Source organism: Cetorhinus maximus, unplaced genomic scaffold (genome assembly GCF_964194155.1).
Source record: "Cetorhinus maximus unplaced genomic scaffold, sCetMax3.hap1.1 HAP1_SCAFFOLD_940, whole genome shotgun sequence".
Classification (NCBI taxonomy): domain Eukaryota; kingdom Metazoa; phylum Chordata; class Chondrichthyes; order Lamniformes; family Cetorhinidae; genus Cetorhinus; species Cetorhinus maximus.
Window position 1 is genome coordinate 28,366 of NW_027596882.1, and position 72,089 is coordinate 100,454.

Below are 72,089 nucleotides of genomic sequence, written 5' to 3' on the forward strand. Positions count from 1 at the left end.
CGTGCTCACGTTTCTTCTTCCAAAAGGTACACAGAGAGCGCTCTGTGATCAGCAGCCTGAAGGAAGAAGACGGCTCAGTAAAGTCATCACGGTCCGACATTCTGAGGATCAGCAAATCCTTTTATGCCGGACTGTCTGACGTGAAGCCCACGGACAGCACGGCCTCCCAGTCCTTCCTGTCCTCTATCACGGAGGTCTTAGACCACAGTACGCGGGAGAGCCTGGACAAACCGCTAACTCCTGATGAACTGACTAAGGCCCTCGAGTCCTTCGAGAAGAGTAAAACCCCCGGAAGCGACGGCTTGCCGGCGGAGTTGTATTCGGCTCTGTGGGACTTGATCGGCCCAGACCTGCTAGAAGTGTACGAGAGTATGCTCCTGGCCGGCAGCATGTCAGAATCCATGAGGAAAGGCATCATCACCCTCATCTACAAGCACAAGGGGGAAAGGGAGGAAATTAGAAATTGGCGACCCATTTCACTGTTGAATATGGACTATAAGATTCTGTCCAAGGTCATCGCCAATCGGGTCAAATCCGCTCTGGAATTGGTGATTCACCCTGACCAGACCTGCTCTGTGCCAGGCAGGAAGATCTCTGACAGCCTGGCGCTGCTCAGGGATACGATTGCCTATGTACAGGACAGGGGTGTGGATACCTGCCTCATCAGCTTGGATCAGGAGAAGGCCTTTGACAGAATATCGCACACCTACATGGGGGATGTGCTCTCCAAAATGGGCTTTGGGGAGGGAATTCGAAATTGGATCCAACTGCTCTACACTAACATCAGTAGCGCAGTCTCAATCAATGGGTGGGAAACAGATAGCTTCCCGATTAAATCTGGAGTCAGGCAGGGCTGTCCTCTCTCGCCTGTCCTTTTCGTGTGTTGCATAGAACCCTTTGCCGAGTCCATCAGGAAGGATCCGGGCATAAGAGGAGTGACGATCCCAGGCAGTGGAGGCACTCAGGTAAAAGCCTCCCTGTACATGGACGACGTCGCCGTCTTCTGCTCGGATCCGCTGTCGGTGCGCAGACTGATGCACATCTGCGACCAGTTCGAACTGGCCTCGGGAGCCAAGGTAAATCGTGGGAAGAGCGTGGCCATGTTCTTTGGGAACTGGGCTGACCGATCCTTTGTCCCCTTCACTGTCAGGGCTGACGGCCTGAAGGTGCTGGGGATATGGTTCGGAGGGACCGGGGCATGCGTTAGAAACTGGAAGGAGCGAGTGGCTATGGTGAAGAGGAAACTGGGCATGTGGGAGCGACGCTCCCTCTCCATTGCGGGTAAGAACCTGGTCATCAGGTGTGAGGTACTCTCGCTGTTGCTGTACGTGGCGCAGGTCTGGCCCATTCCAGACTCCTGCGCGACGGCGATCACTCGAGCCATCTTCCGCTTTATCTGGAGGTCGAAAATGGATCGTGTCCGCAGGGACGCGATGTACAAGCCTCTAGATAAAGGGGGAAAAAACGTGCCCAACATCGCCCTCATACTGATGGCCACCTTTGTGTGTGGCTGCATCAAGCGGTGCGTAGACCCTCAGTACGCAAACACCAAGTGTCACTACGTGCTGAGGTTCTACCTGTCCCCGGTGTTGCGAAGGATGGGTCTGGCCACGCTGCCGCGGAACGCTCCAAGTAGTTGGACCGTGCCCTACCACCTGTCCCTGGTGGAAAAATTTATGCAGAAAAACACCTTTGACCACAAGTCCATCAGGCAGTGGTCAGCACGTAACGTCCTAGAGGCCCTGAGGGATAAGGAGAGGGTGGACCCTGTGGGATGGTTCCCCGAGCAGACTGTCAAAGTCATTTGGCAGAATGCCTCATCGCCAGAACTTTCCAACAAGCACCAAGACGTAGCTTGGCTGGTGGTGAGAAAGGCCCTCCCCGTCAGATCCTTCCTACACGCCAGAAAGCTCACCCCCTCTGCACGTTGCCCACGAGGTGGCTGTGGTGGGGAAGAGACCGTTGTTCACCTCCTTGTGGATTGTGCCTTTGGAAAGAAAGTCTGGAGAGAGATGCAGTGGTTGCTGTCGAGGTTCATCCCGAGCAGTTCTGTGACACAGGACTCTGTGCTCTACGGGCTGTTCCCAGGGACACACACCGAGACAAACATCGACTGCAGCTGGAGGATCATCAACTCGGTGAAAGAGGCGCTTTGGTCTGCCCGAAACTTGTTGGTCTTCCAGCACAAAGAGTTGTCCCCGACCGATTGTTGCGGACTGGCACAATCCAAAGTCCAGGACTACGTGCTGAGGGACGCACTAAAGCTTGGGGCAGCTGCCGCAAAGGCGCAATGGGGAAGGGTCGCTGTCTAAGACCTTTCTACCACAGCGCACCGAGAGACTGGGAACTGTTTAGAGCCCCTCGGGCTGTACAGATCAAAATGAAAGGCTGTAAATGATTGTAATATTGTTTGTACTGATGCACCTGGTGATACATTTTGTAAAAGTTTAACCTGGATTGTACCCTTGTAATGTTGGTTTTGAAATGGTTTTGAATGTGATTGAAGATATTTTATGAATAAAGTATATTTTTACAAAAAAAAAAAAAAAAAAATCTGTTCTTATCAGTTTAATATCTGATACGTCCCTTATCTGGGGACCATATATTAAATTGATTTTTGGAGCAGGGAGATGGAATAGGGGCTTGCTCCGTCCACTCCACGCATCGACCCGGTATTGCAGTATCTCTGGGAATGGTGCACCACCCCTTTCCAGGGGATTTTCAATGCTAAAAATAGTTTTCTTACAAACATCTGCTTTCTTTACTTTTCAACATGCACATCTTTCAAAACACAACTTTCTTTCTTTCTCACTCACCCGCACCATCTACACACAAAAAACACGCACGCTCACCCAACGCTCACAGACACCACTCTCATCTCACAAACACTCTACCTCACTCATACAAAAACATCTTTCACTTGCAAATACACCTCTCAAACACTCTCTCAGCTGCACCTTTCGCCTCACAACACTTTCAACCAGCTCTCTGCTGCCGCTCCCGCCCGCTGCTGCTGCTGCTGCTGATACAGCAACAGTCAAAACTCACACCTCAAAGCTCACACACTTTACACAGCTACTCGGAAACGTCTACATCCACGTTCACACAATCCTTACACTGCACAAGGAGCCCATTCCGCCCGTCGTGACTGCACCAGCTCTCCCAATGAACATTTCACTTCGTGCCATTCTCCTGCCTTCTCCACGTAACCCAGCACATGCTTTCTTTTCAAATAATCATCTCATTCCCTCTTCAATTGAACCTGCCTCCGCCACGCTATCAGGCGGTGCATTCCAGACCCTGACCACTCGCTGCTCCTATCACTTTTGCTTCTTCTGCTAGTTACTTTAAACCTGTGCCCGCTCCTTCTCGATCCTTTCATCGGTGCAAGCAGTTTCTCCCTATCTACTCTCTCCAGATACCTCATGATTTTCAATACCTCTATCAAGTCTCCTCTCAGACTTCTTTTCCCCAAGGAATACAGTCCCAACTTCTCCAATCTTACTTCATAACTCAACTTCCTCGCCCCTGGAACCAAACTCGTAAACCTCTTCTGCACTCTCTCCAATGCCTTCACTACCCTCCTAAAATGCAAGTCAAAATGCAATCCATCAGAGTCAGCATGGCTTTATGAAGACTAAATCGTGTTTGACTAAATCGCTAGAGTTCTTTGAAGATGTGACAAGCAAAGTGGATAATGGCGATCCTGTAGATGTAGTATGTCTGGACTTCCAGAAGGCATTTGATAAGGTGCCGCACAAAAGATTAATACACAAGATAAGATCACACGCAGCTAAGGGTAATATATTTGCTTGGATAGAGCTTTGGCTAACCAACAGAAAGCAGAGAGTCAGGATAAATGGGTCTTTTGTGGATGGCAAGCTGTAACTAGTGGGGTGCCACAGGGTTCGGTCCTTGGGCCCCAACTATTTACTTGGATTCAGGAGTAGAAGGTACCATAGCTAAATTTGCAGATGACACCAAAATAGGTGGGAAAGTAAGTTGCAGTGAAGAAATGAGAAATTTACAAATGGATATGGACAGGTTAGGTGAATGGGCCAAAATTTGGCAGATGGAGTTTAACGTGGATAAGTGAGGTTATCCAGTTCAGCTCCTACAGGCAATGGTCACGGTGGTGGTCCCACGGGCCATCGATCTGGTCGGGCGGAAACGACTCTCGTTCCTCCGGCCTGGGTATTCTGCTGCGGGGAGGCAACTTCACCGTCTCCGAGGTCAAGGAGGTGGTGGGCGGGCGACTCCTGGTAGCAGACGTAATGTACAAGAACGCTCCACTCCGGTTAATTAACGTGTATGGCCCGTCACAAGGAGCTGAGCGGCTGGAGGTTTTTCAGCAGCTCCCACTGCTGCTGGCGACCTCCAGGCCGGTCATTCTGGGCGGGGACTTCAACTGCATCATCGATGCGGCTGGACGATCCGGCAGGGCCGGAAGCAGATTGGACGCTACGTCCAGATCCCTGATGGAAACAGTTAAGGATGCCAAGCTGCACGACGTCTTCAGCAACCCTGCAGACGGAGCGCAGCGTAGATACACCTGGTCGCGGCCAGACGGGTCCATTCGTTCCAGGATAGACTTCCTCTTTGTGTCCCGTGCATTCACAGTCAGATCCACCGAGGTCAAGCCGGTGTTCTTCTCTGACCACTGCATCCTACTGGCGGACTGCCACTTGGAGAAGGACCTGAGGGTGGGCAGGGGGGCATGGAAGCTATTCGTGCAACTGCTGACCCCAGAGAACATTGAGGAGCTCAAGAGGGCTTATGAAGGTTGGAGAACCATGAAACCCCTCTTTGAGTCCCTGACACACTGGTGGGAAGCGATCAAGGGAAACACCAAGAGGTTTTTCATCCTCAAAAGCATCCAGAAAGCTAGAAAGGAAGAGAGGGAAATGTCCCGACTCCAGAAAAACATGCAGAATCTGCTCCGGCTGCAGTCGGTGGGGGTCGATGTCAAGGAAGAACTCCAAGAGGTGAAGAGCCAGCAAGCCTCGCACTTTGCCTCCAAGAACATCTTCCGTTCCAGAGTCCGCTCCGTGGAGCAGGATGAGACGTGCTCACGTTTCTTCTTCCAAAAGGAACAGAGAGAGAGCTCTGTGTTCAGCAGCCTGAATGAAGAAGACAGATCAGTAAAGTCAGCGCAGTCCGACATTTTGAGGATCAGCAAATCCTTTTATGCCGGATTTTCTGACGTGAAGCCGACGGACAGCACGGCCTCCCAGTCCTCCTTGTCCTCTATCACGGAGGTCTTAGGCGACAGTACACGGGAGAGGCTGGACAAACCGCGAACTCCTGACGAACTGACTTAGGCCCTTGAGTCCTTCGAGAAGAGTAAATCTCCCCAGAAGCGACGGCTTGCCGGCGGAGTTGTATTGGGCTCTGTGGGACTGGATGGGCCCAGACCTGCTAGGGGTGTACGAGAGTATGCTCCTGGCCGGCAGTATGTCAGAATCCATGAGGAAAGGCATCATCACCCTCATGTACAAGCACAAGGAAGAAAGGGAGGAAATTAGAAATTGGCGACCCATTTCACTGTTGAATGTGGACTATAAGATTCTGTCCAAGGTCATCGCCAATCGGGTCAAATCCGCTCTGGAATTGGTGATACACCCTGACCAGACCTGCACTGTGCCGGGCAGGAAGATCTCTGACAGCCTGGCGCTGCTCAGGGATACGATTGCCTATGTGCAGGACAGGGGTGTGGACACCTGCCTCATCAGCCTGGATTAGGAGAAAGCCTTTGACAGAATATCGCACACCTACATGGTGGATGTGCTCTCAAAATGGGGTTTGGGGAGGGAATTCGCAATTGGATCCAGTTGGATCCTACTCTACACTAACATCAGTAGCGCAGTCTCAATCAATGGGTGGGAATCAGATAGCTTTCCAATTAAATCTGGAGTCAGGCAGGGCTGTCCTCTCTCGCCTGTTCTTTGCTGAGTCCATCAGGAAGGATCCGGGCATTAGAGGAGTTACGATCCCAGGCAGTGGAGGCACTCAGATCAAAGCCTCCCTGTACATGGACGATGTCGCCGTCTTCTGTTCTGATCCGCTGTCGGTGTGCAGACTGATCCACATCTGCGACCAGTTCGAACTGGACTCGGGAGCCAAGGTAAATCGTGGGAAGAGCGAGGCCGTGTTCTTTGGGAACTGGGCTGACCGATCCTTTGTCCCCTTCACCGTCAGTGCTGACGGCCTGAAGGTGCTGGGGATATGGTTCAGAGGGACCGGGGTATGCGTTAGAAACTGGAAGGATCCAGTGTCTATGGTGAAAAGGAAACTGGGAATCTGGGAGCGACGCTTCCTCTCCGTTGCGGGTAAGAACCTGGTCATCAGGTGTGAGGCACTCTCGCTGTTGCTGTACATGGCGCAGGTCTGGCCCATTCCAGACTGCTGCGCGACGGCGATCACCCGAGCCATCTTCCGCTTTATCTGGAGGTCGAAAATGGATCGTGTCCGCAGGGACGCGCTGTATAAGCCTCTAGATAAAGGGGGAATAAACGTGCCCAACATCGCCCTCACACTGATGGCCACCTTTGTGTGCGGCTGTATCAAGCTGTGCGTAGACCCTCGGTACGCAAACACCAGGTGTCACTACGTGCTGAGGTTCTACCTGTCCCCGGTTTAGCGAAGGATGGGTGTGGCCACGCTGCCGCGGAACGCTCCAAGTAGTTGGACCGTGCCGTACCACCTGTCCCTGGTGGAAAACTTTATGCAGAAAAACACCTTTGACCCCAAGTCCATCAGGCAGTGGTCGGCACGTAACGTCCTATAGGCCCTGCGGGGAAAGGAGATGGTGGATCCTGTGCGATGTTTCCCCGAGCAGACTGTCAAAGTCGTTTGGCAGAATGCCTCGTCTCCAGAACTTTCCAACAAGCACCAAGACGTAGCTTGGCTGGTGGTGAGAAATGCCCTCCCCGTCAGATCCTTCCTGAAGTCTCACCCTCTCTGCATGTTGACCTCGAGGTGGCTGTCGTGGGGACGAGACCGTTGTTCACCTCTTTGTGGAATGTGCGTTTGCAAAGAAGGTCTGCAGAGAGTTGCCGTGGTTTTTGTCGCGGTTCATCCCAAGCAGTTCTGTGACACAGGTCTCTGTGCTCTACGTGTTGATCCCAGGGACAGGGACGCACATCGAGACAAGCAGGTGGAGGATCATCTACTCGGTGAAAGACGCTCTTTGGTCTGCCCGAAACTTGTTGGTCTTCCAGTGCAATGAGTTGTCCCCAGCAGAGTGTTGCAGACTGGCTGGCACATTCCAAGGCCGAGGACTACGTGCTGAGGGACGCACTAAAGCTTGGGGCAGCCGCCACAAATGCGCAGTGGGGAACGGTCGCTGTCTAAGACCTTTCAGCCATAGTGCACCGAGGGACTGGGAAAGGTATAGACCCCTCGGCCTGAAAGACTCACATTGAATGTATGCAGTGAATATTACATTTATCACAATTGTATTGAAGCACCTCAGAGTGCAACATGATCTATGTAGATAACTTGAATACTATTGCACTGTCTGACTGCCTGTAATGAGCATGTTGAAATGTCTGTAATGTTCATTGATCGTATTGAAGCGTCGCAGGGTGCGACATGATCTATTTGAAAAACTGGAATATGATTGCACTTTTTGCGATGGCCATTTTGAAATGTTTTGTAATGTTCTTTCAGATATTTTATGGATAAGGTATATTTTTCCACAAAAAAACGACAACAGTTACAAAGAAAACCAACAGCAGCAACAACAGCTCTTCTCCACAGTCTGAATTAGAATTTCAGAGTCAGAAAACAGAGCAAAAAAACACGCAGCGTCCTGAAATGACAAACCTGAAATGAAAGTGTACTTAGTGTATCAAGCCTTTAAACTGCATTGCTGAAAACTCCTTCCTGCCTGCTAGTGCAACAAGATGCTGCAAAGTATATTACACAGCGAATCAGGCCTTCAGTCGTCTTGACTTGTGCAGCTCCAGTGACTTCAGGCCTCCAAAAGCAGGCCAGTATTTGAAAGGGCTCCTCTTGACAAGTGTAAGACCCTGATCAAACTAAATATTTTAATTTTCTTAACCAGTGAGATTGAACGAACCGTGATGCATGTCCAAGACAAAATAGAATATAAAGCAATGTAAAGTAAATTAATAACAAATTGAGAAAGTAAATATGGAACACAAAATATTTTAAAACTAGGGCACAGGTTAAAAACATGATCCTAATTTCTGTTGAACTGAATGAGGCGAGTCATTACAGTGCGTGACCGATTTGTTTAAGTGTGCGGGCCCATTAAACTTTTTGCACAGCCGCGCAAATTTAAAGGGGCTTATGTGGCGGTGTGTCTGTGAGGAAACCTCTCCTCATATCTTGTATCCCACTGTGAAACCGTCTTCAGCTCCCAAATTGCACTCAGACAATGTGCTACATTTGCATATTGTGCAGGAGTCGGGGGAGGGGTCATGGGGCTGCCCCTTGTCTCTGTACTTGAAATGGCAGCCAGGCAGCAACTGTAGTGCTTCCTCAAATCCAACCTGAAGAAAAGGCAAGACATGTTGGGTGCTGAGAGGGAGAAGCATTGCCACTTTAGGTTCTACTTGGATTTTACTGAGGTAAAAGGTGATTGAAAAAGTCAAGCATTTCTCCCCTAGCAGTTACCACTGAGGACAGAAATAATACCGAGCGCTGATCTATCACCGAGCACTGAGGCCGGCCAAGGGGAGGCATCTGAAAGCTGCAGAGAGAGCAAGAAGCCAGGATGGACGACTGAGAATACTGGCTGAGATAGACAGCAAAAACTGTGACACAAGCTCAGGTAAGCGTGGTGTTTTGCAGTTCAAGTTCATCACTTTGTGACAGTATAGGTATTTTTCACTTTCCTAGGATAAGGCTGTTCCCTTTCTAGAAGTTAGAAACAGCCGTGCAGATGTATTTTCTGCGCTCCTTTGCTTGCCTGCTGAATAGGACTGATGGGAGGGGAAAAGGTGATTAAAAGAGAGCCGACATCATTGCAGGCTGGCAGATGGTGTGCTGTGCTGTGCACGCAGGTGGTTTTGTTGTTTGGCTTGTGTGTGACTTCTGGTTGAAGCTGAAAGATTTCTAAAATTTTGAAGGAAATAATCTTCGAGAAGGGGAGAAACATTTTCAACATTTTAACAGGATCTAAGGCTGTTCGCTGTGTCGTACCTGTACTTATCCTTGCTGCCACCTGCCTTCTCACTGCTGATCATCATCTTGTGTTATTATAATGATATAATGCATTGGACTTATTTACTGTGACTTCATAACATGACACATTTCCCTTCTGGTGATGTCATGCTGACATCCCGTAAAGGAAATAGACCAACAGTCAGCCCAAAAGAAGGCCCAATGCCAAGCAAAGGAAGCCCATAAACGAGGATGCTAGACAGCTCGTACAAAAGAAAGCAGGGCATCAGGAAACAACTCAACAGCAGCTGACGTAGTACTCTCCAGGTTCAGTGCAGGAGAAGCACTGGAATCAGTAAAAAGTAATGCCCCTACATGTCTGAACATACAACTTAGGAGCAGGAGTAGGCCACTGGGCCCCAAGAGCCTGCTCCACTACTCAGAAGATCATGGCTGATCCGATTGTAACCTCAACCCCACATTCCTGCCTACCAGCGATAACCTTCCAACCCCGCCTTGTTAATCTATCCAGCTCTGTCTTGAAAATATTCAAAGACTCTGTTTCCACCACCTTTCGAGGAAGAGAGTTCCAAGGACTCTCTACACTCTGGGAGAAACGCTGCTGACTTTGCCTTCCCTGTAGATGTGGAAGGACTTTAGCTGCATACCTGGTCAGCTGGCAAGCTCCACAGACCGATCGGCGCAGGCTTGGAGGGCCGAAGGGCCTGTTCCTGTGCTGTACTTTTTTTTCTTCTTTGTTCTTTGACTGCTCAAGCTGAAAGCAAAGACAAAAATACAGCAGGCCTCGATCGAAGAACTCCTCTGCGCTGTGAGCTAGTTGCTCACACGGAAACTCAGCTACAAAGACTCATGGATTGTCTCTCATGCCTGTCACGTGTTCTCCCTTGTGACTGAGTGTTTCTCGAAATTTTCCATTACCTGCCAGTTACACGACACATCTAGCGCAACCGTAGACAGCGACCTTTCTCCATTACGCCTTTGCCCCAAACTTTAGTGCGTCCCTCAGCACGTAGTCCTGGACCTTGGAATGTGCCAACTCTTTGCAATGGAAGACCAACAAGTTTCGGACAGCCAAAGAGTGTCTTTCACCGAGTGGATCCTCCGGCGGTAGTTGATGTTTGTCTCGGCGTGTGTCCCTGGGAACAGCCCCTGGAGCACAGAGTCCATACCTGTGTCACGGAACTGCTCGGGATGCACCTCGACAAGAACCACGGCCACTCTCTTCAGAGTTCTGGTGATGAGGCATTCTGCCAAATGACCCTGACGGTCTGTTCGGCGAACCGTCCGCCGGAATCCACCATCTCCTTTTCCCGCAGGGCCTCTAGGGTGATACGTGCTAACCACTGCCTGATGGACTTGCGGACAAAGGTGTTTCTCTGCATAAGTTTTTCCACACGGGGCAGGTGATACGGCACTTGGAGCGTTCCTCGGCAGGGTGGCCAGACCCATCCTTCGCAACACCAGGGACAGGTAGAACCTCAGCACGTAGTGACGCTTGGTGTTTGGGTCTACACACAGCTTGATACTGCCATACACAAAGGTGGCCATCAGGATGAGGGTGATGTTGGGCATGTTTTTTCCCCCTTCATCCAGAGTTTTTTTACATCATGTCCCTGCAAACAGGATCCACTTTTGACCTCCAGATAAAGCGGAAGATGGCTGGCGTGATCGCCACAGCGCAGGAGTGAGGAATGGGCCAGACCCGCGCCACGTACAGCAACACCGAGAGTGCCTCACACCTGATGAGCAGGTTCTTACCCGCAACGGAGAGGGAGCTTTGCTCCCACATGCCCAGTTCTTTTCTCACCATAGCTACTCGCTCCTTCCGGTTTCTAACGCATGCCCTGGTCCCTCCGAACCATATCCCCAGTAGCTTCAGGCAGTCTGACCTGCTGGAACGTTTCCCTGATGGAAACAGTTAAGGATGCCAAGCTGCACGATCCAGGATGGACTTCCTGTTTGTGTCCCGTGCATTCACAGTCAGATCCACCGAGGTCAAGCCGGTGTTCTTCTCTGACCACTGCCTCCTACTGGCGGACTGCCACTTGGAGAAGGACCTGAGGGTGGGCAGGGGGGCATGGAAGCTAAATGTGCAACTGCTGACCCCAGAGAACATTGAGGAGCTCAAGAGGGATTACAAAGGTTGGAGAACCGTGAAACCCCTCTTTGAGTCCCTGACACACTGGTGGGAAGCGATCAAGGGAAACATCAAGAGGTTTATCATCCTCAAAGGCACCCAGAAAGCTAGAAAGGAACAGAGGGAAATGTCCCGACTCCAGAAAAAGATGCAGAATCTGCTCCGGCTGCAGTCGATGGGGGTCGATGTCAAGGAGGAGCTCCAAGAGGTGAAGGGCCAGCAAGCCTCGCACTTTGCCTCGGAGGCCTCCAAGATCATCTTCCGTTCCAGAGTCCGCTCCGTGGAGCAGGATGAGACGTGCTCACGTTTCTTCTTCCAAAAGGTACACAGAGAGCGCTCTGTGATCAGCAGCCTGAAGGAAGAAGACGGCTCAGTAAAGTCATCACGGTCCGACATTCTGAGGATCAGCAAATCCTTTTATGCCGGATTGTATGACGTGAAGCCCACGGACAGCACGGCCTCCCAGTCCTTCCTGTCCTCTATCACGGAGGTCTTAGACCACAGTACGCGGGAGAGCCTGGACAAACCGCTAACTCCTGACGAACTGACTAAGGCCCTCGAGTCCTTCGAGAAGAGTAAAACCCCCGGAAGCGACGGCTTGCCGACGGAGTTGTATTCGGCTCTGTGGGACTTGATCGGCCCAGACCTGCTAGGAGTGTACGAGAGTATGCTCCTGGCCGGTAGTATGTCAGAATCCATGAGGAAAGGCATCATCACCCTCATCTACAAGCACAAGGGGGAAAGGGAGGAAATTAGAAATTGGCGACCCATTTCACTGTTGAATGTGGACTATAAGATTCTGTCCAAGGTCATCGCCAACCGGGTCAAATCCGCTCTGGAATTGGTGATTCACCCTGACCAGGCCTGCTCTGTGCCAGGCAGGAAGATCTCTGACAGCCTGGCGCTGCTCAGGGATACGATTGCCTATGTACAGGACAGGGGGGTGGATACCTGCCTCATCAGCTTGGATCAGGAGAAGGCCTTTGACAGAATATCGCACACCTACATGGGGGATGTGCTCTCCAAAATGGGCTTTGGGGAGGGAAATCGAAATTGGATCCAACTGCTCTACACTAACATCAGTAGCGCAGTCTCAATCAATGGGTGGGAAACAGATAGCTTTCCGATTAAATCTGGAGTCAGGCAGGGCTGCCCTCTCTCGCCTGTCCTTTTCGTGTGCTGCATAGAACCCTTTGCCGAGTCCATCAGGAAGGATCCGGGCATAAGAGGAGTGACGATCCCAGGCAGTGGAGGCACTCAGGTAAAAGCCTCCCTGTACATGGACGACGTCGCCGTCTTCTGCTCGGATCCGCTGTCGGTGCGCAGACTGATGCACATCTGCGACCAGTTCGAACTGGCCTCGGGAGCCAAGGTAAATCGTGGGAAGAGCGAGGCCATGTTCTTTGGGAACTGGGCTGACCGATCCTTTGTCCCCTTCACTGTCAGGGCTGACGGCCTGAAGGTGCTGGGGATATGGCTCGGAGGGACCGGGGCATGCGTTAGAAACTGGAAGGATCGAGTGGCTATGGTGAAAAGGAAACTGGGCATGTGGGAGCGACGCTCCCTCTCCATTGCGGGTAAGAACCTGGTCATCAGGTGTGAGGTACTCTCGCTGTTGCTGTACGTGGCGCAGGTCTGGCCCATTCCAGACTCCTGCGCGATGGCGATCACTCGAGCCATCTTCCGCTTTATCTGGAGGTCGAAAATGGATCGTGTCCGCAGGGACGCGATGTACAAGCCTCTAGATAAAGGGGGAAAAAACGTGCCCAACATCGCCCTCATACTGATGGCCACCTTTGTGTGTGGCTGCATCAAGCGGTGCATAGACCCTCAGTACGCAAACACCAAGTGTCACTACGTGCTGAGGTTCTACCTGTCCCCGGTGTTGCGAAGGATGGGTCTGGCCACGCTGCCGCGGAACGCTCCAAGTAGTTGGACCGTGCCGTACCACCTGTCCCTGGTGGAAAAATTTATGCAGGAAAACACCTTTGACCACAAGTCCATCAGGCAGTGGTCAGCACGTAACGTCCTAGAGGCCCTGAGGGATAAGGAGAGGGTGGACCCGGTGGGATGGTTCCCCGAGCAGACTGTCAAAGTCATTTGGCAGAATGCCTCATCGCCAGAACTTTCCAACAAGCACCAAGACGTAGCTTGGCTGGTGGTGAGAAAGGCCTTCCCCGTCAGATCCTTCCTACACGCCAGGAAGCTCACCCCCTCTGCACGTTGCCCTCGAGGTGGCTGTGGTGGGGAAGAGACCGTTGTTCACCTCCTTGTGGATTGTGCCTTTGCAAAGAAAGTCTGGAGAGAGATGCAGTGGTTGCTGTCGAGGTTCATCCCGAGCAGCTCTGTGACACAGGACTCTGTGCTCTACGGGCTGTTCCCAGGGACACACACCAGGACAAACATCAACTGCAGCTGGAGGATCATCAACTCGGTGAAAGAGGCGCTTTGGTCTGCCCGAAACTTGTTGGTCTTCCAGCACAAAGAGTTGTCACCGACCGATTGTTGCGGACTGGCACAATCCAAAGTCCAGGACTACGTGCTGAGGGACGCACTAAAGCTTGGGGCAGCTGCCGCAAAGGCGCAATGGGGAAGGGTCGCTGTCTAAGACCTTTCTACCACAGCGCACCGAGAGACTGGGAACTGTTTAGAGCCCCTCGGGCTGTACAGATCAAAATGAAAGGCTGTAAATGATTGTAATATTGTTTGTACTGATGCACCTGGTGATACATTTTGTAAAAGTTTAACCTGGATTGTACCCTTGTAATGTTGTTTTTGAAATGGTTTTGAATGTGATTGAAGATATTTTATGAATAAAGTGTATTTTTACAAAAAAAAAAAAAAATCTGTTCTTATCAGTTTAATATCTGATACGTCCCTTATCTGGGGAACATATATTAAATTGATTTTTGGAGCAGGGAGATGGAATAGGGGCTTGCTCCGTCCACTCCACGCATCGACCCGGTATTGCAGTATCTCTGGGAACGGTGCACCCTCCCCTTTCCAGGGGATTTTCAATGCTAAAAATAGTTTTCTTACAAACATCTGCTTTCTTTACTTCTCAACATGTACATGTTCCAAAATCCAACTTTCTTTCTTTCTCTCTCTCTCTCTCTCTCTCTCTCACTCACTCACCCGCAGCAGCTACACACAAAAAACACGCACTCTCACCCAACACTCGCCGGCAGGGCCGGCAGCAGATTGGACGCTACGTCCAGATCCCTGATGGAAACAGTTAAGGATGCCAAGCTGCACGACGTCTTCAGCAACCCTGCAGACGGAGCGCAGCGTAGATACACCTGGTCGCGGCCAGACGGGTCCATTCGTTCCAGGATAGACTTCCTGTTTGTGTCCCGTGCATTCACAGTCAGATCCACCGAGGTCAAGCCGGTGTTCTTCTCTGACCACTGCCTCCTACTGGCGGACTGCCACTTGGAGAAGGACCTGAGGGTGGGCAGGGGGGCATGGAAGCTAAATGTGCAACTGCTGACCCCAGAGAACATTGAGGAGCTCAAGAGGGATTACAAAGGTTGGAGAACCGTGAAACCCCTCTTTGAGTCCCTGACACACTGGTGGGAAGCGATCAAGGGAAGCATCAAGAGGTTTTTCATCCTCAAAGGCACCCAGAAAGCTAGAAAGGAACAGAGGGAAATGTCCCGACTCCAGAAAAAGATGCAGAATCTGCTCCGGCTGCAGTCGATGGGGGTCGTTGTCAAGGAGGAGCTCCAAGAGGTAAAGGGCCAGCAAGCCTCGCACTTTGCCTCGGAGGCCTCCAAGATCATCTTCCGTTCCAGAGTCCGCTCCGTGGAGCAGGATGAGACGTGCTCACGTTTCTTCTTCCAAAAGGTACACAGAGAGCGCTCTGTGATCAGCAGCCTGAAGGAAGAAGACGGCTCAGTAAAGTCATCACGGTCCGACATTCTGAGGATCAGCAAATCCTTTTATGCCGGACTGTATGACGTGAAGCCCACGGACAGCACGGCCTCCCAGTCCTTCCTGTCCTCTATCACGGAGGTCTTAGACCACAGTACGCGGGAGAGCCTGGACAAACCGCTAACTCCTGACGAACTGACTAAGGCCCTCGAGTCCTTCGAGAAGAGTAAAACCCCCGGAAGCGACGACTTGCCGGCGGAGTTGTATTCGGCTCTGTGGGACTTGATCGGCCCAGCCCTGCTAGGGGTGTACGAGAGTATGCTCCTGGCCGGTAGTATGTCAGAATCCATGAGGAAAGGCATCATCACCCTCATCTACAAGCACAAGGGGGAAAGGGAGGAAATTAGAAATTGGCGACCCATTTCACTGTTGAATGTGGACTATAAGATTCTGTCCAAGGTCATCGCCAACCGGGTCAAATCCGCTCTGGAATTGGTGATTCACCCTGACCAGACCTGCTCTGTGCCAGGCAGGAAGATCTCTGACAGCCTGGCGCTGCTCAGGGATACGATTGCCTACGTACAGGACAGGGGTGTGGATACCTGCCTCATCAGCTTGGATCAGGAGAAGGCCTTTGACAGAATATCGCACACCTACATGGGGGATGTGCTCTCCAAAATGGGCTTTGGGGAGGGAATTCGAAATTGGATCCAACTGCTCTACACTAACATCAGTAGCGCAGTCTCAATCAATGGGTGGGAAACAGATAGCTTTCCGATTAAATCTGGAGTCAGGCAGGGCTGTCCTCTCTCGCCTGTCCTTTTCGTGTGTTGCATAGAACCCTTTGCCGAGTCCATCAGGAAGGATCCGGGCATAAGAGGAGTGACGATCCCAGGCAGTGGAGGCACTCAGGTAAAAGCCTCCCTGTACATGGACGACGTCGCCGTCTTCTGCTCGGATCCGCTGTCGGTGCGCAGACTGATGCACATCTGCGACCAGTTCGAACTGGCCTCGGGAGCCAAGGTAAATCGTGGGAAGAGCGAGGCCATGTTCTTTGGGAACTGGGCTGACCGATCCTTTGTCCCCTTCACTGTCAGGGCTGACGGCCTGAAGGTGCTGGGGATATGGTTCGGAGGGACCGGGGCATGCGTTAGAAACTGGAAGGAGCGAGTGGCTATTGTGAAGAGGAAACTGGGCATGTGGAAGCGATGCTCCCTCTCCATTGCGGGTAAGAACCTGGTCATCAGGTGTGAGGTACTCTCGCTGTTGCTGTACGTGGCGCAGGTCTGGCCCATTCCAGACTCCTGCGCGACGGCGATCACTCGAGCCATCTTCCGCTTTATCTGGAGGTCGAAAATGGATCGTGTCCGCAGGGACGCGATGTACAAGCCTCTAGATAAAGGGGGAAAAAACGTGCCCAACATCGCCCTCATACTGATGGCCACCTTTGTGTGCGGCTGCATCAAGCGGTGCGTAGACCCTCAGTACGCAAACACCAAGTGTCACTACGTGCTGAGGTTCTACCTGTCCCCGGTGTTGCGAAGGATGGGTCTGGCCACGCTGCCGCGGAACGCTCCAAGTAGTTGGACCGTGCCGTACCACCTGTCCCTGGTGGAAAAATTGATGCAGAAAAACACCTTTGACCACAAGTCCATCAGGCAGTGGTCAGCACGTAACGTCCTAGAGGCCCTGAGGGATAAGGAGAGGGTGGACCCTGTGGGATGGTTCCCCGAGCAGACTGTCAAAGTCATTTGGCAGAATGCCTCATCGCCAGAACTTTCCAACAAGCACCAAGACGTAGCTTGGCTGGTGGTGAGAAAGGCCCTCCCCGTCAGATCCTTCCTACACGCCAGGAAGCTCACCCCCTCTGCACGTTGCCCTCGAGGTGGCTGTGGTGGGGAAGAGACCGTTGTCCACCTCCTTGTGGATTGTGCCTTTGCAAAGAAAGTCTGGAGAGAGATGCAGTGGTTGCTGTCGAGGTTCATCCCGAGCAGTTCTGTGACACAGGACTCTGTGCTCTACGGGCTGTTCCCAGGGACACACACCGAGACAAACATCGACTGCAGCTGGAGGATCATCAACTCGGTGAAAGAGGCGCTTTGGTCTGCCCGAAACTTGTTGGTCTTCCAGCACAAAGAGTTGTCCCCGACCGATTGTTGCGGACTGGCACAATCCAAAGTCCAGGACTACGTGCTGAGGGACGCACTAAAGCTTGGGGCAGCTGCCGCAAAGGCGCAATGGGGAAGGGTCGCTGTCTAAGACCTTTCTACCACAGCGCACCGAGAGACTGGGAACTGTTTAGAGCCCCTCGGGCTGTACAGATCAAAATGAAAGGCTGTAAATGATTGTAATATTGTTTGTACTGATGCACCTGGTGATACATTTTGTAAAAGTTTAACCTGGATTGTACCCTTGTAATGTTGTTATTGAAATGGTTTGGAATGTGATTGAAGATATTTTATGAATAAAGTATATTTTTACAAAAAAAAAAAAAAAAATCTGTTCTTATCAGTTTAAGACCTTTCTACCACAGCGCACCGAGAGACTGGGAACTGTTTAGAGCCCCTCGGGCTGTACAGATCAAAATGAAAGGCTGTAAATGATTGTAATATTGTTTGTACTGATGCACCTGGTGATACATTTTGTAAAAGTTTAACCTGGATTGTACCCTTGTAATGTTGTTATTGAAATGGTTTGGAATGTGATTGAAGATATTTTATGAATAAAGTATATTTTTACAAAAAAAAAAAAAAAAAAAATCTGTTCTTATCAGTTTAATATCTGATACGTCCTTTATCTGGGGACCATATATTAAATTGATTTTTTGAGCAGGGAGATGGAATAGGGGCTTGCTCCGTCCACTCCACGCATCGACCCGGTATTGCAGTATCTCTGGGAACGGTGCACCCTCCCCTTTCCAGGGGATTTTCAATGCTAAAAATAGCTTTCTTACAAACATCTGCTTTCTTTACTTTTCAACATGTACATGTTCCAAAACCCAACTTTCTTTCTTTCTCTCTCTCTCTCTCTCTCTCACTCACTCACCCGCAGCAGCTACACACAAAAAACATGCACGCTCACCCAACACTCACAGACAGCACTCTCATCTCACAAACACTCTACCTCACTCATATAAAAACATCTTTCACTTGCAAATACACCTCTCAAACACTCTCTCAGCTGCACCTTTCGCCTCACAACATTTTAAACCAGCTCTCTGCTGCCGCTGCCGCTGCTGCTGATACAGCAACAATCAAAACTCACACCTCAAACCTCACACACTTTACACAGCTACTCCGAAACCTCTACATCCACATTCACACAATCCTTACATTGCACAAGGAGCCCATTCCCCCCGTCGTGCCTGCACCAGTTCTCCCAATGAACATTCCACCTCGTGCCTTTCTCCTGCCTTCTCCACGTAACCCGGCACATGCTTTCTTTTCAAATAATCATCTCATTCCCTCTTCAATTGAACCTGCCTCCGCCGCGCTATCAGGCGGTGCATTCCAGACCCTGGCCACTCGCTGCTCCTGTCACTTTTGCTTCTTTTGCCAGTTACTTTAAACCTGTGCCCTCTCCTTCTCGATCCTTTCCCCGGTGCAAACAGTTTCTCCCTATCTACTCTCTCCCGACCCCTCATGATTTTCAATACCTCTATCAAGTCTCCTCTCGGACTTCTTTTCCCCAAGGAATACATTCCCAGCTTCCCCAATCTTACTTCATAACTCAACTTCCTCGCCCCTGGAACCAAACTCGTAAACCTCTTCTGCACTCTCTCCAATGCCTTCACTACCTTCCTAAAATGCAAGTCAAATTGCAATCCGTCAGAGTCGGCATGGCTTTACGAAGAGTGAATCGTGTTTGACTAATTTGCTGGAGTTCTTTGAAGATGTGACAAGCAAAGTGGATAATGGGGATCCTGTAGATGTAGCATGTCTGGACTTCCAGAAGGCATTTGATAAGGTGCCGCACAAAAGATTAATACACAAGATAAGATCACACGCAGCTAAGGGTAATATATTAGCTTGGCTAGAGGATTGGCTAACCAACAGAAAGCAGAGAGTCAGGATTAATGGGTCTTTTGTGGATGGCAAGCTGTAACTAGTGGGGTGCCACAGGGTTCGGTCCTTTGGCCCCAACTATTTACTTGGATTCAGGGGTAGAAGGTACTATAGCTAACTTTGCAGATGACACCAAAATAGGTGGGAAAGTAAGTTGCAATGAAGAAATAAGAAATTTACAAATGGATTTGGACAGGTTAGGTGAATGGGCCAAAATTTGGCAGATGGAGTTTAACGTGGATAAGTGTGAGGTTATCCATTTTGGTCAGAAGAATAAAAAGGTGACTTATTATTTAAATGGAGAGAAACTTCAGAAATGCTTCAGCACAGAGGGATCTGGGTGTCCTCGCGCATGAATCGCTGTAAGCTAGTATGCAGGTACAGCAGGTAACAAGGAAGGCAAATGGAATCGCTTCTCGGCCTTTTGGCAAAGATCAAGTGTAGTCGTGAAGCAATGGCTATAACCAGTCGAGCCCCATATCATGGGGTACGTAACACCGTTCGGGTGACGGTGAAGGACAGCGAAGCTTTCTTTACTTTCCAACATGTACATGTTTCAAAACCCAATTGGATCCAACTGCTGTACACTAACAGCGCAGTCTCAATCAATGGCTGGGAATCAGATAGCTTTCCGATTAAATCTGGAGTCAGGCAGGGCTTCCCTCTCTCCCCTGTCCTGTTTGTGAGTTGCATACAACCCTTTGCTGTGTCCATCAGGAAGGATCCGGGCATATGAGGAGTCCCAATCCCAGGCAGTGGAGGCACTCAGGTCAACGCCTCCCTGTACATGGACGATGTCGCTGTCTTCTGCTCGGATCCGCTGTCGGTGCGCAGACTGATCCAGGTCTGCGACCAGTTCGATCTGGCCTCGGGAGCCAAAGTAAATCGTGGGAAGAGCGAGGCCATGTTCTTTGGGAACTGGGCTGACCGATCCTTTGTCCCCTTCACCGTCAGGGCTGTCGGCCTGAAGGTGCTGGGGATATGGTTCAGAGGGACCGAGGCATGTGTTAGAAACTTGAAAGAGCGAGTATCAATAGTGGAAAGAAAAGTGGGCATGTGGGAGCGACGCTCCCTCTCATTTGCGGGTAAGAACCTGGTCATCAGGTGTGAGGCACTCTCGCTGTTCCTGTACGTGGCGCACGTCTGGCCCATTCCAGACTCTTGCGCGATGGCGATCACCCGAGCCATCTTTAGCTTTATCTGGAGGTCGAAAATGGATCGTGTCCGCAGGAACGTGATGTACAAGCCTCTGGATAAAGGGGGAGAATACGTTCCCAACATGCCCTCAAACTGTGTGCGGCTGCATCACGCTGTGCGTAGACCCTTGGTACGCAAACACCAAGTGTAACTATGTGTTGAGGTTCTACTTGTCCTCAGTGTTGCGAAGGATGGGTCTGGCCACGCTGCCGCGGAACGCTCCAAGTAGTTGGACCGTGCCGTACCACCCGTCCCTGGTGGAAAAATGTATGCAGAGAAACACCTTTGACCACAAGTCCATCAGGCAGTGGTCGGCACATATCGTCTTAGAGGCCCTGCGGGAAAAAGAAAGGGAGAATCCTGTCGGATGGTTCTCCAGCAGACTGTGAAAGTCATTTGGCAAAATGCCTCATCGCCAGAACTTTCCAACAAGCACCAAGACGTAGCTTGGCTGGTGGTGAGAAACGCCCTCCCGGTCAGATCCTTCCTACACGCCAGGAGTCTCACCCCCTCTGCATGTTGCCCTCGAGGTGGCTGTGTTGGGCACGAGACCGTTGTTCACCTCCTTATGGATTGTGCCTTTGCAAAGAAGGTCTGGAGAGAGATGCAGTGGTTTCTGTCGAGGTTCATCCCGATCAGTTCTGTGACACAGGACTCTGTGCTCTGCTGGCTGTTCCCAGGGACACACACCGAGAGGAACATCAACTGCAGCTGGAGGATCATCAACTCGGTGAAAGAGGCGCTTTGGTCTGCCCGAAACTTGTTGGTCTTCCAGCGCAAAGAGTTGTCCCCGACTGAGTGTTGCAGACTGGCACATTCCAAAGTCCAGGACTATGTGCTGAGGGACGCACTAAAGCTTGGGGCAGCCGCCGCAAAGGCACAATGGGGAAGGGTCGCTGTCTAAGACCTTTTGTGCTACAGCGCACCGAGAGACTGGGAACTGTTTAGAGCCCCTCGGGCTGTACAGCTCAAAATGAAAGGCTGTAAATGATTGTAATATTGTTTGTACTGATGCACCTGGTGATACATTTTGTAAAAGTTTAACCTGGATTGTACCCTTGTAATGGTGTTTTTGAAATGGTTTGGAATGTGATTGAAGATATTTTATGAATAAAGTATATTTTTGCAAAAAAAATCTCTCTCCAGACCTTCTTTGCAAAGGCACAATCCACAAGGATGTGAACAACGATCTTGTCCCCACCACAGCCACCTCGAGGGCAACATGCAGAGGGGGTGAGACTCCAGGCGTGTTGCGGATTCCCTCCCCAAATCCCATTTTGGAGAGCACATCCACCATGTTTGTCCAGACTCTCCCATGTACTGTTATCAAAGCCCTTTGTAATGGTGGACAGGAAGGACTGGGACTCCGTACTGTCTGTGGGCATCACATCATACAATCCGACATAAAAGGATTTGCTGATCCTCAAAATGTCGGACTGCGATGACTTTACTGAGCTGTCTTCTCCCTTCAGGCTGCTGATCACAGAGCTCTCTCTGTGTACCTTTTGGAAGAAGAAACGTGAGCACGTCTCATCCTGCTCCACGGAGCGGACTCTGGACCGGAAGATCATCTAGAGAGGCCTCCGAGGCAAAGAGCGAGGCTTGCTGGCTCTTCACCTCTTGGAGTTCCTCCTTGATATCGACCCCCATCGACTGCAGCCGGAGCAGGTTTTTCTGGATAAAAGCAAAAAACTGCGGACGCTGGATATCCAAAACTAAAACAAAAAGACCGGAAAAACTCAGCAGTTCTGGCAGCATCTGCGGAGAGGGACACAGTTAACGTTTCAAGTCCGAATGACCCTTCAACAGAGAAGTTCTGTTAACGGGTCATTCGGACTCGAAACATTAACTGTGTCCCTCTCCGCAGATGCTGTCAGACCTGCTGTGTTTTTCCAGGTATTTTTGTTTTTGTTCAGGTTTTTCTGGAGACGGGAAACGTTCCCCCAGCCTCTCCCTCTCTCTCTTGCCTTCTGAATACCTTTGAGGGTGAAAACCTCTTCATGTTACTAACAAAAACACATGAACATATGAATTAGCAACAGGAGTCGGCCTCTCAGCCTTTCAAGCCCACTTCGCCACTCAATAAGCTCCCGGCTGATCTGATCGTAACCTCATTTCCACATTACCCCCTACCCTCGATAACCTTTCATCCACTTACTTCTCAATAATTAAAAATATGCAACGATTCTGCTTCCATCGCCTGTTGAGGAAGAGAATTCCAAAGTTTCACGACTCTCTGAGAGAAAAGAATTTCCCCTCACCTCTGTCTTAAACAGTGGCCCCAAATACAAGATTCTCCCACAAGAGGAAACATCCTCTCCACATCCACCCTCTCAAGGCCCCTCAGCTTCTTGTATGTTTTAATCAGGTCGCCTCTTACTCTTCTGAACTACAGCAGATACAGGCCTAGCCTGTCCAATCCTTCCTCATAAGGCAATCCGCCCAATCCAGGTACTAGTTGGGTAAACCGTATCTGAATGGCTTCCAACGCATTGACATTCTTCCTCAAATAAGGAGACCAATAGTGTACACAGTGCTCCAGATGGGGTCACACCAATGCCCTGAATAACTGAAGCATCAGCTCTCTACTTTTCTATTCAACAGTGAGGCCCGAGTGCGCAGGCGCAACTGTTGCTGACGCCTTTCCAGTCAGCGGAAGGAGTTACAGTATTTTCAGTGGTAGCAATAGAATCAACATCAGTGCTGCCTCTATTAAATAGCTCAAGGAACGCTGCTTATGGAAAACAAAGAAAAGATTGCTTTCTATTATTCTGCCTGGTGCGTTGGTTTATTTTAGATTTTACTTTTCTGATTGTGCAATTTAATTAACGGTAATTAATGTTCAGTTCAGGGATCTGTCACCTGCAACATTAAATGACATTTGATTTTGTGTTATTGGCCTGAGTTTGCTTCATTTGTTCTGCAGGTGCAGTGTAGGCCAATGTTTAATGATGCACCGAAATATCGCGAGAGTGCGCGTTGACGTTGGGACGCTCGGCTGATGTCAACATGTGTCATTTCAGGCTCGAGTGAATGGGACACGCGCCCGCCCGCCAAGCGAAAAATTCTGCCCATTGAGTTCAGTCTTTAGCCTGATTTGGGCAGTGAAAGAAGTTGTTTTGGACAATGGAGCCCCAAATACTGGAAAACCGTTCAAACAAAAGCACCATTCACTTGCAAATACACCTCTCCACCACACTCTCTCTCTCTCTCTCTCTCTCTCCCTCACTCCACTGCAGCTTTTACCTCACAACATTTTAAACCAGTTCTCTGCTGCCGCTGCTGATACCGCTCTTAAAAGTACAGCAAGCTCCCAGCTCAAAGCTCATAGACTTTACACAGCTGCTGACAAGCATCTAAATTCACGATCACACAATTGTTACGGTGCATAAGCAGGCCAATCGGCCCATCGTGTCTGTACTGGCTCTCTGAATGAGCATCTCAATACCGAGTGTCATTCTCCTACCTTCTCCCAGTAACCCTACAGATTGTTTCTTTTCAACTAATTATCTAATTCCCTCTTGAATGCTTTGATTGAACCACACTCTCAGTCAGTGCGTTCTGGACCCTAGCCACTCTGTGTGAAAAAGCTTTCTCTCAAATCGTTTTTGCTTCTTCTGCCAGTTGCTTTAAATCAGAGCCCCTCGGGCTGTCCAGCTCACAATGCATTGAATGCATTGAATGCTAATTGTATTATAATTGTATTGAAGCACCTCAGAGAGCAACTTGATGGATGTTGATAACTCCAACCCCATTGTCTGATTGTCTGTAATGACCAGATTGAAATGATTGTAATATTCATTGATCGTATTGATGCACCTGGTGATCCATGTGTAAAAGTTGGAGCTGACTGTACTTTTTGTGATGGTGAATTTGAAATATTTTGGAATGTTCTTCCAGATATTTTATGAATAAAGTATATTTTTCACAAAAAACGTTTCAGTTCTTCAAAAGAATCCCACCTCAGCAGCACCCCTCCCCTAGCCATGAGGTGGAACCTGGTGGGGGATGGGGGCAACAGCTAAAGCGAGACAAGACCTGTTGGAGTGGATGGCTCCCTTACATGTGCAAATCAGGACCCAGACGCTTCATGTGGGGCCGACAGTAAACTATTAAAAAAAGCTTTACTGCCGGACATTCGGAAAACAATCTCAAAATTACAGAAGCTGCAACATGACACAGCTCAGCCCAATTGAGGCCGTGCAATACAATGAGACAAATTATCAACTTTTGCCGTCACACCATTATTTCCTTCACAATCACTTGAGATTCCATTTTTACAATGTTTATCCGTCCTTCTCCAAGGTTATTTTCTACAACATTTTAGGAATTTTTCAACCTCAACCTGCATTTGAATGCAAGGCAAACTTGGGAACAAAATCACTTGTGAGCACAGAACAATATCTGCCAGGTTGCACCAATTTCCTCTCACTTTACTTTTAATCATCTCCCCATCATTTCATGAAGCCCCTGTGCGACAGGCAAGGTGAGTGGGAAGGGGCAGCAGAAAAGAACAACCGTGCAGATTGAGCAACTTGCAGAAAGGAAAAGGCTTGTTCTAGGAAAGTGAAAATTATCTGCGCTGTAAATACATCTTGCACAACATTTTGAACTTGATCTTCAAACTAGCATGCTTACCTGAGTGTCTTTGCTGCTCAATTCTCCCAGATCTCAGCTTTCCTCTTTTCAATTGAATTTGTCTTGGTCTCTTGTGCTTAGCACAGTTTTCAGGTTCCTCCTGGCAATGCACTGGGCTGGTCAATTCTTGTGAGTGCTCCGTGATAGATCAACACTCGGTATTTCTGTCCTCAGCAGTGGCTGCTCACCTTTGATTGTTTCAATCAAGGCTTGTATCAGTAACATCCATGCGGAAATTAAAATGCCGCTACACTCTTCGCTCACTGCTATATTATTGCACCCAGCGTGGGACTCGAACTCACGACCCTGAAATTAAGTGTCTCATGCTCTACCGACTGAGCTAGCTCTTCGCTCACTGCTCCTAGTCTGGTCTTTTCCTCACACTGAATTTGAATAAACATTCCAGGCTGCTGAATCGATCAGATATCAGGGACAGAGAGAAGCCCAACACCTTGACTCCTCCCCTCAGCCCAGTAAACAACAGTCACTGTACTTGATTTGCTGTTGATCTCTAAGCTTGTGAAAAAGTACATTTTGTTTCATAAAATGTGTAAAGCTACATTCCAGAACAGTTCAAATTTAACACATCAGTTTCATTCCATACAGGGTGCCTCACTACACTTAGAGTTACAGGTTACATTACAGCATTCATTTCATGTTAAACATACAGCCCGAGGGGTTTTACACAGCTTCCAGCAAGACTTGGCTTGGCCGGTGGTGAGAAAGGCTCTTCCAGTCTTTTTTTCATTCATTTACACAGGACGTGGGTATCACTGGCTAGACCAGCATTTATTGCCCATCCCTAATTGCCCTTGAGAAGGTGGTGCTGAGCTGCCTTCTTGAACCGCTGCAGTCCATGTGCTGTGGATACACCCACATTGTGTTAGGGAGCGCTTCCAGGATTTGGATCCAGCGACAGTGAAGGAACGGTGACATATTTCCAAGCCAGGATGGTGAGTGGATTGGAGGGGAATCTGTAGGTGGGGGTGTTCCCATGTGTCCGTTGTCCTTGTCCTTCAGATGGTAGTGGTCGTGGGTTTGCAAGGTGCTGCCTAAGAAACTTTGGGGAGTTCCTGCTGTGCATCTAGCAGAAGGTACACACTGGTGCCGCTGTGCGTTTGTGGTGTTGGGAGTGAACGTTTGTGGATGGGGTGCCAATTAAGCGGGCTGCTTTGTCCTGGATGGTGTCAAACTTCTGGAGTGTTGTTGGAGCGGCACTCACCCAGGCAATTGAAGAGTATTCCATCACACTCCTGACTTATGCCTTGTAGGTAGTGGACAGACTTTGGGGAGTCAGAAGGTGAGTTACTCGGCGCAGGATTTCTGGCCTCTGACCTGCTCTTGCAGCCACAGTATTGAGATGGTAGTCCAGTTCATTTTCTGGTCAATGGTAACCCCCAGCACATTGATAGTGGGTGATTCAGCGATGGCAATGCCATTGAATGTCAAGGGGTGATGGTTAGATTCTCTCTTGTTGGAGGTGGTAATTTCTTGGCACTTATGTGGCGTAAATGTTACTAGCCACTTGTCAGCCCAAGCCTGGATATTGTCCAGGTCTTGCTGCATTTGGACATGGGCTGCTTCAGTAACTGAGGAGACACGAACGGTCCTGAACATTGTGAAATCATCAGCGAACGTCCCCGCTTCTGACCTTTTGATGGACGGAAGGTCATTGATGAAGCAGCTGAAGATGGTTGAGCTGAGGATACTACCCTGAGGAACTCCTGCACTGTTGTCCTGGAACTGAGATGATTGACCTCCAACAACCACAACCATCTTCCCTAGTGCTGGGTATGACTCCAACCAGCGGAGAGCTTCCCCCCATTTCCCATCGTCTCCAGATTTGATCGGGCTCCTTGATTCCACACTCGGTCAAATGCTGTCTTGATATCAAGGTCAGTCACTCTCACGTCACCTCAGGAGTTCAGCTTTTTTGTCCATGCTCGAACCAAGGCTGTAATGAGGCCAGGAGCTGAGTGACCCTGGCCAAACCCAAACCTGTCAGTGAGCAGGTTATTGCTAAGCAATGGCCGCTTGATTGCGCAGTTGATGACCCCCTTCCATGACTTTACTGATGAACGAGAGTAGAGTGATGGGGCGGTAACTGGCTGGGTTGCGTTTGCCCTGATTTGTCTGTACAAGACATACCTGGGCAATTTTCCACATTGACGGGTAGATGCCAGTGTGGTAGCTGTACTAGAACAGCTTGGCTAGGGGCACGGCATGTTCCGGAGCACAAGTTTCAGTACCATTACCGCAATATTGTCAGGGCCCATAGCCTTTGCAGTATCCAGTGTCTTCAGCCATTTCTTGATATCAAGTGGAGTGAATCGCTTTGGCTGAAAACTGGCATCTGTGATGCTGAGGACCTCAGAAGGAGGTCGAGATGGATCATCCACTCGGCATTTCTGGCTGAAGATTATTGCAAGTGCTTCAGCCTTATCTTTTACACTGATGTGCTCCGCTCCACACTTGGTCAAATGCTGTCTTGATATCAAGGTCAGTCACTTGACTCTGTCTGTCATTTGCTGCTTATGCTGTTTGGCTCGCAAGTCGTCCTGTGATGTAGCTTCACCAGGTTGATACCTCATTTTTAGGTATGCCTGGAGCTGCTCCTGACATGCCCCCCTGCACTCTTCAATGAACCTGGGTTGAACCCCTGGCTTGATGGTAATGGCAGAGCAGGGAACTTGCCGGTTTATGAGGTTAGAGATTGTTTCGAGTACAATTCTACTGCTGCTGATGGCCCACAGAGCCTCATGGATGCAGTCTTGAGTTGCTAGGTCTGTTTGAAATCCATCCCATTTAGCACAGTGGTAGTGCTACACAACACAATAGAGGGTATCCTCAATGTGAAGATGGGACTTTGTCTCAACAAGGACCGTGTGGTGCTCACTCCTACTGATACTGTCATGGACAGATGCTTCTGCAGCAGGTAGGTTGGTGAGGATGAGGTCAAGTATGCTTTCCCCTCTTGTTGGTTCCCTCACCACCTGCCACAGACCCAGTCTAGCAGCTATGTCCTTTAGGACTCGGCCAGCTCGGTCAGTAGTGGTGCTACCGAGCCAGTCTTGGCGAAATGGACATTGCCGTCTCCTACCCAGAGTAAAGGGCACAGCAAACGATGACCCTCAGCCACCAGTCACCTCAACGGCAAGGCTGCACTTGCCCCCCACTCCCCCTCACCCACAAAAGTCGCCTCCGAGGCAGGGCAGCACATACCCCCGACCCCCCCTGTGCCCCTGAAGCCTGGAAAGCAACAGGCAACCCCAGTGAGCTGTTCACTCACCTCCAGTTTACCCAAAGTGCAGCCGCCAAGTGCACGTCACCTCTGTGCTGTTGTGAAACACGTCAGCGTGCTTTCCCGCTGACGTGGACGGATGATCCAGCGGGGGTGCAAGAGCCTGGCGGGATGGCCTGATAATGATATGCTGGTGTATTACAATGAGGTTCCCGATGACCGATGGTGGGAAACGCGGCCTGTCGTTGGCGGGCTGAGCGGACAATCACAACCTGCCTTCCCACCATCGTGAAACCGATCGCGCCACCTATCATGCCCACCACCAGCGGGCACGGAAAATTCAGGGACAAATGCGGGTTAATTAAGAAGAGCCAGCATGGATTTCTTAAGGGAAAATGGCGTTTCCCTAACTTGCTGAAATTTTCTGAAGAGGTAACAGAGAGGGTTGGTGAAGGTGATGCTGTTGATGTGGTGTACATGGACTTCCAAAAGGCATTTGATACAGTGCCACACAGACTTGTGAGAAAAGTTATATCTCATGGAATAAAACAGACAGTAGCAATGTGGATAGAAAATTGACTGAGTGACAAGAAACAGAGAGTAATAGTTAATGGATGATTTTAGGGCTGGAGGCGGGTTTGTAGTGGAGTTCCCCAGGGGTCAGTATTGGACCCTTGCTTTTCCTGATATATATGAATGGTTTAGACCTTAGAGTAGAGGAAAATTTTTCAAAATTTGCAGACGATACAAAACTTGGAAGCAACTGTGAACCGTGAAGAGGGCAGTGGAGAACTTGAAAAGGACACAGACTAGTTGGTCGAATGGGCGGATATGTGGCAGATGAAGTTCAGTGTGGAGAAATATGAGCTGATGCATTTTGGTAGGAAGAACATAGAGAGACAGCACAAAATAAAGGGGGCGTCGACACAGATGGACCTGGGTGTGTATTTGCATAAGTCATTAAAGGTGGCAGGACAAGTTGAGAGAGCAGTTAACACAGCATTCAGTATCCTAGGCTTTATTAATAGGGGCTTGTATAAGACACGAGTTAGACCACAGCTGGAGTACTGCGTACAGTTCTGGGCACCACATTTTAGGGAGGATGTGAAGGCATTGGAGAGAGTGCCGAAGAGGGATGTGGAAGATCAGTTACGGAGTAAGATTGGAGACGTTGAGACTGTTTTCCTGAGAGAAAAGAAGGCTGAGAAGAGAGTTGATAGAGGTATTGAAAGTCATGAGAGGTCTGGAGAGAGTAGATAGGGAGAAATTGTCCCCACTTGTGAAATGATCGAAAATGAGGGGATACAGATTTAAAGCAACGGGTCAAAGAAGCAGAAGTGACATAAGAGAAACTGATTTCACACCGTGAGTGGCTAGGGTCCGGAATGCACTGACTGAGAGTGTGGTTCAATCAAAGCATTCAAGAGGGAATTAGATAATTAGTTGAAAAGAAACAATCTGTAGGGTTATTGGGTGAGGGCAGGAGAATGGCACTGGGTATTGAGATGCTCATTCAGAGAGCCAGTACAGACACGATGGGCCGATTGGCCTGCTTATGCACCGTAACCATTGTGTGATCGTGAATTTAGACGCTTGTCAGCAGCTGTGTAAAGTCTATGAGCTTTGAGCTGGGAGCTTGCTGTACTTTTAAGAGCGGTATCAGCAGCGGCAGCAGAGAACTGGTTTAAAATGTTGTGAGGTAAAAGCTGCAGTGGAGTGAGAGAGAGAGAGAGAGAGTGGTGGAGAGGTGTATTTGCAAGTGAATGGTGCTTTTGTATGAACGGTTTTCCAGGATTTGGGGCTCCATTGTCCAAAACAACTTCTTTCACTGCCCAAAATAGGCTAAAGACTGAACTCAATGGGCAGAATTTTTGGCTTGGTGGGCGGGCGCGTGTCCGATTCGCTCGAGCCTGAAATGAAACATGTTGACATCAGCCGAGCGTCCCAACGTCAACGCGCACTCTCGCGATATTTCGGTGCATCATTAAATATTGGCCTACGCTGCACCTGCAGAACAAATGAAGCAAACTCAGGCCAATAACACAAAATCAAATGTCATTTAATGTTGCAGGTGACAGATTCCTGAACTGAACATTAACCGGTGTTGTTTGTCACACCATTAAAAAACTCAAAGCAAAATGGGGGAACAAAACATCACCCGTGACAAGACCATCTTGTGCTTAAGGTGCTTTAAATTTACATTTGTGGGTGCTATGTCTAGGTGCTGCCCCCTCGCTGGCACTGGCATTGGAGGCAGCCTGCTGACTCTGCTGCCTTGTTGGCCTGGGTGACCTTGGCGGTCGTCCTCTGGCCAGTGGAGCCTGTGCTGTCCCCACCTGGGAGGGAGCGGCCAGTGCCATGGCTGCCATCTCCCCAGTCGCCGCAGCCTCATCAGATGCCACGGTCACTGGCAGAGGGGCAGAGGGGCTGCTGCCATCATCCGTAGAGCCCTGAGAGGAGCCCGCAGAGACAACAGGCAGCTCGTGCGCCAACGTGAGGTCACTCAGGACCTCCCTGCTCACCATTGATGGACGGGCACCTAGCTGGTATACTGGGTACCCCATCCATCTCACACACGGACACTGACCACCTGAGGTCATTGCCGGTGTGAGCGCTTGCAGGTCCGAGTGTATCCCCAGGGACCCCTGATCCTGTCCCTGGGGCAGCCTCTCCCTGACAGTCACCACTCTCTCCTTGGCTGAGGCAGTGCGCTCAGTGGTCATGCTCCGCATGGACTCCTCCATAACGGAGACCATGGCGCACATACCCTCATAGATCTCCGCTAGATCCTCCCGCACACCCCGCTGGACGTCCAGCATCTGCTTCCTAATGGACGACTCCAGAGGCTCATCATCAGCCTTCGACTGAGCATCGTCCTGGTCTCCAGCAGTCCTCCGACTGCCAGCACCCTGGGCACTCTCTGCCTCCGCCTGCACCTCAAACGAGTGTGAAGTGCCCTCACCAATGTGCACTGAGATACTGGACGGCCATCTAATGCTGGTATCTGCGCTGGTGCCTGCTTGACAGAGCGGGTGTGAGGCAGGCGCGTGGGGAACATGGTGATCTTCCGGGGTCAGGGGTGGCCCTTCAGGGTCCTGAGTGCGAGCGCCTGCTGCTGAACCCAAAAGGGAGAAGATGAACATGTCGTTAGTGAAAGTCATCAGACTCTCACTGTACATGCCAGGCACCCTGGTGAGACAACGGAGATCTGCTTCATGGTGCCCTCGTCTTTTGATTGTCAATGGGGACTCCAGGTTCGAGGCGCACATCAATGAAGAGGCTACACTAGAATGGTTGCACAAGCTGAAGTTCTCACCTCAGTGCGCTGCACTCTGACCTTCGTCTGATACCCCAACCTCACCATGGCTGGTTGACCGAGGTACTTGCTGCCCCTCGAGTTCCAAGGCCTTCTGCTTATAGTGAGTGAGGATGAGGAGGTGTGGGGTTCCCCGCCAGTCTGTGACCTCTCAATATTGTTATGGGATGTCTTCTCCTGAAAGTATAGAGGAGCAGTGAGTCCACTCTCTACCTGCAGCGCCATTGCAGCCAGTCCAACCCCAGCTGAGGACCATCTCGCAGGGCACATCCGATTCGTGGCACTCGACCCGCAAGGCACTCAGTCCATGCAGCCAGGGCTCACCCCCTTGGCGAACTTCGGCATCATTGGCAGCTGCCACTGACTGTAACACCCCTGAGGTCCATGGGGGATGGCCAGCCCCTAACTGTTCTCCACACTGACCCATGCCAACATGCTACTCATGGGCACTCATCCTTCCTAAGAATGGGTTTGGGTGCATGCCCAGTGCTCTTATTACCATTGCCACTCATTCCTTCCAGTTTCTAACACATGCCCCGGACCCTCCGAACCATATCCCCAGCACCTTCAGGCCGTCAGCCCTGACGGTGAAGGGGACAAAGGATCGGTCAGCCCAGTTCCCAAAGAACATGGCCTCGCTCTTCCCACGATTTACCTTGGCTCCCGAGGCTAGTTCAAACTGGTCGCAGATGTGGATCAGTCTGCGCACCGACAGCGGATCCGAGCAGAAGACGGCGACGTCGTCCATGTACAGGGAGGCTTTGACTTGAGTGCCTCCACTGCCTGGGATCGTCACTCCTCTTATGCCCGGATCCTTCCTGATGGACTCGGCAAAGGGTTCTATGCAACACACGAAAAGGACAGGCGAGAGAGGACAGCCCTGCCTGACTCCAGATTTCATCGGAAAGCTATCTGTTTCCCACCCATTGATTGAGACTGCGCTACTGATGTTAGTGTAGAGCAGTTGGATCCAGTTGCGAATTTCGTCCCCAAACCCCATTTTGGAGAGCACATCCACCATGTAGGTGTGCGATATTCTGTCAAAGGCCTTCTCCTGATCCAAGCTGATGAGGCAGGTATCCACACCCCTGTCCTGTACACAGGCAATCGTATCCCTGAGCAGCGCCAGGCTGTCAAAGATCTTCCTGCCCGGCACAGTGCAGGTCTGGTCAGGGTGGATCACCAATTCCAGAGCGGATTTGACCCGATTGACGATGACCTTGGACAGAAGCTTATAGTCCACATTCAACAGTGAAATGGGTCACCAATTTCTAATTTCCTCCCTTTCCTCCCTTCCCCCCTTGTGCTTGTAGATGAGGGTGATGATGCCTTTCCTCATGGATTCTGACATACTACCGGCCAGGAGCATACTCTCGTACACTCCTAGCAGGTCTGGGCCGATCAAGTCCCACAGAGCCGAATACAACTCCGCCAGCAAGCCGTCGCTTCCAGGAGTTTTACTCTTCTCGAAGGACTCAAGGGCCTTAGTCCCTGGAACAGAAGATGATCTTGGAGGCCTCCGAGGCAAAGAGCGAGGCTTGCTGGCTCTTCACCTCTTGGAGTTCCTCCTTGACATCGACCCCCATCGACTGCAGCCAGAGCAGATTCTGCATGTTTTTCTGGAGTCGGGACATTTCCCTCTGTTCCTTTCTAGCTTTCTGGGTGCCTTTGAGGATGAAAAACCTCTTGATGCTTACCTTGATCACTTTGGAGAGAGAAACTGAGTGAACTTTTCAGGTGAATGACCTTTCATCACAACCTGAAACGTTAACTCTGTTACTCCACACAGAGGCTGAAAACCTGCTGTGTATTTCCATCATTTTCTGTGTGTATTATCACAGAGATATTCTGTTTCTGCTCATTACTGAATATTCCAAACACTTTACTCCATGAAGCACTTTTGAAGTGTTGAAATGTGTTTTGCTGTTGTAAGTGTGGCAGTTATTTTGTACCCAGCAAGGACCCATATACAACAACGGGATAATGACAAATAACCTCTTTTAACTGATGTTGGTTGAAGAATAAATGTTCAGCAGGAAACCAGGGAGAATTCCCCAGCTTGAATCGTACCTGGGATCTTTTTCAGCTACTTGTTAAAGCCTTGATTTCCGATCTCCTCCAACAGGACTGTCAGCTTGGATTAAGTGCACAAATCTCTGGAGTGAGATTTGAACCCACAACCTTCTGCTTGAGAGGCTACAGAGTCAGCAAGTGAAGCACAGGAGAAAATGGAGCTGGATCGTGAGTTTGGAGCTATACTGATGTAAGTGAAGATACTTTTAGTCAGCTGAATGGAGTGTCTCTTTAAATCTCTGCGTAGCTCTTTTCACAGACATTCTGTAAACAGCTTTTGGCTGGGTGGGTGGGCGAGGGGGGGAAGCTGTGTTGTTTTTTACAACTGTCCCTAACCTGTTTGACCAGAATTTTCTATTTTAAATTCAGACTTTAGCGACATGTCCTCTTTGTTTTCAGTTGTCTCACTGCCCCCCTCACATCAGTGTCTTAGCTTTTCACATTGACATTTTTTTTGCTGATGTCTTGAAATTCTTTAATGTTTCTTTCCATTCCCTGGTGTAAATATCATCTCAGTCGTCTGCACACAAGTTTACAGCACAGAAACAGGCCGGGACAATTCCGGTTCGACTGTCATCTGGAAATTGGGCCCAAATAGCGTTTGAAAGTGCACTGGTATGGTTATGCTTCGAGTTACCGTTAATTAAATTGCACAATCAGAAAGGAAAAATCTAAGATCAACCAACGCAATCAGGCAGAATAATAGAAAGCAATCTTTTCTTTGTTTTCCATAAGCAGCGTTCCTTGAGCTATTTAATAGAGGCAGCACTGATGTTGATTCTATTGCTACCACTGAAAATACTGTAACTCCTTCCGCTGACTGGAAAGGCGTCAGCAACAGTTGCGCCTGTGCACTCGGGCCTCACTGTTGAATAGAAAAGTAGAGAGCTGATGCTTCAGTTATTCAGGGCATTGGTGTGACCCCATCTGGAGCACTGTGTACACTATTGGTCTCCTTATTTGAGGAAGAATGTCAATGCGTTGGAAGCCATTCAGATACGGTTTACCCAACTAGTACCTGGATTGGGCGGATTGCCTTATGAGGAAGGATTGGACAGGCTAGGCCTGTATCTGCTGTAGTTCAGAAGAGTAAGAGGCGACCTGATTAAAACATAGAAGAAGCTGAGGGGCCATGAGAGGGTGGATGTGGAGAGGATGTTTCCTCTTGTGGGAGAATCTTGTATTTGGGGCCACTGTTTAAGACAGAGGTGAGGGGAAATTCTTTTCTCTCAGAGGGTCGTGAGACTTTGGAATTCTCTTCCTCAACAGGCGATGGAAGCAGAATCGTTGAATATTTTTAATTATTGGGAAGTAAGTGGGTGAAAGGTTATCGAGGGTAGGGGGTAATGTGGAAATGAGGTTACGATCAGATCAGCCGGGAGCTTATTGAGTGGCAAAGTGGGCTTGAAGGGCTGAGAGGCCGACTCCTGTTGCTAATTCATATGTTCATGTGTTTTTGTTAGTAACATGAAGAGGTTTTCACCCTCAAAGGTATTCAGAAGGCAAGAGAGAGAGGGAGAGGCTGGGGGAACGTTTCCTGTCTCCAGAAAAACCTGCTCCAGCTGCAGTCGATGGGGGTGGATGTCAAGGAGGAACTCCAATAGGTGAAGAGCCAGCAAGCCTCGCTCTTTGCCTCGGAGGCCTCCAAGATCATCTTCCGTTCCAGAGTCCGCTCCGTGGAGCAGGATGAGACGTGCTCACGTTTCTTCTTCCAAAAGGTACACAGAGAGAGCTCTGTGATCAGCAGCCTGAAGGAAGAAGACGGCTCAGTAAAGTCATCGCAGTCCGACATTTTGAGGATCAGCAAATCCTTTTATGTCGGATTGTATGACGTGAAGCCCACAGACAGTACGGAGTCCCAGTCCTTCCTGTCCTCCATTACAAAGGGCTTTGATGACAGTACATGGGAGAGTCTGGACAAACATGGTGGATGTGCTCTCCAAAATGAGATTTGGGGAGGGATTCCGCAACACGGCAGGAGTCTCACCCCCTCTGCACGTTGCCCTCGAGGTGGCTGTGGTGGGGACAAGACCGTTGTTCACCTCCTTGTGGTTGTGCCTTTGCAAAGAAGGTCTGGACGTCGGTGATAGACGCTCTTTGGTCTGCCTGAAACTTGTTGGACTTCCAGCGCAAAGAGTTGTCCCCGACCGAGTGTTGCAGACTGGCACGTTCCAAGGTCCAGGACTACGTGCTGAGGGACGCACTAAAGCTTGGGGCAGCCACCGCAAAGGCGCAATGGGGAAGGGTCGCTGTCTAAGACCTTTCTGCCACAGTGCACCCAGGGACTGGGAAATGTTGAGAGCCCCTCGGGCTGTACAGCTGAAAATGAATGTCTGCAGTGAATACTAATTATATTGAAGCACCTCAGAGAGCAACATGATGTATGTTGATAACTCCAATACCTTTGTCTGATTATCTGTAATGACCATATTGAAATGATTGTAATATTCATTGATTGTATCGATGCACCTTGTGATCAATGTGTAAAAGTTGAATCTGATTGTAGTTTTGTGATGGTGATTTTGAAATGTTTTGGAATGTTCCTCCAGATATTTTATGAATAAAGTATATTTTTCAAAAAAAAATCTGTTCTTATCAGTTTAATATCCGATACGTCCTTTATCTGGGGACCAAATATTAAATTTATTTTTGGAGCAGGGAGATGGAACAGGATCTTTCTCCGTCCATTCCACACATCGACCTGGTATTGCAGCGTCTTCAGGAATGGTGCAGTTTTGCCCTCTACAGGGTGAAAGGGAAACTGAAAAGAAGAAAAAGTCATTCAGAGCATTGTCCTGCTTTCCATCATTGATCTGGTTGAACTGAACTTGTGCTGAGTGGCAGGACAGGCTCATTGGTGCCAGACTGAGTGATGCCCCCTTTAACTTTAATTTCTCCTTTAACTCCTCTCAATTCCTCCAAATAAAAGGTGTGGCCATGGGTACCCGCATGGGCCCCCGCTATGCCTGTCACTTTATGGGGTATGTGGAACATTCCTTGTTCCAGTCCTACTCCGGCCCCCTCCCACAACTCTTTCTCCGGTACATCGATGATTACTTCGGTGCTGCTTCATGCTCTCGTCGGGAACTGGAAAAATTTATTAATTTTGCTTCCAATCTCCACCCCTCCATCATTCTCACATGGTCCATCTCTGACACTTCCCTTCCCTTCCTTGACCTCTCTGTCTCAATTTCTGGTGATAGACTGTCCACCAATATCCATTACAAGCCTACCGACTCCCACAGCTACCTTGACTACAGCTCCTCACACCCTGCTTCCTGTAAGGACTCCATCCCATTCTCTCAGTTCTTTTGCGTCCGTCGCATCTGTTCTGATGCTGCTACCTTCAAAAACAGTTCTGCCACCACCAAACACACCTTCCCTTCACCCCCCTTGGCGGCATTCCGTAGGGATCGTTCCCTCCGGGACACCCTGGTCCACTCCATCACCCCTACTCCTCAACCCCCACCTATGGCACCTCCCCATGCACACGCAAAAGATGCAACACCTGCCCCTTCACTTCCTCTCTCCTCACCGTCCAAAGGCCCAAACACCCGTTTCAAGTGAAGCAGCATTTCACTTGCATTTCCTCTGACTTAGTCTACTGCATTCGTTGCTCCCAATGCGGTCTCCTCTACATTGGAGAGACCAAACGTAAACTGGGCGACCGCTTTGCAGAACACCTGCGGTCTGTCCGCAAGAATGACCCAAACCTCCCTGTCGCTTGCCATTTTAACACTCCACCCTGCTCTCTTGCCCACATGTCTGTCCTTGGCTTGCTGCATTGTTCCAGTGAAGCCCAACTCAAACTGGAGGAACAGCACCTCATCTTCCAACTAGGCACTTTACAGCCTTCCGGACTGAATATTGAATTCAACAACTTTAGATCTTGAACTCCCTCCCCCATCCCCACCCCCATTTCCGTTTCTTCCCCCTCCCTTTTATTTTTTCCAATAATTTATATAGATTTTTCTTTTCCCACCTATTTCCATTATTTTTAAATTTATACCTTTTATGCCCTGTTAGTCTTATATCACCCCACCCCACCCCCACTAGAGCTGTACCTTGTGTGTCCTCCCATCCATTCTTAATTAGCACATTCGTTTAGATAATACCACCACCTTCAACACCTCTTTGTTCTTTTGTCTCTGACATCTTTTGGTTATCTGATCCTATCACTGCTTGCTTGTCCCTACAACCACACCACCCCCCCCCCCGACTTCTCTCCCCCCACCCCCCCACCTTAAACCAGCTTATATTTCACCCCTCTCCTAGTTTTACTCAGTTCTGTTGAAGGGTTATGAGGACTCGAAACGTCAACTTTATTCTTCTCCACCGATGCTGCCAGACCTGCTGAGTTTTTCCAGGTAATTCTGTTTTTGTTTTGGATTTCCAGCATCCGCAGTTCTTTGTTTTTATATCTGAATGATGCCCCCCGTTGGATTTTGGTGCAACTGCAGGGCTGCTGCTGGTTTGCACTTGTGCTGCTTGTCAGGGTGGAGCCTGGGACTAGACGATGCCCCCTGTTGGATATTGGTGCAACTGCAGGGCTGCTGCTGGTGTGCACTTGTGCTGCTTGTCAGGGTGGAGCCCGGGACTGGACAATGCCCCCTGTTGGATTTTGGTGCAACTGCAGGGCTGCTGCTGGTGTGCACTTGTGCTGCTTGTCAGGGTGGAATCCTGGACTGGAAAATGCCCCCTGTTGGATATTGGTACAACTGCAGGGCTGCTGCTGGTGTGCACTTGTGCTGCTTGTCAGGGCGGAGCCCGGGACTGGACGATGCCCCCTGTTGGGTTTTGAAGCTGTTGCAGGCGCTGCTTCAGGGAGGCAGCATCAAGCAAGAAAGGTCCTGATGCTCAATGCTGGCTGTCGGGTCTTCAGCCCGTGTTCGGCCACACGCAGCAAAACGGACGGTGAAGCCGGAGGCCGAGGAAGACGGGACGGGTGCATGGGTTTCTGGGTTATCGCTTCTCGGCCTTTTGGCTAAGATCAGTTGTAGTGAAGCGACGGCTAAAACCAAAGGAGCCCCAAACCAGGGGGTACGTAACACCGTTCGGGTGACAGTGAAGGACAGTGAAGGAGGAGCACCCATGGATCGGGCCTTCTTCATCAAGCGGATCCTGTTGAAGGCGTGTGGATTTGAAGCGGAGGAGATCTACTCCCTGCAAGACTTCCCCAGCGCTGGATATTTCGACGTGACCTTCAGGAATGTTGCTGCCTGCGTCAAGTTCCTGAAGGTGTTCGAGAAGAAGAGACACCAGCCGGAGATGAAGATCCTGACGGTGGAGCCGCTCTTTGCTCTGCCGTTGCAACGGGACCGTGTGGTGACGGTGCATCTCTACAACCCCTACGTCCCTGTCGCCGACGTGTTCACCCTCCTCACCAGGTACGTCGACAAGGTTGGGAGCTGCACCAAGGTTAGAGACGCCTTCGGGATTTGGACCAGCAAACGCCAGGTTAAGGTCACGCACAAGACCGATGGTAAGGGAGCCGTCTTCCACCCTCCTTCCAGATTTGCTATCGGGGGAAGCCGTGGCTACCTGGTCTACGCTGGACAACCCAAACTTTGTCACTCATGCGGCAAGTCTGGTCATGTGGCGGCCAACTGCAGCGCCGCCCTCTGCAAGAACTGCAAACAGGAAGGGCACCAGACAAAGGACTGAAAACAGACTAAGTGCTGCAACCTGTGTGGCGAGGCAGGTCACCTCTACAGGACCTGCCCCAAACGCTGCCTCACTTATGCACGGGCAGCCAACGCCAATGAGGGGGAAGCAGAAGAAATGCTTCGTGTCACTACTACCAAGGACTCTTGTAACACTCCAAACACCATGGCCCCCAGTGAGAACAACGGGACAAAGGAGGACACAGAGAGAGACAAGGTGGAGGATAAGATTGAGGCAGCAGACAGCCAATCAACAGCACTACCCCCTGAACCTCCCACTCCTCAGGAGAGCGAATCAATGGAGGAGGAAGCAGCGGAAAATCAGCAGGGGGAGTGGCAGCTGGTGAAGAGAGCCAAAAGGAAGAAGGGGCTAAGAAGGGACCAAGCCACTTCCCAGACAAGTGGCAAGAGGCGTCTCCTATCCGACACGGATGACAAGGACAGCTGCTCTTCAGACGAAGAAAGGTAAGGGCGGCACCTACAGAAGAAGCGGAAAAGCTCTAGGGAGTTGGAGGACGAGACACCCGAGCTCCAGAACATTGGCGACAATGAGGAGACCAGCGCACCCCGACTTTGCCCACAACCTGAAGAGGCCAGTGCACCCCAACCCCAGCAATCTGGGAGCAGTGAAGCGCTCAGCGCACCCCAGCTCCGGGAAGCCGGGAGCAGCGACGCCCCAGAGGGGGAGAGGATTGGGGAAGCTTCTCCAACAGAGGACATTTCAAATCCCGTCCTCTACACGAATCCCCAGATGCCACCTGAGCAGAACATCTCCAATGGGGAGGTTCAGGACAGTTTCCTCAGCCCATCCAAAGTGAGGCAATTTGTGAACACTATGGGTATGCAGGAGCAGACCAAAGGTCTCGGACTCTCAGAGACAACAGGTTTGGTAAGACACTAAATGCTTTAAAATGGGTGTAAAGATTGTATCCATAAATGTGCGTAGCATTAAATCTACTACTCGATGTGTTGCGACCTTGGACTACCTTGCCAAGGTCAAAGCTGACCTGTTGTTTCTGCAGGAGTGTGCGATACCACTTCTCATCTCCTGCAGGGGTCCAAGTGAGGCCTCACCCTCCCACTTCAATCCAGCTTCACTCTCTGCAACATCAAACATTCCAGTTAGAGAGGGGAAAGGGGGACGTCCAACATCTAGAGGATCAATGTCCCACCAGCTTCAGGTACAAGATCTCTCCTTCCTCTGGGACCTAACCACAACTCCCTTGTGGCACCACAGTTACCCACATGGCAACAGGCACAAATGTCAATGCTCGATTCCTCCAATGGGGTCCAGCTAAACAAGAGAAAGAGCCCATCAACCAGGTTGTGCATCACATCCCCACACAACATCCCTGAGGGAGAGAGAGGGGGAACTGACACATTCTGCACCTTCTGGAAAGTACAAGCTTTGTTCCTGGAATCCCTCTGATCCAATGGAGCAACTTTCAGGTGACAGGTGATGAAAATCTGAGGGACACATTCAACACAAGTCATGATTCAGTGACTCCCTCCCAACATGGAGACCCCAATGATCAGCTTCCTCTTACCAAGGAACGGTCATCTCCAAGGAAACGGAACACATCCAGGTCAAAGCGGAGCTTGTCCAGCTCCCGCTCGTCTCTTGGCAACACAAAAGTTGAAAAGGAGTCCTCAGCTTTGCTGTCCAGGAGGCAACTGAAGAAAGATTAAAAAGGGACAGGAAGTGAATCAAGTGAAGCCATTGAGATGGGACCAGCTGGAGAAAGCAGAGAGATCCTTGCCCATTGTGGTCAATAAAGCTGTATCTCCGGGTGGAGTCCTTGTCTGGGCTCAGTGTAGCTACACAGCGGTCAATGTAGAGCTTCAGGGGCATGTGGTTGATCATTGAAACAGAGGCCTCAATGTGAATGAGCTCACCCAGGTAGTAGACAGTCGAAGTGCGCTCTGTAAGCCAGTCACCTGAAGTACAAGAGGACAAGGGTTAGAGACAGTGGCTGTAACTCCCAGTGAGTGACTACAGGAAATCACTCCCCATCCACCCATCACATACCATTCATTAGGCGCAGAGAGAATGACAGATGCCCTTCTCCAGACTTGGTGGAGCTGAATGGGATCCAGGTGGGCTTGATGGGGTCACTGCTCACATTGCCCTTCCTGGAAAGGCAGGGGAGTCATTTTAGGACATCTTCAGAGACCACCAGCAGCTGTAGATCTTATTGACAAAGCGAATAAAGATTCTCACCTCAAATAACGACACTCAATGGGAACGACAGCTCCATTTGTTCTCACAATGACAGATCCATGATACTCTGGGGTGTGGTTCAGGTGGGTGGTGTAGATGAGGAAATCTCCAATCATCTGAAAGAATCAGGTGAAGGAATGAAGAACTGATCTGAAATGAGAATGTTCTCCACAGGGGCTAACAATGAAGTCATCCCATCCCCTGAAAACAATTCTGAGGGGGATGGACAGGATCAGTGTGAAGAGGCTGCTTCCCCCCAGCCGGAGGAGAGTTGATTATTAGGGGTAGGCATCTCAGGTCAGGGGGTCACTTAAGATTAATGTGACAGGGAATTACTTCATACAGCAGGTGGTGAATGTTTGGGATTCTATCCCAGAGAGCTGTGAATGCTCAGTCACCGAGTACATTGGAGACAGATGGATTTATTTTGGGGAATGAAGGGAATGTTATGATGTGGCAGATGATGCTAGTCAGGTGGATCAAATCCACGAGGGAAACTTGATTAGGCACTCAACTGTTTTGCAATTAGTATTTTATTTTGAGATCAGTGCCCGGAATTCAGGAACAGCAAAGACTGCCACAAATTCAGGAGGTTTAGATAAAAATGTAAACATTTAAAGAAAAGATTAAGCACATCCATTATGTCTACAAATTACTATAAGAACTCCCAAAATTCTGATTAATCTGGCTCCCAGTGACACCTTCATTAAGGCAACAGTTAAAAAACAGATTTGTACAGACCCAGGCAAAGCAACACCACCTGGACAGGAGAATTCAATACGAGTTGACACATCCTTGGTTCCTTTAGACAGGAACTTGATGCAGAGGCTGGAGGCTTCTCACATTTATGAAAGATCTTAGGATGTCTTCAATACTGACTCAGCCTCATCCTCTCTACAGGTAAATTCCATTGTTCCCATATCTTGTTGCAACTTCACTTTTCATAATATAAAACTTTAGTACTAATTTATCAATAACCTTTTGAAAAAAATTAACACTTCAGCTTAGTTTCTGAAAGCTGGGTGTCACATCCCACCATTGCTTGGAAATTCAAGCTATCCAAATTTATATGAAAAAGCAAATTTTCATCACATCTCATTCTAAACCTGGTTCGATTAAACTGGACTGAAACCTCCAGTTGGATTGATCTGAATGAGGGGAATAGAGCTGAAAATCCTCAAAACAACAAAAGGAAAAGCTTGGAGGATCCAAAGAGAAGGTTCAAGACCAATGGGGCTGATGTCATAGGTTGGAGAGACTCAGGGATCAGTTAAAGTAAAGTACAATACAAGATAGAAAGCTAATTTGTAGTTTTATAAAGCAGGAGACAGCTATCTCCTCAATATCATTGACATCTCACCCAGTGTTGGAATGAAGAGTGGGGAACAACCTACAGCCCAAGCTTAGAGCAAGAGCTGAGGATTCCCATTACCTGCAACCTGCTGCCACACTCATGGAGTCCATAGTCAAAGAGGACAGTGTGGTTCTGAGAGTAGATCCTGGTTGGCCAACAACCTGCTGTCCCCAGGGTCAGGTCAGCAGCTTTGATCAGGTGCCAGGTTCCAAATAAATCCAGCTGGACCCTGAGCAGCAGCTTGTCCTCTCCACACTGCACCATCACAGTCTGCAGTGGAGACACACTTCCACCCTCAGACACACGGAAATGGGAACCAAAGGGAGGCCCAGGCGGAGAGAATGTCTGAGGCACAGGGGTGGCTTTGACTCTGCTCCATGGAAACCTCTGGCCGAGAAACAGTTGCCAAGTATCAGAGCCACAAACAGCTCCAACTAACACCAGCCCTGGGAACAAAGCCCTCACTACAAAATCCCCCATGATACCAAACAACTCAACCATCCCTTCAGCCACCGAGCAGCACCTTTTATACACACAAGCCGCACTCACCTGACACCAGTGAGACCAGAAGCAGCAACATTGAACCAATTAACCAGCCACAATCTCCACCAATGACAGAACTCATGGATTTATTACCAGGAAGGCCGATTTTATTTGGACCAATAGGAGTTGGTCTGGGGAGGGAATGATGTCGATGAACAAAAGGGAAGGTGTGTGATAGGGTGGAGGGCAGGAGACATTAAAGGATAAAAGGTTTCATGGTACAAAAGCCAGAGGCAGTGGTAATGGGTAAAGTAAAGAAACAAAAGATGTGTCCAGATGAGGTGTGAATGGCTGCATAGCAACCGTCTGAATGTACCGTAGAATCGTAGAATGTTTACAGCACAGAAAGAGGCCACTCGGCCCATCGTGTCTGCCCCGGCTGAAGAACGAACCCCCCCCAGCCTAATCCCACTTTTCAGCACTTGGTCCATAGCCCTGCAGGTTCCGGCAGTTGAGGTGCATATCCAGACACCTTTTCAATGAGTTGAGGGTTCCGGCCTCTACTCCCCTTTCAGGCAGTGAGTTCCAGACCCACACAATCCTCTGGGTGAGAAAAGGTTTTCCTCATCTCCCCTCTAATCTTTCTATCAATCTCTTAAAATCTATATCCCCTCGTCAATGTGCTCTCTGCTAAAGTAAATAGGCCCTTCCCATCCAGTCTATCCAGGCCCTTCACAATTTTGTACATCTCAATCAAATCTCCCCTCAGCCTCCTCTGTTCTAAGGAGAACAACCCCAGCCTCTCCAATCTTTCCTCATATTTGCAATTTTCCAGCCCAGGCTACATCCTGGTAAATCTCCTCTGTTCCCTCTCGAATGCAATTACATCCTTTCTGTAACAAGGTGACCAGAACAGCACACAGTACTCAAGTCGTGGCCTAACTAATGTTTTCTATAGTTCCAGCATAACCTCCCTGTTCTTATATTCTATGCCTCAGCTAAGAAATGAAAGGATTCCATCTGCCTTCTTAACCACCTTCTCAACCTGTCCTGCTACCTTCTGGGATCTGTGGACATTCACTCTATGACCCCTCACTTCCTCTACACCTCTCAGTTTCCTCCCATTTATTGTGTAATCCTTTGCCTTGTTTGACCTCCCCAATTGCATCACCTCACACTTCTCTGGGTTGAATTCCATTTGCCACTTTTCTGCCCACTTGACCAGTGTATTGATATCTTCCTCCAGTCCACAGCAACTCTCCTCGCTATCAACCAATTTTTCTGCTGTCTGCAAACTTCTTGATCATTCTACTTTTATGCCCAAATCATTAATATAGACCACAAAAAGCAGGGGGCCCAGTACTGAGCCCGGCAGAACCCCACTGGAAACAGCCTTCCAGTCACAAAAACATCCATCCTTTGTTTCCTGCCACTGAGCCAATTTTGTATCCAGCTCGCTACGTTCCCCTGGATCCTATGGGCTGTTATTTTTTTAAGCAGTCTGCCATGTGGAACCTTGTCGAAAGCCTTGTTATAATCAATGTGTATCACATCAACTACACCACCCTCATCAATCCTACTTGTTACTTCCTCAAAAACTTCAATCTAATTAGTCAGATATGACCTGTGTACTATAGGCCCCCAAACAGTCAGGGAGAGATAGAGGATCAAATATGTAGACAAATTTCAGAGAAGTGTAAGAATAATAGGGCAGTAATGGTAGGGGATTTTAACTACCCAAATATTAACTGGGATAGTTTCAGTGTGCAAGGTAGGGAGGGAGTAAAATTCTGAAGTTGCATCCAGGAGAACTTTCTTAGACAGTGCGTAGAAAGCCCAGCAAGGGAAGGGGCAGTTCTGGACCTAATATTCTGAACTGAGCCCGGGCAGGTGGAAGGCATATCAGTAGGGGAACATTTTGGAGATAGTGACCATAACTCAGTTAGATTTCGGATAGTTATGGAAAAGAATAAGGTTGGGCCAGGAATAAAAGTTCTAAACTGGGGAAAGGCTAATTTTACTAAGATGAGATGCGATTTGGCACAAGTGGACTGGGAGCAGCTACTTGCAGATAAAACTGTGTCAGAGCAGTGGGGGTTCTTCAAGGAGGTAATAGCAAAAGCACAGGGCAATTATGTTCCCATAAAGGCAACGGGTGGGGGGAACCAATCCTGAAGAACCCTGGATGTCAAGGGGCATAAAGGTTAGGATGAAGAAAACAAGAGAAGCTTATGGCAGATACCGAGGGCTCAATACAGCTGAGTCCTTCCTGGAATGTAAAAAGTGTAGAGGGAACTTAGAAAGGAAATTAGGAAAGCTAAGAGAGTGCATGAGAAAGCATTGGTGGATAGAATAAAGGAAAACTCAAAGGGGTTATTTAAATATATATAGAGTAAGAGAATAACTAGGGAAAGAGTAGGGCCAATTTGGGATAACAGAGGTAATCTGTGTGTGGACCCGGAAGACATGGGTGCAGTCCTCAATGAATCCTTTACGTCGGTCTTCACAATGGAAAAGGACAACGCAGATACAGATATCAGGGTGGAGGACTGTGAAATATTAGAGGAAATTAACATAGAGAGCGAGGGGGCACTTGCAGGTCTAGCGGCCTTAGAAATGGATAAATCCACAGGCCCGGATGAGATATATCCCAGGCTGTTGAGGGAGCCTAGGGAAGAGATTTCAGGGGCCCTGGCAATAATTTTCAAATCCTCTCTGGCCACAGGTGTGATGCCAGAGGACTGGAGGACCGCTAAAATTGTTCCAATATTAAGAAAGGGAGGAAGGGATAGACCAGGAAATTACAGGCCAGTCAGTCTAACCTCAGTGGTGGGGAAGTTACTAGAAAGAATTCTGAGGGGCAGAATATATCTGGCCTTGGAGAGACAAGGATTAATCGGGGACAGTCAGCATGGGTTTGTTAAGGGAAGGTCGTGTTTGAAAAATTTGTCCGAATTTTTTGAGGAGGTAACCAGGAGTGTTGATGAGGATAATGCATTTTACTTTAGCAAGGCTTTTGATAAAGTCCCTCATGGCAGACTGGGCATGAAAGTAAGAGCCCATGGGGTCCATGGCAAAGTGGCATGTTGGATCCAAAATTGGCTGAGAGGCAGGAAGCAGAGTGTGATGGTAGAGGGATGTTTCTGTGACTGGAAGTCTATTTCTAGTGGGGTTCCACAGAGCTCGGTACTGGGGCCCTTGCTGTTTGTGGTGTACATAAATGATTTAGATTTAAATGTAGGGGGTATGATCAAGAAGTTTGCAGATAAGAGGAAAATTGGTAGAGTGGTAAATAGCGAGGAGGATAGCCGTAAACTGCAGGAGGATATCAATGGACTGGTCAGGTGGGCAGAGCAGTGGCGAATGGAATTCAACCTAGAAAAATGTGAGGTAATGCACTTGGGGATGGCTAACAAGGCAAGGGAATACACTATGAATGGTAGGACCCTGAAAAGCACTGAATATCAGAGGGACCTTGGTGAGCATATCTATAGATCCCTGAAGGTAGCAGGGCATGTAGATCAAGTGGTTAAGAAGGCATGAGGGATACTTGCCTTTATTAGCTGAAGCATAGAATACAAGAGCAGGGAGGTTATGCTGGAACTGTATAAAACGCTGGTTAGGCCACAACTGGAGTACTGTGTGCGGTTCTGGTCACCACATTATAGGAAGGATGTGATTGCACTGGAGAGGGCGCAGAGGAGATTTACCAGGATGCTGCCTGTGTTGGTGTGTCTGAGCCATGAGGAAAGATTGGATAGGCTGGGGTTGTTTTCCTAGGAGCAATGAAGGTTGAGAGGGGACCTGATAGAGGTGTATGAGATTATGAGGAGCATAGATAGGGTGGATATGAAGGCACTTTTTCCATTAGTAGTGGGGTCAATAACCAGGGGGCATAGATTTAAGGTAAGAGGTAGAAGGCTAAGAGGGGTGTTGAGGAATATTTTTTTCACCCAGACAGTGGTGGGAGTCTAGAACTCACTGCCTGAAAGGGTGATTGAGTCAGAAACTCTCGTAACATTTAAGAAGTATTTAGATATTCACTTGCGTTGACATAGCCTCCAGGGCTATGTGCCAAGCATTGGAAAATGGGATTAGAGTAGTCAGATCCTTGTTGACTGGAGCGGACACAGCCCGGGGTACATTTCATCCAGCCCTGGTGATTTATCCACTTCTGGCGATGCTAATCCCCTTGATACTTCCTCTCTCCCTACGTTTATCACATCCAATACTTCACACTCCTCCTCCTGAACTACAATGTCAGCATTCTCCCCCTCTTTTGTTAAGACAGACGCAAAGTATTCATTCAGACCCAAACCCACATCCTCCGCCTCCACCCACAGGTTACCTTTTCGGTGTTTTATGAGCTCCATTCTTTCCTTCGTGATCCTCTTACTCTAAATTGATCAATCATCTTTGTGTTGATTTTGCTTGCCAATATTCTTTCATGCCCTCTCTTTACTGTCCTAATTTCCTTTTTGATTTCACCCCTCCGCTTTCCCTACTTCTCTCAGCTTGATCTCTTTGTCTAAATCATTAACAGGGATTGTAAATAGTTGAGGCCCCAGCTCTGATCCTTGCAGAAATCCCCTAGTTAGCGGCTGAGAAAGCGAAAATGTCCCGTTTATCCCTACTCTCTGCTACTTCTCCATTGTCCAATCATCCACCCATGCTAAATGGATACATGGATCCATGTCAGAAGGTTAATGGTTAATTTGAGACAATGTCAGAAGAGTAAAAATACAATTTTAGAAGCAAACAAGTTCTAACAAAATGGCCCAGGGAACTTGTTTTCAATAACATCCATTGCATCCGTGATCCCGGGCTGGAGTAACAGAGAATTCCTCTGAATACATTCAGAAATCCTTGGATATACTCATCAGGTCTGACAGCATCTGTACAGAGAGAAATCGAGTTAACGTTTCAGGCATCAGAACTGGACAAGTTTGAAATGTCATCGACTTTAAGCAACAGGAGGGTGAGAAAAAGGACAATAGGGAAGCTCTGTGATTGGGTGTAAGACAGGGAGAGATTAAATGACAGAAGAGCTAGTCGTGCGGAGTCAAAGGGAGTGGAAATGGGACAAGTAAAGAAACAAAAGATGTGCCTCGAGCAGTTGTGCTGCATTCCGAATGTGAGAACAAGAGTAAGAGTGAAACATGAAAAGAAATGGAGACAGAGATTCCAGTCTGTAATGGTTGAACTCAGTGTTGATTCTGGAAGGCTGTAAAGTATCGAATTGAAAGATGAGGCCGGAGTCTTCCGAGGAATGTCAATCACTGTCGGATTGCCACCCCACTCCTACTTTCCTCCAGCACACAGGAGCGCGGCGGTCCTGACCAGGTCTTCCCATCCCGGCTTCTCCAGAAATGCGGAGCGAGTCTGAAATGGAACTGCTTCTTCCTAGCGTCGGATCGTTGGGAGAGGACAGGCCACGCCCCCTTTTTACAACACCAGCTGCCGGATTTTCTTTTATTCATTCACTTGATGTGGGCTTCACTGGCCGGGGCAGCATTTATTGCCCATCCCTAGTTGCCCTCGAGAGGGAGGTGGTGAGCTGCCTTCTTGAACCACTGCAGTTCACGTGGTGTAGGTACACGCACAGCGCTGTTAGGAAGGGAGCTCCAGGACTTTGACCAGTAAGTAAAGAGTTTAAATGTCCCAAAGCTTCTTTGGAAAGCTACGGAGAGAAGGTAAGTGAATAATAGGGGTGGGCGGGCAAGGGGGTAGGTTGTGTGAGGTAAATGGGTAAGGGGATAGGGTGTCAGGTAGGTAAGGTGGAAGCTGGGAAGGTTGGCAGGTGGGTGAGGTGGGTAGTTTGGCAGGTGGGTAAGCGGGTAGCTGGGGCAAAGGGTGGTCAGGTTGAGTCGGGGGAATAGGGTGCGTCGGCGGAGTCGGGTGGAGCAGCTAGTCAGGTCGAGTTGGGGGTTTTGGGAGGTCAATGGGGAGTCAGGGGTCGGGGGTAGTTGGGGGTCACGAGGCAGTCAAGTTGGGGGGACATTGTGAGTGATTGGTCGGTCAGCTGTGCAGTTACCCAGGAGTTAGACTAGGTTTTCATCGGTCTAACATTTCCTGGGTATCTATTCAGGTAAGTACGTGGGAACTGTCTGAAGTTGGAGACTTTTGCGGAGGGTCCCAGTGAGCAGGTGAATTGCCCATCAGATGTTCAAACTTCCCTGGCAGTTCCCGCAGAGTCAGTGCGTTGGGACTTCCGATAATGTCCCATGGCGCATCTTCCGGGGTACATCCATCCGGACTCCGACTATCCGAAGATCAGAAGCTCTCTGCTGAGGAATTCAGAGCTGGAGATCGCCTGTGAAATCAACCTAAAAACTGAAAGATGCCTCACAGTGTTGGACAAGGAGTTAAATACACCGCAGTGTTTATTAAAAGTTCATCTCATGGGATTTGTTACTGAGCCCCCAGAGCAGGACAGGCCCAGGCTCCAGATTATGCTGTGTTAGCTGAAGTCTCGTGGTGTGATAGCGAGCCACACGGAGCAGGATGGGCCCTGGCTCCATCCCGGGCCTGCGTTGAGTGAGCTGATCCCCCTGTGTGTGATACTGAGTCACACACGGAGCAGGATGGGCCCTGGCTCCATCCCGGGCCTGTGTTGAGTGAGCTGATCCCGTGCCAGAGATCACCCAATACCCTCCCCTACGTCCTGTCACCATGTGGAAATCTCCCAATTCCCAGTCCCCTGTCACCTTGGCAACAGGCCTCTCCCCTAATGCTTTTTCACCAAGGGAACAGGCCCCACCCTCAGTCTCCCATCACTATTGGCCGCAGGCTGTACCCTCACTTCACTGTCACTGTGGGAAACAGGACCCACCCCCATTCCCTATCACCATGGAGAACAGGACATGGCCCCTGCTGGAAATGTGAAATAAAATGAGAAGGTGCTTGAAGCTCTCAGTGATTCCGTTTTTCTGATCAATGAATGAGTCGAACAATTTGGGTGAAGGGATATTTCAGCATATCCTTCAGATGTTCTCTAAACTTAGTCTGGGTCACGGCATAAATACAAGTGTTTGTGCAGCAACTCAGGAGCTGCAGCATGAAGCCCAGTTCCAGCACAACTTCATCAATCCAAACAGAACCATATCCCAAGTCCCACATCCGGTACCACACGGAATAAACCATTAACGTCGTCCATAACAGGATGAAATTTGCCGAGATAACAAACAGTAAAATGATGGATTTCCTTCGACTCTCCATCTCTGGGTCTCTGGGACTCTCCCCACTGCTGTCAGCCCGGAGTCTCCTGTGGGCTCTGCTGCTCACTAAAATGTGTCTGACAGTGAAAACGTTGAGCAGCAAAATCACAACAAATGGGACCGCTGGGTTTAGAATATTATGGAGGAACTCGATTGATCCCCAGACTTGAGAATACTGAATACCCCCTGTTACATCACAAAACCAGGGGACATTCAACAGCAAATATTCACCTATGAACATAAAATACCAGAAAATGTTCTTTAAACAGCTCAGCACAGTCACTGTTCCCACAACCACAGTCGCTGTTTTCTCAGTGCAATATTTACTTTTCAGCTTCTGGCCACAAATGGCCACAAATCGGTCAATGGTGAAAGTGACAGTGAACCAGACAGAACAGTCAGTGGCTGCATAAAGGAAAACAGCGTGTATGTTACACACGGGAATGGAAAACAGGAACCGGAACTGCTCCCCATAAACAATTGGTATGTGTCTTAATATCAGGTCCAGGATAATGACCAGTAGATCTGCCACTGCCATGGCCACCAGGTAGCAAGTAACACATTTGGAGAGACCGCACTTTTGCTAAGACAGTATTCTAATCGCCATTAAGTTAACTGTGAAGAAGGAAAATAAAGTGGGGTAAAATACATCAGGTTGAGAACAAAGTTACTAGCTTGATTGAGAACTTATTAAGGTTTTAACATTTGTTATTGAATTCAGTCATATATTGAAACGAGGCCCAAACAATGCTCATCCACCACCACTCTCCTCTGTCTGGCTGAACTTGTTCTCCCACTGAATAACTTTTCCTTTAACTTGTCTCACTTCCTCCAACTAAAAGGTGTGGCTATGGGAACGGAGCAGAGGCAGGTCAGGAACCAGGATCAGCATAAATAGATACTTGGGCTCAGAGCACAGCCTTTCCTGCCTGAGAGCGGAGCAGAGGCAAGTCTGGAACCAGGAGAATTTCAGCTTCTGTAGAAGCTGAGTGGTAAAAGCAACTGTGACATCGCATGAAACCAGTAAGCTGATTGGCTGGTAAGAGCTTGGTGTAAGGGTTAGTGTGTTAAAAGCCAGCTTAGAATGCAGGAGTTAAAGTAGGTCTTGTAAATAACAAGAAGTAAAACTTTAAAATAAAAAATATATATACAGCAAAATAAGTAAAATAAAATAGCTAAAATAAAATAATTAAAATAAATACTTAAAACACATTCCCGTGTAATTAAGGAATGTGTAACTTTTAGTTGTAATTGTGGGTGATGCTAGCCTTTAATAAACACAGTACTGTACTATACGTGGGAAATATTCCAAATTAATGAAGAAAATAATTGTTTTAAATGAGTAATTTAGAATAAATTATGAAATAAATACCGTAGTAAATGCTTCATACAAAGTTTAAGGTATGTCAGCGCAGCTCGGCCATGTGGAATGTACATCCTGTGGGATGTGGGAAGTCGTGCAGGCACAGAGTGGACTCAATGATCATATCTGCAGGAAGCGTCACTAGTGGCAGAAAGTTGAGCTCTGATTTGCGGAGCTTGAGTGGCTGCTGGAGTCACTGCAGTACATCCACAAGGCCGAGGATTACGTGGATAGCACTTTTAGAGAGGTAGTCACACAGCAGGTTCGAAGAACACAGAGAGGGAATGGGTGACCGGCAGAGTATCTAGGAGAAGCAGGCAGGTAGTGCAGGAATCTGCTGAGGCTACCTCACTCTCTAACTGCTTTTCCATTTTGGATACTGGTGAGCGAGATGGTTCCTCGGAGGACGATATCAAGAGCCAAGTTCATGGCACCACAGGTGGCTCAGCTGCACAGGAGGGGAGGAGGAAGGGCGGGAGTGCTAAAGTAGTAGGGGATTCCATAGTTAGAGGAGCAAACAGGCATTTCTGTGGCCATAGACATGACTCCAGGATGGTACGTTGCCTCTCTGGTGCCAGGGTCAAGGATGTCACAGGGCAGCTGCAGAACATGCTTTTGGGGGAGGGTGAACAGCCAGAGGTTGTGGTCCCCATTGGTACCAATGATATAGGTAGGAAAAGGGATGAGGTCCTGAAACCAGATTTTAGGGAGTTAAGAAAATAATTAAAAAGCAGGACCTCAAGAACAGTAATGACAGGATTATTCCCAGTGCCACGTGCCAACGAGCACAAGAATAGGAAGATCGAGCAGTTCAACACGTGGCTGGAGAAATGGAGGAGAAGGGAGGGCTTTAGATTTCTGAGGCATTGGGTCAGGTTCTGGGGGAGGTGGGACCTGTACAAGCTGGACGATCTACACCTGAATAGGACTGAGACGAATGTCCTCGCGGGGAGCTTTGCTAGTGCTATTGGGGAGGGTTTAAACTAGATTGGTATGGGGATGGGACCCTGAGGGGAAATTCAGAGTGGAGAGGAGAAAAACTGGCAGTGGGGAGTAGGGAAGCATCAACTGATACCAAGGATATATCAGCCAGTTGTATCAAGGTTAATAGAACCTTGGAGAGTTTGTTAGAACTAGAGTAGGCAACAGTAAGTCATTAGATGGGGCCAGAATGAGGGGGAGAGGATAAAAAGCCTAAATCAGGGCTAATGTGCATGTGTGTGAAAGCACGGAGTGTGGTTAATAAGATTGGTGAACTGCAGGCACAGGTTAACAAATGGAATTATGATACTATTGTTATAACAGAGACCTGGCTCAAAGAAAGGCAGGACTGGGTTAAATATTCCTGGTACAAGGTGTTCAGGAGAGACAGGAAAGGAAGAAAATGTGGTGGTGGGGGTTAGGGTGGCAGTGGGAAGTGGCAATTCTGGTTAAAGATGGCATTACAGGATTGGAGAGAGAAGATGTTCCAGAGGGGTCAAGGACAGAATCTCTCTGGCTGGAGGTAAGGAATGAAACAGGTGCAGCAACATTGATTATATACGACACAGACCACAAACTAGTGGAAGGGATATGGGGAAACAAATTTGCAAAGGAATTATGGAGAGGTGCAAGAGTTATAGAGTAATCAGAATGGGAGATTTCAATTATCCAAATATGGACTGGGATAGGAATAATACAAAGGGAAAAGTAGGCAAGAGTTCCTGGAATGTGTTCAAGATAATTTTCTGCATCTGTATGTTTCCAGTCCAACTAGAGGACATGTACTTTTGGACCTGGTTCTGGGGAATGAGTTGGCCCAAGTGGATCAAATATCAGTGGGAGAGCCTCTAGGGGACAGTGACCATTGTATCATAAGGTTTAGGTTAATCATGGAAAAGGACAGGGAACAATCCAGAGCGGGGATAATTAATTGTGGGAAAGCCAAGTTCGGTGGGATGAGAAGGCATCAGAGATGAGTGAGTGGGAATCAAATGTTGGCAGAAAAGACGGTGGCCGACAATGGGCCACCTTTAAAGAAAAAGTATTGCAGCAAATGTCAAGGGATATTCCCTGAAGGGGAAAGTTAGGACAAATAAATCCAGAGAACCATGGATGATGAGAGAGATAGAAGATGAAAAGGAGAAAGTGCGCACACAGCAGATGTCAGGTCGAAAATACAATGTAAAATCAGCCTCAATATAGCAGGACCGGGGGGAAATTTAAAAACCAATAAGAAAAGCAAAGAGAGAGCATGAAAAGAGGCCGGCAGCGAACAGAAAAGGAAATCCCAAGGTCTTCTACAAGCATGTAAATAATAAAAGGGTGGTAAAAGAAAGAGTAGGGTTGATTAGGGTCAAAAAAGGGACTTGCATATGGAGGCTGGAGAAAGAGTGCAGGTGTTGTCCGAGTACTCTGCATCTGTCTCTACAAAGGAAGAGGATCCTACCCAGGCCAAGGTGAGAGAGGAGGTAACTGGTACACTAGAAAAACTTACAATCAAGAGGAAGGAGGTGTTGGAAAGACTACCTTTACTTAAAATAGATAAGGTACCAGAACCGGATGAGATGCATCCAAGAGTACAGAGAGAAGTGAGTGGAAATTGCAGAGGAAATAATGATAATCTTCCAGTCTTCCTTAGACACAGGGGATGTGCCACACAACTGGAGAATTGCAAATGTTACACCCTTGTTCAAAAAGGGGTGCAAGGATAAAGCCGGCAACTACAGAGCAGTCAGAATGACCTCAGTGGTAGGGAAACTTCTGGAAACTACAGTATGGGGTAAAATCAATAGTCACTTAGACAAGTACATGATAATGAGGGAAAGCCAGCATGGATTCATTAAGGGAAAATCATGTTTAACTAACTTGCTAGAATTTTTTGAGGAAGTAACAGAGAAGGTTGATAAGGGAAACACTGTTGATGTGGTGTATATGGATTTTTAAAAAAGGCTTTTGATACAGTGCCACACAACAGACTTGTGAGAAAAATTCTAGGTCATGGAATAAAAGGGAAAGTAGGCACTTGGATAAGAAATTGGCTGAGTGACGGGAAACAGAGAGTAGTGTTAAATGGTGGTTTTTCTGATTGTGAAAGGTTTGTAGTGAAGTCTCCCAGGATCAGAGTTGGGACACTTGTCCTTCATGATATATATTAAGGACCTAGACTGTGGTGTGCAGGGCATGATTTCCAAATTTGCAGATGATACGAAGATTGGAAATGTTGTCAACTGTGATGGGGATAGTCTTGAACTTCAAAAGGACATAGACATGTTGGTGGATTGGGCAGACAAGTGGCAGATGAAGTTCAATGCAGAGAAGAGAGAAGTGGCAGGAAAAAGATGGAGAGCACCTAAAGGAGCTGCAGGAACAGAGGGACCTCGGTGTATGCGTACATAGGTCATTGAAGATGGCAGGGCATGTTGAGAAAGCAGTTAATAAAGCATATAGTATCTTGGGCTTTATTAATAGGGACATTGAGTACAGGTGATCATGCTGAACTTGCATAAGACACTAGTTAGGCCTCATCTGGAGTACTGGGTCCAATTCTGGACACCATACTTGAGGAAGGATGTAAAGGCATTGGAAAGAGTACAAAGGAGATTAATGAGAATGATTCCAGGGATGAACAACTGCAGCTATGAGGATAGACTGGAGTGGTTGGGACACTTTTCCTTGGAAGAAAGAGGGCTGAGAGGAGACTTGATAGAGGTATTCAAGATCCTGAGGGATATGGACAGGGTAAATAGTGAGAAACCGTTCCCACTCAAGAAAACATCAAGACCCAAAGGGCACAGATTCAAAATAATGGGCAAGAGGAGTAGAAGTGATGTGAGGAAAATTTTTTTCACCCAGAGGGTGGTGGAGGCAGGTTCGATCAAGGTATTCAAAAGGCAATTGGATTGCTAACGGAAAAGAGAGAATGTACAAGGTTATGGGGATAATGCAGGGGAGAGGGAAGAGGTAGAATGTTCTTTCAGAGAGCCAGTGCAGACTTGATGGGCCGAATGTCCTCCTTCTACACTGTAAAGATACTGTGATACTGTGGGTACCCGCATGGGCCCCAGTTATGCCTGTCTTTTTGTGGGATATGTGGAACGTTCCTTGTTCCAGTCCTACTCAGGCCCCCTCCCACATCACTATTTTCGATGCATTGATGACTGTATCGGTGTCGGTTTGTACTCTCATCGGTACCTGGAAAATTTATCGATTTTGCATCCAATTTCCACCCCTCTCTCACCTTCACATGGTCCATTCTGACACTTCCCTTCCCTTCCTTGACACGGCCCTCAACCATGTCCGACCCCTCTCCCACACCTCTGCCCTCACCGCTTCCTCTCCCTCCCAGAACCATGATCGTGTCCCCTTTGTCCTCACTTTTCACTCCACCAGCCTCCGCATTCAAAGGATCATCCTCCACCATTACCGCCAACTCCAACATGATGCCAACACAAAACATATCTTCCCCTCACCCACCCCCCCTATCAGCATTCCGTAGGGACCGTTCCCTCCCTACACCCTGATCCACTCCTCCATCCCCTTCCCACGGCACCTTCCCATGCAATCACAGAAGGTGCAACACCTGCCCTTTTACCTCCTCCCTCCTCACCGTCCAAGGGCCTAAACACTCCTTTCAGGTGAAACAGTGCTTCACTTGCACCTCCTTCAATTTGGTCGACTGCATTCGCTGCTGCTAACGCGGTCTCCTCTACATTGGGGACACCAAACGCAGACTGGGTGACCGCTTTGCGGAACACCTTCGGCCTGTCCGCAAGCATCGGACAGAGTCAGCATGGATTTACGAAAGGGAAATCATGCTTGACAAATCTACTGGAATTTTTCGAGGATGTAACTAGCAGAGCTGATGAGGGGAAGCCAGTGGATATGGTTTATTTGGGCTTTCAGAAGGCTTTCGACAAAGTCCCACATAAGAGATTAGCGTGAAAAATGAAAGCGCGTGGGATTGGGGGTAGTGTATTGAGATGGATCGAAAACTGGTTGGCAGAAACAAAGAGTAAGAATAAACGGGTCTTTTTCCGAATGGCAGGCAGTGACTAGTGGGATATCGCAGGGATCGGTGCTGGGACCCCAGCTATTCACTATATATATTAATGATTTAGATGAGGGAATTAAATGTAATATCTCCAAATTTGCAGGTGACACAAAGCTGGGTGGGAGGGTGAGCTGTGAGGAGGATGCAGAGATGCTTCAGTGTGATTTGGACAAGCTGAGTGAGTGGGCAGATACATGGCAGATGCAGTATCATGCGGATGAATGAGAGGTTATCCACTTTGGTAGCAAAAACAGGAAGGAAGATTATTACCTGAATGGTGATAAATTGACTGGAGGATGAGGAGCATGATGGACGCTGGGCTATTGGAGGACTGGTGGATAGGAGGTTGTTCGAGTGGGAGAATCAGATCCTCTTTCCCTCCCCCTACCCGGATTTTAACCTAGCGACAGATTTAAAGATAAATCTGTTGAATGAGTTAATAAATTTTATTTATTCTGAGAGGGGAATGTGCAACGAGACCGGCGTGTCCTTGTACACCAGTCGCTGAAGGTAAGCATGCAGGTGCAGCAGGCGGTAAAGAAGGCAAATGGTATGTTGGCCTTCATAGTGAGAGGATTCGAATACAGGAGCAGGGATGTCTTGCTGCAATTATACTGGGCCTCTGTGAGACCATACCCGGAATATTGTGTGCAGTTTTGGTCTCCTTGTCTGTGGAAGGATGTTCTTGCTATAGAGGGAGTGCAGTGAAGGTTTACCAGATTGATTCCTGGGATGGCGGGACTGACATATGAGGAGAGATTGAGTTGATTAAGATTATATTCGCTGGGGTTCAGAAGAATGAGGGAGGATCTCATAGAAACCTATAAAATTCTAACAGGGCTAGATAGGGTGGATGCAGGAAGGATGTTCCCGATGGTGGGGGAGTCCAGAACCAGGGGTCACAGTCTGAAGATACGGGGTGGACCATTTAGGACTGAGGCGAGGAGAAATTTCTTCACCCAGAGAGTGGTGAGCCTGTGAAATTTGCTACTACAGAAAGTAGTTCAGGCCAAAATATTGTATGTTTTCAAGAAGGAGTTAGATCTATCTCTTGGGGAGAAAGGGATCAAAGCATATGGGGAGAAAGCGGGAGCAGGGTTGGATGATCAGCCATGATCATAATGAATGGTGGGGCAGGCTCGAAGGGCCGAATGGCCTACTCCTGCTCCTATTTTCAATGTTTCTATGACCCAGACCTTCCTGTCGCTTGCCATTTCAACACACCATCCAGCTCTCATGCCCACATGTCTCTCCTTAGCCTGCTGCAATGTTCCAGTAAAGCTCAACGCAAACTGGAGGAAAATCACCTCATCTTCTGATTAGGCACTTTACAGCCTTCCGGACTGAACATTGAGTTCAACAACTTCAGACCATAAACTCTCTCAACCATCTCTAATCCTTTATTAATCCCACTTGTTTTATTTCAATTTTAATTTCAATTTTTCTTCTTCTTTATTTTTATTTATTTATTTTTATTTATTTATTTTTATTTATTCATTGATTTTTCCCCCCACCCCTGCTCCCACAGGGCTTTCTGTCACTTGTTTCTATGTTGTGCTTTCACAGAGCGCTGACCCTTGTTCTGCTATTAACACATTCTGCCGCTATCAGCACCTCCTTTAGTCCTCACAAAAAAAGCAGCTCTGAAGAAGAGTCACACGGACTCGAAACGTTAACTCTGCTCCTTGCTGCACAGGCGCTGCCGGGTCTGCGGAGCTTTTCCAGCAGTTTTTGTTTTTATTTCAGATTTCCAGCATCTGCAGCATTTTGCTGTCATTTCATTGAAATGATTGTACCTGAAAGAACAAATGTTCTTTCAAAGGGAAGGTCTATGATATGATGGAAGGCAGGACAGATTAAATGCTAAAAGGATGATACTGAAATTGTTGATGATGTCAGTGTTGATCCAAATGCTCCTCTCCAGCCTTTCAATGTCTGGCTAAAATAATTAAAATTCCCCAAGTGCCCCCAGTAATGATGTAGATCCATGGACCGGAAACATTAGCTCTGTTTCTCGCTCCATAGATTCTTCCAGCCATGCTGACTATTTCAACAACAATAACATCTTTACACAGCACTTTCAGTGTATTAAAACATTCCAAGACTCTTAACAGGAGCATTATAAAACAAAAGGTGACACTGGAGCCACACAAGGAGTCCACAGCATTAAGCTTTGTCTGAGTGCAGCGAGTTTAAGTGTTTAGCTCCGGGAATTTGGGAAGTGAAAGAATTTTAAGGATTGATTCCTTTCTAAAATCTAGTTGAGTTTGCATTTTATGTTTAACTTAAGTGTAACAGAAAATTGTAGTTTCTTTCAGTGTTAGTCATTTATTCTTTCATGGGATGTGGGCATCACTGGCTGGACCACCATTTATTGCCCTTCCCTAATTGTCCTTGAGAAGGTGGTGTTGAGCTGCCTTCTTGAACCGCTGCAGTCCATGTGGTGTAGCTTCACCCACTGTACTACAAGGAAGGGAGTTCCAGGATTTTGACCCAGCAATAGTGAAGGAACAGCAATATAGTTCCAAATCAGAATTGTGTGTAGCTTAGAGGGGAACTTGAAGATGGTGGTGTTTCTATGCATCTACTGCCCTTGTCCGTCAAGGTGTTAGTGACTGTGGGTTTGGAAGGTGCTGTCGAAGGAGCCTTGGTGAGTTTGTGCAGTGCATCCTGTAGATGGTACACACTGCGGGCACTGTGCGTTGGTGGTGGGGGGAGTGGATGTTGACGGTGGTGAATGGGGTGCCAATCAAGCCGGCTGCTTTGTCCTGGATGGTGTCCAGCTTCTTGAGTGTTGTTGGAGCTGCACTCACCTCGGGAAGTGCAGAGTATTCCATCACACGCCGCACTTGTGCTTTGTGGATGGTACAGGCTTTGGGGAATCAGGTGGTGAGTTACTCACTGCAGAATTCCGAGCCCCTGACCTGTTCTTGTAGCCACAGTATATTTTTGGCTGGTCCTGTTCAATTTCTAGTCAATGGTCAGCCGCCCATGGGGTGGAATTTTCCATGCCCGCTGGCATTGGGCGTGATCGGTGGCATGAGCGGACAATATGGCCACGATGGCGGGAAACCAGTTCTCGATTGTCCGCTCAGCCTGCCGACAGCGGCCGTGTTTCCCGCCATCGGACATCGGGAACCTCATTGTCATACATCAGCCCATCATTTTCCGGCTAAGCCGCCGGAATCACCCTCCCCCCCCGCCTCTCCCGCTGGATTGTGCGTCCAGGTCGGTGGGAAAGCACGCCGACGTGTTTCACAACAGCACAGAAACGACCTGCACTTGGCGGCTGCACTTTGAGGGGAATTCGGAGTTGAATACCTCGTATTAGGGAAACCTGTATGAAGTGACCATTCCTCTGAAACTCAGACAGTTCAGGCACAGCCACATTGATATGATTGGGGTCGGGCTCCGAGCTTATCTGCCCACTCAAGCAACGCAGAGGCATCAAAGAGCCACCAAGTTCTCCAGAGCTCCCCCCAGCACAGACTGCACATTCAGGAGCACTTTAGTGGACTGCAGAGCAGTTGGACTGCACACGTTGTACAATCTCCTCGCTAAAGCTGGCCATGGAGCAGTCACTGCTGGAGGTGTTCACAGCCTCTTGCAATGTAAACATCCCGGTTTGGACCAGCCTCCCCCATGGTTCAAGCTAACAGGGCAGCCATGCAGCGCACTAATCTCTGGCCATCCAAGTGGGGATCAGCTCTCTCCGGGAAATGTTAAGGGGCCGTCACACTTAACCAGGACAGGTTCTTAGTACACCCATGCTAACCAGGTGTCTCTCTCTTTAACCCAGCAGGAGGAGTACATTAGGATCATGGAGCCTGGTGAACTAGCTGTATGCCTGATGGCCTACAGAGAGCGAAGACGACGGAGGAGAGAGTGACTGAGGCTCCTGGCTGCGCAGAGGCAGGAGCAGCAACCTCAGGAAGAAGTGGGGCTGTGGCTCCCGCACACGCAGCCCAAGAGCCAGAGCGAGCCCTGGCTGGTTGGCGCCTAGCGACACCCAGGGTCTATAGACGCCGCCTTTCATTCCTGCAGATGACCAAGAACCAATGTCTCCGCAGACTGTGCATTTCTAGGGAACTGGTTGGTCACATCTGCCAGCTACTGCAGGATTTGGCACCACGGGGACATGGAGGGCACCCACTGCCAGTGGCCATGAAAGTGACCACAGCGCTCAATTTCGACGCCAGTGGCTCCTTTAAGAGCTGCACAGGTGACCTCTGTGGGACATCACAAGCCTCCACCCATAAATGCATCCATGAGGTCACGGATGCCATCTTTTCGAGGGCACACAACTTTGTGCATTTTGCCCGGGACCAGGAAAGCCAGGATGCAAGAGTGATTGGATTTGCCCAGACCTCGGGTTTCCCACTGGTGCAGGATGCGATCGACTGCACTCGTGGTGCTCAGATATCCGTCACAACACATGGTGGACTACATCAACCGCAAGGGGTTCCATTCGCTGAATGTGCAGCTGGTGTGCGACCACCAGAAACACATCCTGCAGGTGTGTGCTCGGTTTCCAGGGAGTGTGCACGATGCCTACATCCTCAGTCGGTCACAGATCCCTGGAGACTTCCAGGATCCACTGAGGCTGCAGGGATGCTCCTCGGGGACAAGGGCTCCCCGCAGAGTCCATGGCTGATGATGCCGAGCGGCAGCCTCAGACTGCAGCAGAGCGACAGTATAATGAGGCTCATGCTGCAGCTCGCAACTTGCTGGAGGTAACCATCGGGATGCTGAAGGTGAGGCTCCGGAGCCTGGAGTGGTCTGGTGGAGCGCTGCAATACAGTCCACAGAGGATGTCACACATCGTCATCGTTTGCTGTGCCCTTTACAACCTGGCGCTCCAACAGGGAGACGAGCTGACTGAGGAGGAGCTGGAGGAGCTGCAGATCTCCTCCGATGAGGAGGACGCTGAAGGGGATGAGGCTGAGGAGGTCCTCGGAGGCGATGATGACGGGGATGAAGACCTCGCACAGGCTAGACGAGGCAGGCACGCTCGGGAGGCCCTCATAGTTGCTAGATTTGTGGAGGATGATGACGACATGCAGTGAGGAGACACCATAGACCCTCACATCACACTTGTGAACGTTTGACTCCCGTCTGGCTTATGGCAGAATGTGAGAATGCTCCTGTCATGGAGACGCAGGGGAGGCCCTAATAGTCACTCAATTGCAGCAAGATGATGATGACCATGCACTGCGCACACTCCATAAATCTTCACACAGCCTCTAAGAATGTCTGACTCCTGTCTGGCCGAGGGCAGCTCACTTGTTCTTTGTGATCAGGGTCATATCATAGAGATGCAGCCATAAAACTGTTAAAGTATCTGATCCTTTATCCACCTTCAGCACCTGTTGCTGTTGCTGTCCATCCTGCGGCCAGAGCGGGCGTAGAGGACATCCTGGCAGGTCTCTACGGCATCCAAAAGGTTCTCGAGGAACGTGTGGCTGAAGCTGGGGCTGCAGTCCTCTTTAGTTTCAGAGCCATGTCTTCCATGCAGCAGTGGTGGTCTGGATGAACTGAGATATGTGCTTGTGGCTGGACTTTAAACATGGCGCCTGGCGAGATGCAGCGGCTGGGTGATGGCAGGCGGGTGAATGGGAGCCCGTTCGCCATGGAAACGGCGGGTTTCCCAGGAATGCAGAAATAATGTGCCGGGTTTGGGATGATACAGTGTGAAAACCCGACATCGAGGCCCACGGGTAAAACATCATTTTACCCACCCGCTACTGCACTTAGTGCCAACCTGGGAAAATTCCACCCATGATGTTGATAGAGGGGGGCGGGGGGTGCAGTGATGGTAATGCCATTGAATATCAAGGGGGGATGGTTAGATTCTCTCTTGGTGAAGATGGTGGGCATTTGTGTGGAGTGAATGTTACAAGCTCTCTACTAAGAGGTAGTTGTACATACGAACATACAAGTTAGGAGCAGGAGTAGGCCACTCAGCCCCTCGAGCCTGCTCTACCATTCAATAAGGTCATGACTGATCTGATTGTAACCTCAACCCCACATTCCTTCCTACCCCTGATAACCTTTCACCCCTTGTTAATCAAGAATCCAGCTAGCTCTGCCTTAAAAATATTCAGACTCTTCTTCCACCGCCTTTTGAAGAAGAGCGTTCCAAAGACTCCCTACCCTCTGACAGAAAAACATTCTCCTCATCTCTATCTTAAATGAGCGACCTCTTATTTTCAAACAGTGACTCCTAGTTCTAGATTCTCCCACATGAGGAAACACCATCTCCACATCCACCCTGTCTAGACCCATCAGGGTCTTAAAGGTTTCAAGCAAATCGCCTTTTACTCTTCGAAATTACAACCTTTCCTCATAAGACAACCCACCCATTCCCAGTATTAATCTAGTAAACCTTCTCAGAACTGTTCCTAATGCATTTACATCTTTCTTTGGATAAGGAGACCAGTACTGTACACAATGCTCCAGATGTGGTCCCTCCAATGCCTGTACAACTGAAGCATAACCCCCCTACTTTAGTGATCAATTTCCCTCACAATAAATGATAACATAGTATTAGCTTTCCTAATTACCTGCTGTACCTGCACACTAAGCTTTTGTGATCCATGTGCTAGGATTCCAAGATCCCTCTGAATCTCAGAGCTCTGCCCTCTCTCACCATTTAGTTAATAAGCTTCCTTTTTATTCTTCCTGCCAAAATGAACAATTTCACATTTGCTCACATTCTAGCCCATTCGCCAGATCTTTTCCTACCCACATAACCGATCTATGTCACTTTGTAGCCTCATGTCCTCTTCATAATTTACATTCTTACCTATCTTTGTGTCATCAGTAAATTTAGCAACCATTCCTTTGGTCCTTTCATCCAAGCCATTTATATAAATTGTAAAAAGTTGAGGCCCAGCACTGATCCCTGGCACACCACTCGTCATATCCTGCCAACCACAAAAAGACCCATTTATGCCTACTCTCTGCTTCCGGTTAGTCAGCCAATCTTCTATCCATGTCAATATGTTACCCCCTACCCCATGAGCTTTTATTTTCCACAATAACATTTGATGTGGCACTTTATCAAATGCCTTCTGGAAATCTAAGTTAAGTTCATCCACTGGCTACCCTTTATTCACAGCATATGTGACTCCTCCAAAGTGCTCCAATAAATTGGTGAAACATGATTTCCCTTTTACAAAATCATGTTGACTCTGCCTGATTGCCTTGATTTTTTTCTAAGTGCCCTGCTGTAACATCTTTAATAATAGCTTCTAACATTTTCCCTATGACAGATGTTAACTGGCCTGTAGTTTCCTGCCTTCTGTCTCCCTCCCTTTTTGAATAAGATAAATAAATAACCTTTGTTATTTTGCAGTCTAATGGAACCTTCCCCAAATCTTGGGAATTTTGGAAAATTAAAACCAATGTATCAATTATCTCACTAGCCACTTCGTTCAAGACCTTAGGCTGAAGTCCATCTGGACATGTGGATTTGTCATCCTGCATTCCAACAATTTGCTTAATATCACTTCCCTGGTGATTGTAATTTTCCCAAGTTCCTCCCTCCCTTCCATTTCCTGATTCACAGCTATTTCTGGGATGTTACTTGTCTTATCTACAGTGAAGACTGAAGCAAAATGCCTGTTTAATTCATCCACCATCCATTATTTTCCACTAGCAATTCCTCAGACGCACTTTCTATAGGACCAATGCTCACTTTGTTAACTCTTTTCTTATTTAAATACCTATTGAAGCTCTTACTATCTGTCTTTATGTTACTAGCTAGCTTTCTCTCATACTCAAATTTTTCCATCCTTATTAATCTTTTTGCCATTCTTTGCTGTTCTTTATATTCTTTCCAATCTTCAAGCTGCCACCCATCTTTGCGTAATTATATGCTTTTTCTTTAAGTTTGATACTGTCTTTAACTTTATTAATTAACCACGGATGGTGGGCCCTCCCCTTGGAATTTTTCTTTCTCATTGGAATGTATATATTCTGTGTATTCTGAAATATCCCTTTAAATGTCTGCCACTGAACCTCTATTGACCTATCCCTTAACCTCATTTTCCAGTTCATTAACTAGCTCTGCTTTCATGGCCTAATAATTGCCTTTATTTAAGTTTAAAATACTAGTCTTGGACGTAATCATTTGTCCCTCAATATGGATGTAAAATTCAATCATATTATGATCACTGTTACCCAGGGGGTGCCTTCACTAAGAGGTTATCAATTAATCCTATCTCATTGCTCAATACCAGGTCTAGTATAGCCTGTTCTCTGGTTAGTTCCAGAATGTGCTGTTCTAAGAAACTATCCCGAGAACATTCTATGAACTCCTCATCTATGATACCTTTGCCCATTTGACTTTTCCTGTCTATATGTAGATTAAAATCCCCCATGATTATTGCCGTACCTTTCTGACAAGCTCCCATTATCTCTTCCTTTGTACTCTGTCCTACTGTGTGGGGGGCCTGCAAACCACTCCCACAAGTAACTTCTCGCGTTTATCATTCCTCTTCTCAATCCAAACTGCATCAAAATCCTGGTTTCCTGAATTTAGGTCATCCCTCTCTAATGTGCTAATATCATCTTTAATTAACAGATCCACCCCTCTAGCTTTTCCTAACTTCCTGTCCTTCCTAAATGTCACACACTGTTAAATATTCAGATCCCAATCTTACATCATCCTGTAGCCATGTTTCTGTAATTGCTATCAGATCGTATTTATTTGTTTCTATTTACGCTATCAGTTCATCCGTTTTGTTTTGAATGCTACGTGCATTTAGATACAGAGACTTTAGTTTTGTCCATTTATTATTTTTGTAGTGTATAGCCTTATCTGCTGATTTACTCTGAGTGCACTCTTTGTCCCTTTCTGTCATGGATGGTTTATCATTTCCCACATTAATAGCTTTCCCTCTTGTCTTATCTCTACTCTTTGCTTTACCACATTTTCCCAGATTTGATGCCTTGACCCCACTATTCAGTTTAAAACCATCTCTACTTCCATAGTTATGCAGCTCACGAGGATACCAGCCCCAGCACAGTTCAGTTGTTGACCGTCCCAATGGTACAGATCACACTTTCCCCAATACTGATGCCAGTGCCCCACAAACCGGAACCCACTTCTCACACACCAGTCTTTGTCCCACACATTCATTTCTCTCATCTTACTTGTCCTAGGCCAATTTGCATGTGCTCAGGTAATAATCCAGCGTGTAATAGAGTTGATCTTTCAGACAATTTTCTTTGTGGACACAGTTAACTTTATTTATAAGACAGCAGCAACTACTTACAGATGTGTATCAAACTCCATAACTAAAGAGGAACTCTCTACTAGAGGTTCCCCATGCTGCTCACACATTGGTTTACACAGGTCATGTGATCTTACAAAACAGGATTATTCTTAAAGCTGCAGTCCTATGTTTATCCAAACTATAATTGCTACATTCCTCCCCCTTTAACATTTCTGTACATTTTGCATTTACAAGGATATTTATCTCATGAACTTAGAATACTTACACAGGTCATGAAATTACAAGTTCAGTCTTTCAGGTGGTTTTCTGATCCATAGCTTTACGACTTCAATTCTTTTGCAGGGAACACATTCTCTGGAACTGCATTAACATCAGATACCTCATTAGGCACATGCAGTTCAGTGTCTTCCACTCTAACAGAGGCATTGGTCATGTCTGTCCTTGGTTGAGCGACTTCAACAGGAACCACTGGTTCAGTAATGGTTACATGTGGAACATTTTTTTTTGGGGTATCTCTCTTCTTCTTAAATGATCCACATGTTTACTGCTGATCCGGCCTTCCACTTCCACATGGTACAATAATGGCTCAGTGACGGAGCTCACTCTACCAGCTATCCACTTCAGTCCTCGACCGAAAGTCCTTACATATACTGCTTCTCCAACAGTAAATTGTAGCTCACGATTATGCAAATCATGAATCTCTTTTTGGATTCCTTGACTTTTCTCCACCCTCCCCTCCAAAATTGGGAAGTATCAGGCTTAATCTTGTTCGAAGACAACGCCTCATCAGTAATTCTCAGGGGTTGCTCCTGTTGTAGTGGGGGGGGTGGGGGGGTTGTTCTGTCGTGAAATAGGAAATGAGCAAGTCTAGTTTCCAGTGATTCACTTTAACTTTTTCATTCCCACTTTAAAAGTTTGTACTGCCCTTTCTGCCAGTCCGTTAGATGACGGATGGTCCAGTGCAGTCTTCACGTGGTTGATATCATTGATGTTGATAAATCATTGAAATTCAGCGCTCATAAACGTAGTACCATTATCTCAGACAATTACCTCTGGCAATCCATGGTTGGCGAAGTTCTGGCGTTGGTGATTTTACCTCATAAACCATAGAACCATAGAACACTACAGCACAGAAAACAGGCCATTCGGCCCTTCTAGTTTGTGCCAAAATACTATTCCGCTAGTCCCATTGACCTGCACCTAGTCCATAACCCTCTAGACCTCTCCCATCCATGTATCTATCTAATTTATTCTTAAAACTTAAGAGTGAGCCCGCATTTACCACATCAGATGGTAACTCCTTCCACACTCTCACCACTCTCTGAATGAAGAAGTTCCCCCTAATGTTCCCCCTCAACCTTTCCTCTTTCACCCTAAAGCCATGTCCTCTCGTGTTTATTTCTCCTAATCTAAGTGGCAAGAGCCTACTCGCATTTACTCTGTCTATACCCCTCACAATTTTGTAAACTTCTATCAAATCTCCCCTCATTCTTCTACGCTCCAAGTAATAAAGTCCTAACCTGTTTAATCTCTCCCTGTAACTCAACTCCTTAAGACCCGGCAACATCCTAGTAAATCTTCTCTGCATTCTCTCAATCTTACTGATATCCTTCCTGTAGTTAGGCGACCAGAACTGCACACAATACTCCAAAGATAAAAACAAAAAGCTAAAAGCTACTGCGGATGCTGGAAATCCAAAACAAAATAAAAACAGAATTACCTGGAAAAACTCAGCAAGTCTGGCAGCATCGGTGGAGAAGAAATCAGTCAACGTTTCGAGCCCTCATGGCCCTTCAGCAGAACTGAAGCATAGTTTCAACAAGGGAGAAATATAAATTGGTTTAAGGTGGGTGGGGGGGAAGAGACACATTGAGGGTGTGGTGTGAGCAGATAATCAAAAGATGTCAGAGACAAAAGGGTCAAAGAGGTGTTGAAGGTGGTGGTCTTTGTCTGAGAAAAGTGCTAATTAAGAATGCAAGACAGGATATTCAAAGTACAGCTCTAGTGGGGGTGGGGTGGAAAGACTAAAGGTTTTAGTTTTAGATTTAAAAATAATGGAAATAGGTGGGGAAAGAAGAATCTATATAAATTATTGAAAAAAAAAGGCGGGTGGGGGGGGAAAAGAAACGGGGTGGGGATGGGGGGAGGGGGAGTTTAAGATCTAAAGTTGTTGAATTCAATATTCAGCCCAGAAGGCTGTAAAGTGCCTAGTCGGAAGATGAGGTGCTGTTCCTCCAGTTTGCGTTGGGCTTCACTGGAACAATGCAGCAAGCCAAGGACAGACATGTGGGCAAGAGAACAGGGTGGAGTGTTAAAATGGCAAGCGACAGGGAGGTTTGGGTCTTTCTTGCGGACAGACCGCAGGTGTTCCGCAAAACGGTCGCCCAGTTTGCGTTTGGTCTCTCCAATGTAGAGGAGACCGCATTGGGAGCAACGAATGCAGTAGACTAAGTTAGGGGAAATGCAAGTGAAATGCTGCTTCACTTGAAAGGAGTGTTTGGGCCCTTGGACGGTGAGGAGAGAGGAAGTGAAGGGGCAGGTGTTGCATCTTCTGCGTGGGCATGGGGAGGTGCCATAAGTGGGGGTTGAGGAGTAGGGGGTGATGGAGGAGTGGACCAGGGTGTCCCGGAGGGAACGATCCCTACGGAATGCCGTCAAGGGGGGTGAAGGGAAGATGTGTTTGGTGGTGGCATCATGCTGGAGTTGGCGGAAATGGCGGAGGATGATCCTTTGAATGCGGAGGCTGGTGGGGTGATAAGTGAGGACAAGGGGGACCCTATCATGTTTCTGGGAAGGAGGAGAAGGCGTGAGGGAGGATGCGCGGGATATGGGCCGGACACGGTTGAGGGCCCTGTCAACGACCGTGGATGGAAAACCTCGGTTAAGGAAGAAGGAGGACATGTCAGAGGAGCTGTTTTTGAAGGTAGCGTCATCAGAACAGATGCGACGGAGGCGAAGGAACTGAGAGAATGGGCAATACTCCAAAGTTGGCCTCACTAATGTCTTATACAACCTCACCATCCCAACTCCTATACTCAATACTTTGATTTATGAAGGCCAGTATGCCAAAAGCTTTCTTTACAACCTTGTCTACCTGTGACGCCACTTTCAGGGAATTGTGTATCTGAACTCCCAGATCCCTTTGTTCCTCCACACTCCTCAGTGCCCTACCATTTACTGTGTATGTCCTACCTTGGTTTGACCTTCCAAAATGTAACACCTCACACTTTTCCGCATTAAATTCCATCTGCCATTTTCTGGCCCATTTTTCCAGTTGGTCCAGATCTCTCTGCAAGCTTTGAAAGCCTTCCTCGCTGTCCACAACTCCTCCAATCTTAGTGTCATCAGCAAACTTGCTGATCCAATTCACCACATTATCATCCAGATCATTGATATAGACAACAAACAACAATGGTCCCAGTACAGATCCCTGAGGCACACCACTAGTCACAGACCTCCAGTCTGAGAAGCAATCATCCACTACCACTCTCTGTCTTCTCCCACACAGCCAATTTCAAATCCAGTTTACAACCTCTCCATGGATACCAAGTGTCTGAACCTTCTGAACTAACCTCCCATGTGGGACCTTGTCAAAGGACTTACTAAAGTCCATGTAGACAACATCCACAGCCTTTCCTTCATCTACTTTCTTGGTCACCTCCTCGAAAAACTCTACAAGGTTCGTTAAACACGACCTACCACGCACAAAGCCATGCTGACTATTCTTAATCAGCCCTTGGCTGTCCAAATAATTATATATCCGATCTCTCAGAACACCTTCCAATAATTTACCTACTACTGACGTCAGGCTCACTGGCCTGTAATTACCTGGTTTACTTTTGGAGCCTTTTTTAAACAACGGAATAACATGAGCTTCCCTCCAATCCTCCGGCACCTCACCCGTGGCTAAGGACATTTTAAATATTTCTGCCAGGGCCCCTGCAATTTCTACACTAGTCTCCCTCAAGGTCCGAGGGAATATCATGACAGGCCCGGGGGATTTATCTACCTTTATTCGCTGCAAAGCAGCAAGCACCTCCTCCTCTTTAATCTCTATATGTTCCATGAAACTACTGCTTGTTTCCCTTCCTTCCTTATACACTATGCCAGTTTCCTGAGTAAAGACTGATGCAAAAAAACTGTTTAAGATCTCCCCCATCTCGTGAGGCTCCACACATAGACGACCACTCTGATCTTCAAGGGGACCAATTGTGTCCCTTACTATCCTTTTACTCTTAATATACTTGTAGAAACCCTTAGGGTTTACCTTCATATTATCTGCCAAAGCAACCTTATGTCTTCTTTTTGCCTTCCCGATTTTCTTTTTTAGTATTTTCTAACATTTTCTATACTCTACAAGTACTCATTTGCTTCTTGTTGCCTATACCTGCTATACACCTCTCTCTTCTTCTTAACCAGATCGCCAATATACCTTGAAAACCAAGGTTCCCTATGCCTGTTAACTTTGCCTTTAATCCTGACAGGAACATGCAAACTCTGCACTCTCAAAATTTTGCCTTTGAATGCCTTCCACTTACTGAACACATCCTTGCCAGAAAACAACTTATGCCAATCCACTCTTCCTAGACCCTTTCTCATTTACACAAAATTGGCCTTTCTTCAATTTAGAATCTCAACTCGAGGACCAGACCTATCCTTATCCATAATTAGCTTAAAACTAATGACATTGTGGTCACTGGACCCAAAATGTTCGCCTACACATACTTCTGTCACCTGACCTGTCTGGTTCCCTAATAGGAGATCAAGTATTGCATTCTCTCTCGTTGGTACCTCTACATATTGATTTAGAAAACTGTCCTGAACACATTTGACAAACTCCAAGCCATCCAGCCCTTTTACAGTATGGGAGTCCCAGTCAATATGTGGAAAGTTAAAATCTCCTACTATCACAACTTTCTGTTTCTTACATCGGTCTGCTATCTCTCTACAGATTTGCTCCTCTAATTCTCTCTGACTATTGGGCGGTCTATAATACAACCCTATTAGTGTGGTCACACCTTTCCCATTCCTCAGCTCCACCCATATGGCCTCTGTAGACGAGCCCTCCGGGCTGTCCTGCTTATGCACAGCTGTGATATTTTCCCTGACTAGTAATGCCACTCCTCCCCCTTTCATCCCTCCCCCTCTATCACGTCTGAAACAACGGAACCCCGGAACATTGAGCTGCCAGTCCTGCCCCACCTGCAACCAAGTCTCACTAATAGCAATAATGTTGTAATCCCACGTGCCAATCCACGCCCTAAGCTCATCTGCCTTTCCGACAATACGTCTAAGTGCTTGGAATGAAAGATGATTCCGAGGCAAGGACCAACGTAATCTCTGTGCAATTGCACCCAAGGTCTACCAGGACACTCCCATGGGTGTAACGGGACTGCCACTGGTAACTCTTGCAGCTGTTGACATTGCACACAGTGTTTTACCCCCCGTCCAATATCACCGTCCATCCCCGGCCACCAAAGATAACTTTGCGCTATCGTCTTCATGCGTGAGATTCCTGGATGGGCATGTGTAGCTCTACTAAGAGTGGTTCCCTTCCTTGTGAAGGAACTACCACTCGTACACCCCATAATAGAATACCATCTTGACTGCTCATCTCGTATCTTCGGTTGCAAAATGGCTTCAATTCATCAGAGACTGATTTCTGGGACCAGCCATGTAACACTTAGTCTCTCACTCGAGACAGGACTGGATCACAATTCATCCAGTTTCTTATCTGCCTGGCACAGACTGGCGAGGAATCTCGGAAATTCATCACTAATATGAGTGCTTGAGGAATTGGGATGTGGTCATTGTTCTCTTGT

At 48.2% G+C, this 72,089-nt stretch overlaps 3 non-coding genes and 1 pseudogene across 3 annotated transcripts; all 4 read left to right on the forward strand.

The window, feature by feature from the left end:
• Positions 1–2,524: 2,524 nt before the first annotated feature.
• Positions 2,525–2,706, forward strand: LOC144675298 (U2 spliceosomal RNA). The gene has a single exon (XR_013574920.1). It is a non-coding gene; the product is annotated as a U2 spliceosomal RNA (small nuclear RNA).
• An 11,397-nt stretch (positions 2,707–14,103) lies between these two features.
• On the forward strand, positions 14,104–14,288 carry LOC144675300 (U2 spliceosomal RNA). The gene has a single exon (XR_013574922.1). It is a non-coding gene; the product is annotated as a U2 spliceosomal RNA (small nuclear RNA).
• Positions 14,289–17,892: 3,604 nt separating this feature from the next.
• LOC144675299 (U2 spliceosomal RNA) lies at positions 17,893–18,075 on the forward strand. The gene has a single exon (XR_013574921.1). It is a non-coding gene; the product is annotated as a U2 spliceosomal RNA (small nuclear RNA).
• Positions 18,076–36,259: 18,184 nt separating this feature from the next.
• Positions 36,260–36,430, forward strand: LOC144675301 (U2 spliceosomal RNA; annotated as a pseudogene).
• Positions 36,431–72,089: the final 35,659 nt, after the last annotated feature.